The 72,089-nt window shown below is 45.1% G+C and overlaps 3 protein-coding genes across 4 annotated transcripts; 2 read left to right on the forward strand and 1 right to left on the reverse strand.

Moving 5' to 3' along the window:
- Window positions 1–4,120: 4,120 nt before the first annotated feature.
- Window positions 4,121–15,710, forward strand: LOC123181699 (uncharacterized). Of its 2 annotated transcripts, none has more exons than XM_044594020.1 (17): window positions 4,121–4,478; window positions 5,204–7,335; window positions 7,442–7,675; window positions 8,095–8,444; window positions 8,606–8,834; window positions 8,910–8,985; window positions 9,067–9,119; window positions 9,220–9,330; window positions 9,409–10,998; window positions 11,077–11,183; window positions 11,993–12,095; window positions 12,245–12,425; window positions 12,763–12,830; window positions 13,151–13,263; window positions 13,740–14,735; window positions 15,088–15,184; window positions 15,286–15,710. In XM_044594020.1, exons 2-17 carry the CDS (start codon window positions 5,214–5,216, stop codon window positions 15,300–15,302), a joined length of 6,447 nt encoding a protein of 2,148 aa, XP_044449955.1. In that variant the 5' UTR covers window positions 4,121–4,478; window positions 5,204–5,213; the 3' UTR covers window positions 15,303–15,710. The 2 variants fall into 2 exon arrangements, with proteins under 2 accessions (XP_044449955.1, XP_044449956.1); XM_044594021.1 differs by having other exon boundaries at window positions 9,223–9,330.
- A 402-nt stretch (window positions 15,711–16,112) lies between these two features.
- On the forward strand, window positions 16,113–18,015 carry LOC123181703 (2-oxoglutarate-dependent dioxygenase 11). The gene is made up of 4 exons (XM_044594023.1): window positions 16,113–16,633; window positions 16,731–16,978; window positions 17,105–17,429; window positions 17,568–18,015. Exons 1-4 carry the CDS (start codon window positions 16,373–16,375, stop codon window positions 17,796–17,798), a joined length of 1,065 nt encoding a protein of 354 aa, XP_044449958.1. The 5' UTR covers window positions 16,113–16,372; the 3' UTR covers window positions 17,799–18,015.
- Window positions 18,016–18,069: 54 nt separating this feature from the next.
- On the reverse strand, window positions 18,070–20,833 carry LOC123181702 (uncharacterized). The gene is made up of 2 exons (XM_044594022.1): window positions 19,453–20,833; window positions 18,070–18,870 (listed from the first exon to the last, which is right to left on the reverse strand). The coding sequence occupies exons 1-2, from the start codon at window positions 20,683–20,685 to the stop codon at window positions 18,817–18,819; spliced, it is 1,287 nt and encodes a 428-aa protein (XP_044449957.1). The 5' UTR covers window positions 20,686–20,833; the 3' UTR covers window positions 18,070–18,816.
- Window positions 20,834–72,089: the final 51,256 nt, after the last annotated feature.

A 72,089-nucleotide genomic window follows, 5' to 3' on the forward strand; every position in this document is an offset into this window, starting at 1 on the left:
ATGAAAAAACACATGGTAGATTGAGCTGACCTCTTCTGGAGCATTGTTGGCGTCGAATGGCAAGATTCTTCTAGCCCCCCGAGGGTTGTCTTTGTTGCCAGTAATACTCCGGAGCCACTGGGCCACCGTCTCCTCGTGAACCCCCTCAGGGTGGATTCGAGCGGTGTCCTCAGGGCCCGAGTATATCCACATCGGGTGGTCACGAGCTTGGAGAGGTTGGATGCGCCGACTGAGGAACACCTCCAGCAGACCCATGCCAGTCACTCCGCCCTAGACTAATGAAACGACTGCGTCGACTAACATTTGCACCTCCCCCTTCTCATCATTCTCTACAGTCAGGGAACGAGGGGTGCGGAGTCTCTCCAAAGAGAAAGGAGGAAGACCAGTCGACTGACCGGGAGTCGAAATATCTTTGTAGTAGAACCAAGTCGACTGCCATCCCCTAACTGACTCGGGAAAAGTCATGGGAGGGAAAGTACTTCTACCCCTCATCTGGATTCCTAGCCCCCCCACACATTTGGATCACGTGCGTCTTCTCGTCGTCTGGGTTGGCTTTCTTTACCGACTGAGATCAGCAAGTGAAAATGTGTTTGAACAGACCCCAGTGCGGCGGGCACCCAAGAAAGTTCTCACACATGGAAAAAATGCGGTAAGATATTAGATTGTGTTGGGAGGAAAGTGATGGATCTGAGCACCGAAGAAATTCAGAAAACACCGAAAGAAGGGATGCGGGGGCAGGGAGAAACCTCGCTCGACGTGGGTGGTGAGGAGGACGCACTCACCCTCGCACGGCTGGGGCTCAAATTCCCCCTTCGGCAGCCTCCAGGACCCATGAGCAATCAGGCCGTCGTGGACGAGATTCTCCAAGTCCTCCTTCACGACGGTGGAGCGGATCCAGTCCCCCTGGATCCAATCGGGTGACAGACCGGACCGCAACGACGACCATCGAGCCGTTTTCTTGCCCTTCGCCGTCACCTTCTTCGCGCGCTCCAGAGCCGCGGTCTTCTCATTCACCATGGCGGTGGAGCTCGAGAGGAACGGGCGAGGGCGTGGAGAGCAGGAAGCGACGGGGCGGAGAAGTGGAGAGAAAGGGGAACGAACGGAATGCACAGTGCCTCGCATCGGCCTCGGCGCTTTTTATGGGGCCGTTTCCGAGTGGCTGACCCGTGGGCCCGAGCGATCCTATCGCATCTGTAACAGGCGTTGGCTCGATACATGGCGAAAAAGGCGACGCGAAGATCGAGAAGCCCCTATCTGTTTGTTCCGTTTACTGCGCCACGCCCCGTCCCGCGCGCTTCTCCAATGAATCCCGTGAGATCCGGAGACCACAGAGCATTCAATCACATCAAAGATGCCATACTTCAATTCACTCGGCAATCTCAGAAACTAGAATCGATTGAGGCGACTAATGCAGGGTTAGAGTACCAGTGTGTTTTCAAGACCTTGTTGAAATGCCTCTGAAGCATTGAATCGAGTCGGAACCAACTTCAACCCTTCTTCACTCGGACCTCAATCCATTCGGGGGCTAATGACGATGACATGTACCTGGGGTGGGGTCATAGGCCTGACCTAGACACCCTACCCAAGGACACTGCCCTAGAGTCAAAGACATTTAAAGTCAAGCAGAAGATACCGACTGGAATCACCCTGAAGTGTAATCCACTCGACGGAAGATTCCACTCGACCATACGAAAGAGTCACTCGGAGCACAGAAGGCCTAGAGTCACCCGAGGATGGCAACGGTCAGGCATTCACTCCGTAGTCATAAAGGTCATTAATAACAGGCGTTACGAGTAACGTCCCTGTCTTAACTTACATTGAACCCTGTGTAACCGAGGGATGCAAGGGGCCTAGCGCACTCTATATAAGCCACCCCCTCCTCTGGTACAAGGGTTCGCACCCCCTGTAACTTCAACACACATCCAGTCGACCAGCCTCAGCGGCACCGAGACGTAGGGCTTTTACCTCTTCCGAGAGGGGCCTGAACTCGTAAATCTGTGTGTACATCCTCGCCGTAGCTAGGATCCTGCCTCCTCCTACGTACCCCCTACTCTTACTGTCAGACTCGTTCCCACGACATCGACCACAACAGAATTATCCATCCTCACCAAGACATTATTGCATCCCCATACTCTGAAGTAACTTTAAACCTTCAAGTAGTGTCGCCGCTTCCGCAGAGACGACATCTGCCACATGCTCAAGGCGAGAAGTAGAAGCAACAATGAAATTACCTATGTGGTCTCTAACCATCGCCCCACATGACCCCGTATGCAGATCCTCAATAAAAGACACATCAACGTTTAGAATTTGTTGCACTGCCAAAACAATGGGCCATGTGTTCCGTCTAGGTGCAGTAGTTTGTTTCGCTGCCGCTCATGTGAAGTCAAGAGCCAATGCATGGATGGCTAGCGCAGATCGCAACAGTGTCTGCACTTCCTCCCCTATGACCTGCTATCTACGCTGCCACCATTCGAACCATCTCGATGTAGCTATCAACTGTGGAAGCTCTATCGAGTTATCACAATTGTGTTGCGTCAATTGATCACACAAGAGAAATTCTAGAACACCGGAACCCGAGCCATTAACAAGCGACGCATCATGTACGACCCTCTCAATCCCAAGGGCAACCCATACTGCCTTTGCTCTCGCATAGTTAAATAAAGCATGCTTGATATCTTCTGCTCCGGCTTTGCAAAATGGGCATTAAGAAATACTGCCAGTGTGATGGTTTGCAAGAACACAAAAACAGTGAATAGCGTTATGTAGGCATCTCCATAGGAAGATCTTAATTGTTCCCGGCAATTTTAGACTCCAAATTTTCCTCCATACCGGGTGTGGCCGGGAACCACCATGACGACTCAGACTAGTGCTATCATTGTATGTATCCTCCCATTCTTTATAGTAGGCTGTCTGTACTGAGAAAATCCTCTTTTTGTAAGGTGCCATACAACGTAATCCTCCGTTACCTGATGGTGTAGCGGAATATGCAGAATACGCTCTGCATCAATATGCCAAAAATTGTCCCGGATAAGTTGTTCACCCCACTCTCCCGTAACTGGGTATATAAAATCATTCACTCTTGACAATAGTTGATTACCCCTTATTGTCATCACTTTCCTCGATGCACTGCTTGAGATCCAACAATCACTCAAAATATCTATTTTTGCACCATCTCATACTCTCCAAATGCATCCCTTCTTGAAGGTTTGGATCCCTGCCCATATACTCCGTCATACATATGATGACCCTTTTTTTAATTCACAGTTAAGAATATCCCCATTGGGGTAATATCTAGCTCTCAACACTCGGGCATACAATAATTCATTGTTCTCAATCAACCTCCAACACTGTTTTGCCAGCATCGCCAAATTGAAACTGTGAACACCACGAAAACCCATACCTCCTTGCTCCTTCGGTACACACGTTTTCCACCATGCAAACCAATGTATCCTACGTTGGTCATCCTCGTCACCCCACCAATACTGCGACATTGCATCAGTGATCCCCTTATAAATTTTCATGGGGAATTTAAACACACTCGTCGCAAAAATAATTTTATTTCAACATTTTACAGTTTTATTAGTGTTTCCTTTGTAAAAATCACATTTTTCAGATCTGAAAACCTGCACACCACAAGAGAAGGCTTTCACACATAGTCCTGGCCATGGGCAGCCCGGCCCGACCCGAAAAAGCCCAACCCGGCCCGGCCCGACGCCGCTCCCGGGCCAGGCTCGGGCCGGGCCCGGGCCCATCGTTTTCACGTTTTCCTGAAGGACGGGCCGGGCCGGCCCGAAGCCCGACGGGCTTTTACGTGTTCGGGCCGGGCTCGGGCCCAGAAAACAGGCCCGACGGCCGGGCCGGGCAGGGCTCGGGCCTGGGTTTTTTGCGTCGGGCTTGGCTAGGTCCGGCCCGAGGTATGGCCAGGTATATTCACACATGACCCACTACGCATCGACACCTCTACCACCACTAACAGAGTCACAGGTGGTCCACGGGCCAAGTCCATGGTGGCGCCCCCGCTCGCACTCCCCACTATCCAACCGAACCAGACGTCGCGACAGGCGAAAGTCTCGTCACAAACCAAACCCAAACGCCGCAACAAGACCCCTAACCCGATCCAACCCCAGCCCGCACCCGCGCCCCCTCTTCTCTCCTCCCCTCAGTGTGCGGTGGCCGACTGACTGGCTTGTGCCTGGTTCGCGACTGGCGTGGTGCTCCGCGCAGCCAAACCACAAAGCTACAAACCCCACTCCGCTCCCGCCTCATCGCCTCCTCCGCCGCCCTCGCCCCGCCGCCGACCGCCCCCGCCGCCGTCTTCCCCCCCGTGAGGTGTCGCCGCCGCCGCCGAAGCAGTAGGCACGGTTCTTCCGGCGCCGGGCGCCGGGGTATGAGCAGCAGCCGCCGCCCCGCAGGATCTAGGGTTCCGACCACCCCTCTCACGTATGGCGGGTGCTAGAAGCTCCAGCGACATCACCTCGGTATCTCCCCCTCCCCCCCTTCCATTTACCGCTTGTGGCTGACGGGTGCAGTGTGCTCGCGTCGGGAATTGCTCCGGGGTAGCGCCTGGCCGGGCGAGCTAGGGTTTTGGGTGGCGCCTGAACTGGGACGCTTCGTGTTTTGGATGCTTTTGGCGGGCTGGTTTCAAGTTCGTTTCCAGGTCTCGGAAATTAGGGTTTTGGAGTAGCATCGAGTGACAGTCCGCGAGTGTCGGGTTTACTGTGTCCAGCTGTGGCCAACTGCGGCTTTGGGTTCCTGCACTAGCGATTCGATATTAGGCTTTTAGCCAGCAGAGGATGATTTGCTGGTACGGCATATGTCATGCAGAATTAGTATTTGGTCCATTTCGCGTGCTTTATTATGTGGAGCTTAAAAATGGGCTGATGCTCATAAGGTCATCACGATTAGCTGTTCACTGCAGTTTTATGCGAGACTCATGGGGAGGCAAGTGGTTGTGGCCTCCTATAATTGGCTAAGATTCTGGCCTTTCGCTCCTATTAAGCAGGTTATTAGGCCTGTAATGTTTGATCACCCATCTGAAGACCGATGATTTATGTAGTTATGCTTATGCATTAACTGGAGACATGTGTAAACCATCTACCAAATGCCTAGCTTGCTCCAACGTTTCCTGCTCACACTTTACTTTCGTCATTGACATGTTGGAACTTCCATTTCTATATAAATTTTAAGTTTGTTTATCTTGCAGACAAACACCCATGGATTATGATGATACTGATTTCCAGAGCCGAAATTTTCAACTAGCTGGTGAAGACAACAGTAAATCCCCATCAAGTTTGCGGCCATTTGCACTGCCGAAACTTGATACTGACGACCAACTACAGGGCCATCTCAGATTTGGCAATTTAACAGACTCGGAAGGATTTTTCAGTGTAGGAGGGCACGATAATAGTTGGATTGAGGTGCTGTCCACTGGAAGTAGTGTTGTTGGTTTTAGTTCTAGCGCAGCTGAATCTTGCTCCATATCTAGGAGTAACTATGTCTGGTCAGAGGCAACATCCACTGAGTGTGTGGAAATGTTGTTGAAGTCAGTGGGAGAAAATGAGATGACCGGTAACATGAATGATAATGTGCATCAGCAGTTAAGTGGCATGGACAGTCAAATTGGTCCATCCAACATGCAACCCAACTCTAGTGACTCTCCATCAGATAGCATTGTGGTGCCGACTGAGAATGACCAGTCCCAGGGCACTCGTTCTAGAATGCCAGAAGATCCTTTGACAAGTCAACCTCAGTTTGAAGATATTGCACCTTTCTCAATGGTTGAGAAAGCTGAACATGCCATGCCTTCAACTTTATCAGGCAGGAAGTCGAACTATATGTTGGATTCTGTTTCTGAGAAGTGCATTGTGAGTGAGAAGCTGTCTTCCGCTTCTCAAAACACACCAGAAGGCTGTCCAGCTGTTGACAACTATTTTAAGGTGGTTCATGATGGTGATTCTTTGGACAATCTCAACATACACTCAGCTGGAGTTGATTCCGATAAGTTGAGCAACGAAGCCTTCTCGGAGTTAGCTCGAATTCAGAACATATACTCCACCGACTCATATCACTTCGAGCAAGGCAATCATATGCACGCAAATAAACTTGAAGGAGGAATGCATGAATTGCAAAAATTGACAGAAAGCTCTGATGGATTATTGGAGGCCATCACAAATCCGGTTAAGATGCTGCAAATGAATGATGACACTTGCAAGAGTGCCAGTGATTCACTTCAACCATCCCTTTCACAAGTAGAACATGAGGCAGAAGGCCATAAAATTTTAGTGGACGCGCACAAAAAACCTGTCATTAAGAACTTCAGCATTGGCGAAGAACCCAGTTCTGCTAAATCTTGTCAAAACCAGTCGGATTTGAATAATTCTAATCCTCATCCCGTCACTCCCTTGTCAACCGAAAGTAGCGAGTTGATTCAGTCTCCAGATGGAAAACAGCCTGCCCATGTCACTGCAGCTCCAGAAGAAACGGAAAGTGATGGAGTGGAAGATACAGTTGTTGATGTCTCAAAACATGGAGTGCCGGAGCAGCATCAAGAATCTGTTGATATTCTAAAAAATGTTGTTATGGATGATACAAATATCAGCAATGACGTTGAAGTGCTAGAGCAGCATCAAGATTCTGTTGATAATCTACAAAGTGTTGTTTCAGAAGAACAATCAGGTAGGGAGGAAATCTCAGTGGTTTCAGGGGATTTTGAATGCTTGGTAGAAGCTGGTCATGATGGAAATGATAGACGTCTTACTGGTACATCAAAAGATGAGTTTGAATCATCAGGGCATGTTGCACCTGTCAATTCTTCAGCTGGTTTATTTGATGAGAATGAGAATGGTCCAAACGTTTCCTCAGTAAATCATGAGGGGCCAGTCAAGGAAGATGATACACCTGTTTTAGAAGACGAGTCTGGAACTAATTCTGGGCCTCAGGAAAAAGAGATAGCACCTCTAAGCAATTTAAGCAGCGATATAATTTCTACCACGGTTGCTGATACATCCAATAAATCAATGGATAAACCTGACTGTTCAGGAGGTGTTCCATCCGATGGTTCTCCTGCTGGTGTGCTTGAAGGAAATGATTCGACGATTTCCTCAATAAATCATGTGGATGCAGTTGATAAAGGTGCTAATTCTTCTTCAGAAGTTGGAGGCCACAATGTAGCACCTGTTTCTGAGTCATCGGCGAAGAAGTCAGCAATGTCGGTGAACTCTGACATCAATTCTATTTGTAGCAGTGGTACCGTTCCTGTCGCAAAAAATCCACAGGGCGAAGGGCTGGCTACTTCTTTGGGTAGTTTGACCACGAATCAAAGTCAGGATAATTCAGGTGACTCGTCTTTTTCTTTCCTTCTACCAGCCATGTATTTATTAGCAATATGTATTCCACGTAAGCAGGTTTTCTTTTGAAACTGACAAAGTTGGGATTCATTCAGGTGATCATCCAGATGCTCATACAGAGAATTGCCAGGTTGACAGACCATTACAATCTGAAGACCAAGAAATTTCTCATCCACAGAAATGCCAGATTGGTGGATCTTCTGTACAATCTGAGCATCAAGGAAATTTAGCTACTGCCTCCTCCTTGGATGTCTCATCTGGCAAGGGTGCACAAACCATCATAGAAACTCCTTCAAATGCAAATGACGATTTAAATGTGCATATAAAAGGTTAGTTGTTTGTGCTAGCATAATACTAGTGATGCAGTTTTCCTCAAGAAGAGCAGTGTGTCACTGCTTCTTTTAGAAGAAACATTCTTTCTACAAAGCAAATATTTTCTAAGCATGCTTTATACTTTTCCCTTAAAGTTGAAGTGCAAACCGTTTCCCCCCTCAAGTTTGCACATTTAATTCTTGCTCCGTTACGTTCCAGATCCATAATGTATTTCTAAATGGCATGCATGGAACTTTGGAGCATTCTTTAAATTTAATCCTTGCACTTGACTTCGATACGTTTTACAAATTTAAGCTCCACTATAGGTGATTAAGTACACTTGGTTGTCTTCATTCTGTTATGAGTAGTATGCATGTTCTAACACAAGCAGCAGAAAAATTCAAATGGATGCAAAGTGACATTCTTTTGGCTACAGATAACGAAGGAAGCTGTAATGATGGTACATGCGGTTCCCCTACAGTGATTAGTTGCACAGAACCCTGTCTCCAAGAAGGTGGGCAGGAGGGTATCGCTGTGCTTCATAGCAACCTAACTGAACAAACCGAGGATAAAAAAGACCCTACAGCCTCAGCTGGCGCTTCCCCTAGTTCAGAAGATTGCTCTGCCAGAAATATAAAACATAGTCTTACTTCTGAGGAGACAAATACAACGGGAGATGATCGAAGTTTCTCATTTGAGGTCGGAGATCCACCAAAAGTGTCTGAGAAAGTTCATCGTCCTGCTTGGAGCCCTTTTCCTAGATCTAAAGCTGCTCTAAGTACCGAGGTCTCTCTCTCTCTCTCTCTCTGCATGAGCTTGATGCTTACATACCACACATTAGACTTACATTAGCTAGGACAAACTGTTTGAAGCTTAAACATCACACCTTAGCTGTGACATTGGCGTGATTTATTATCGTAATTTGTTTACTATTTCCTAATTTTTAGGTAAACTCACGAATCCCTAAACCTGGGACTCCTGGAAATGAGTTGAAGCACACCAGTGAAGTGAGTAAGAATACGCCTGTTCTGGATACTGGGAAAGAACAACAATCAGGGAACAAAGTGGTTGAAAGTGTTGGGGTGCTCTCTAGCAGCTCGCATATTGGTCATAGTACTGAAACTAAAAGTGCACCGCTAGAGCAGCCACAACAGCATCCAACTCCCGAGAGCAGTGGTAGGCAAATCTCCTATATTCAGACAGTTCAGATATCTCTATTACCTGTCTTGAATACATCAGTTTCTTGTGCAGCTCTAGCGCACCAACCTTTCACAGATTTACAACATGTGCAGCTACGTGCACAGATATTTGTTTATGGTGCTCTTATGTAAGTTAGAACTCTTTTACATATGTGTTGCTTGTGTAATTAGAAATGTATGGATTATGGGACTTAATTTTCTTTCTGCAGTCAAGGAATACCACCAGCAGAGGCTTACATGGTGTCAGCTTTTGGAGAACCTGGTGTGTGTTGTTTCATAGATGGAAGTCCTCTATTTTTCCTTCTTTTTTGCGGATTTTTCCTTGTTTGCATTGTCTCATAAATTTTCGCATTAACATACAGTAGGTGGCGGCAAACCTGCCTGGGAGGCAGTCTGGCGAGTTGCTGTTAAGATATTTCAGAATCAGAAGTCACCCGTAGCTGGCTTGGAAACTCCTACAAGCTCACGTATAGGTAAATATGCGATACAATGATTACACTATATACTGTACATACATATATTTTTAAATTCCTGAGCACATGAATCTGCAGGCAGCAATGTGGCTGAAAAAGCCAGTAAGGGTACAGCAGGTAAAACTTCACCAGCTAGCAAAAAAGGTGGCAAAGCTGTGTTGCCAGCACATACTGCTGTAACTCTGCACTCACCAACTTTCAACATGTCACCGCTTGGTAGTTCTACATTGAACCTGCAACGAGGTTCCCATCTGGATTTTAGTCAGGCTGTATCACCAGTATTCGCATATAATTCACAGACAAGGCAGCCTACTTCTGCTGTTGCATCCTGGTTTCCTCAGAGCCATGGTACACGTGCTGCACCTTGGCTGGCTCCACCACAAAACTTAATATTTGATTCATCAATGCAACCAACTGTGCCTTCAAGTGAATCTGCAAAAGGATCTAGTAAAACTATATCCATTTCACAAGCTATTACGCCTGGTCTATTTCTTCCCAGTCAGGCATCTTCTACTGTTGCTTCTCCATTAGCAGTTGTACAGGAGGAGAAACAGAAGACACCGGCTTCTAAGCGTAATAGAGCTGGAGCTGCATCACCAAAGCCAAGAAAAAGAAAGAAAGCTTCAGCAAGTCAAGAACAGCAACCTGACATTGCTTCCTCTCAGCTCAAAATGGACATTGCATCATCCCAGCTCAAAACAGACATTGCATCTGTTATTCCTGCCACTGAGCAGACACCAGGCTTCACCTTATCTACTCGTTCTCCAAGTAATGTTCTGGGTAGCCGGCTTGTTCCTAACTCAAGTTTGATCACATCTGTGCCTAACTACCTGGGTGGTAAAGGTGGTGAGCAAAGAATAATCTTTTCAGAACAGATCAGTGGTGCAGTGGACCAATCTATGGACCAAGCCAAAGGTGCAAGCATGTACTCTGAGGAGGCACTGAGGCACAGTGAAGGTGTGTGGAACCACTTATCCACAAACTCAAGGAGCAAATTACCTGCAGAAGTAGAACAAAAGCTTACTTCAGCAGCTGCTGCTGCTTCTGCAGCAGTTTCTGTTGCGAAGGCTGCTGCAGAAGCTGCTAAAATGGCGTCGGTGGCTGCATTGCAGGCAAAAATGATGGCAGAAGAAGCCCTTGGCTCTATGAAATCTGCTAATTCCTTGCAGAAGCGTGACACTGGTGAAGTTGATGTAAATAATATGGCAAGTGTGTCAAGTTTGACGCCCAAATCATCATGGAAAATAAAGGACAGCACTAATGCCCCAGGTTCCACCATTTCGGTGGCACGGGAGGTTGCTAGAAAAAGGGTTGAAGAGGCATCTGCAGCTGCAAAACGTGCAGAAAACTTAGATGCTATACTTAAAGCTGCAGAGCTTGCTGCAGAGGCTGTGTTCAAAGCAGGAACAATCATAGGGATGGGTGAGCCTCTGCCTTTTACTCTAAGTGAGCTGTTGGAAGCTGGTCCCGATGGCTACTGGAAGTCTGATAGAGTGAAGAATATGAAGACTGGTAACACCAGTGAGAATGCGGTAACAGAAGAATTGGAGATACCTACTAATAAATCTGGCAAAAAGCATGATAGCAAAGCTAAATATGATCAAGCAATACAGAACTTGGAGCCATCTTCCAGTGTCAAAAGTTTGCAGCCAGATAAGATGCCCTCAGGTAAAGCCACAAGTACCTTTTGGTATGTTGTGATCGATGTTCACCTCCAGCTGATTTTTGTTTGTTTGGCTCATGTAGGGAATGGGATTGAAGATAATCTCACTGCTGGCCCACTCAATGGCAACACAACTGATACAGCACCAAGCATAATTTGGAATGGCATTGGAAAAGGATCTCTTGTTGAGGTGAGTTGATTCTTTTTGTCTGGATATATTTCCCCCTTTTGACATGACTAAGATGATAATCTGCTTTGTGGACATTTTTGAAGCTAAAATATACTCCCCCCCTTTCCAAAATATAAGATGTATTTTTTTTTTCAAACTTATGCATGTTGGACCAAGTTTTTAGAGAAAATTATTAATACCTACAATGTCAAATTTGCATCATTAGGTCCATCATGAAAACTATTTTCATATTTAATTTATTTGGCATTGTAGATGTTGATATTTTATTGTAAAATTTTGGTCAAATGTAGAAATGTTTGACTTATACGAAAATTTATGCACCTTATATTTTGGAACGAAACGAGTACCTTCCATTATTCCTTGCGATGCATCTATTCTCCATGACTGCATCTATTTATAAATTTCAATATACACCTTTGATTTTTTTTCTAATGACATTTGTTACAAATAATAATAAGTACGCCCTAAATTATTTGAAGGTCTAGCTTTATCCAAGTAAAACTTCTCTATTTGACCAAGTCTACAGAAAAATGTGCTAATATCTACAGTACTCGAAATTTGGTGTTGTAGATGGTGTTATATCTTTCTGTAGACTTGGTCAAACTTAAGATGTTAAACCTAGGACAAAGCTATAACTTAATTTGGAATGGAGGGAGTACTTATGACTAATCTATTAATATTTTTCATGGGATTAAGCGGCTAACGACTGTGATGTACTCTATTTTTTTTCATGTTTGGTGTTAAATATATTTGTTTGTCAGCTTTGCTTTTTTCTAACCTTATATTGTATTCTTCCATTTTTGTGTCAGGTTTTTGCTGCTGAGGGTGGTTCTAGAGCAGCTTGGTTTTCTGCGAAGGTCCTTGATATAAATGAAGATAGTGCATGCATCCACTATGAAGCCCACGGTGAAGGTTAGTACCGATTGTTCTATTCATATCTGCACCTTAATTTTTCCATTAGGCACACATTGTTTGCACTCTTTGATTATCCTCAAGCTACACCACAATAAGTGTTGGTTGTTATGCTAATCAGGCTGTGGGATTGGCTGATCTTTTTTTAGGTACTGGTCTTTCCAAGGAATGGGTGTCACTGAAGCAGGAGGGGGAGAAGGCACCTCACATACGTCTTGCCCATCCTGCTACTATATCTAATTTGAAAGGTACTAGAAAGCGCCGTAGGGACACAGCAGGAAATTATTCTTGGGCTATTGGTGATCACGTGGATGCATGGATAAAAAATAGGTATGCCATTCAGTGTTCTTACATGCTGCTCTTTCATGGGTAAATGCCGGAAGCAGGAAGATAGCAGCATATAGGCTGTAGATTTGCATATCCACTGATGGTGTTTCTGCTCAATGCTGTGGTGGTAGCCCTATTTAGTATTTTGGACTGGAAAACTGCGCAGAAGCATTTCAGAAGTATATACATCTAAAATGAATTTTAGAGCAATTCTAGACTGTCTTATTTCCTGTTATAGGTTCATTCTGGTGCCAGCAGTGTTCTGATAGTAGGTTGACGGAGATACTAGTATTCTCTTTTTTATATCACTTATTGATCTGGAGCTTGTTTCTTTCCACAGTTGGCGGGAGGGAGTCATTTCTCAGAATGGTGAATTTGGTGACACAAAGTTCGTTGTGCAATTTTCAGGTAACATTAGCATGATTGTCCATCTCATCCTTTATGGTATTGTTCTTATTCTGAGTTTTGTTGCCAAGTGCATGTTTCAAGTTAGTAATAATTTATTACCATAGTTTGTACATAATGAATGCTTCCAATCAACTGAGTGGAGCAGCCACAACATATCTGAACTGAAATTGATGTCATCATAATTTGATTGTTCCTAACCTAGCATTGATCTTTGGCTTTAGGTTTCCAGTTTGACCTGCGGATTTTCATTTATTAATGGGAAAAGTTCTTCAATAGATGATTCTTTAACCGTCCTTATTGCCTTGATCATGTATTTTCAGCTGGTGATTCCTTAGTCCTTGATGCTTGGAATCTTCGTCCATCACTTGTTTGGCAGGATGGTGAATGGACAGAGTGGTCCCGTGCACGAGAGAGGAAAGATAAATCAAATAAGGTTCCTTCTATATTCTACACTTGCTCGCAATTTTGACTACCCAAATTTAAGCTTTGTCCAAGAATTAATCCAAATGTTCTTTAATACTGAATTTTTACTCAAATTTGATACTACTGGATTCGTCTCAAAAAGTTCTTATGATCTCATCTTTTAACTACTCCCTCCGTTCCTAAATATTTGTCTTTCTAGACATTTCAAATGACTACCACATACGGATGTATGTAGACATATTTTAGAGTGTAGATTCACTCAGTTTGCTCCGTATGTAGTCACTTGTTGAAATGCCTAGAAAGACAAGTATTTAGGAACGGAGGGAGTACTAAAGAAATACATAATTTAAGGTTAGAACTTATATTTGGACAATCAAATACGCCACACCTCGTTCTGCATTGGATGGAGTACATTTTATTTGTATGGAATGCGCTAAATATTACCTCTACACAATTATATTTGAATAACAATATTTTTGGGTACAGGGTGATTCTCCATATGAGAAACGCCAGCGGACAGCAGTGAACGATCCTGTGCCTACTGTTGAAGAAGCACGTCCCCCTTCTAAAGACAAGAAGAGCACTAACACTGTAGTGAGCGACCCTGTGCCTACTGTTGGAGAAGCACGTCCCCCTACCAAAGACAAGAAGAGCACTAACACTGTAGTGAGCGACCCTGTGCCCACTGCTGGAGAAGCACGTCCCCCTACCAAAGACAAGAAGAGCACTAACACTGTAGTAAAACCAGATGAGCCAAAGCCACTGGCTTTATCTGATAGGGACGTGCTTTTTAACATTGGAAAAGGTGCAACTGAGATTAAAACCACCAGGCGACCTGGACTGCAGAAGGAAGGAACAAAGGTCTTCGGTGTTCCAAAACCTGGAAAGAAGAAGAAGTTTATGGATGTAAGCAAACATTATGTTGGCGATCAATCTGATAGGATTTCTGAGGGTAGTGCATCCACCAGATATGCAAAACATCCAGTGCCACAGGTGCCAAGACCACGGGAAAGTACCCTAAAACTCGATCAGAGAGCCAAGAGGGCAAGTGACATGCGATCCAGAGGACTTAAATCTGCCAAGCCTCAGACAACATCAACTAACGGTGTTCCTGGCGAGGATCCTTTATCCACTCCTGTCCCAAGCTCTAGTGCTCTTGAAAGTACTTTTGCTTTTGCGGCAAGTACGACAAGCTCTTCCAACCCTGTGAACCCAACTGTAGAAAAGAATAATTTGGCTCATGCCACTGATCTTAGAACTGAAGATGCTTCTATTCTGGAATCACGTTTACAAGCCACACCAACCATTCCTGCTGTCAAGAAGAATCCAATCGCTGCTAATCGAGCTAAAAGGAAATTCGTTCCTTCTGCGGATAGTAACGTGAACAGGAGGGTGCTGAAAACTCCTGACGTTTCAGCCAAGACTAGCTCAGATTCTGCTGAACCCCGAAGGTCAAACCGCCGGATTCAACCAACCTCACGGGTAACTACTGGAACTGTCCTTAAGTTGGCACTAAATTTATACTGTAGTTGTACTACTTTCCGTCACTGAATATTGGTAGTATGTCCTTGCGGTGCATAATATAGCAATAGCTTACTACTTTTGAGCCTTTCAGTATCGTTGTAGTCATTCTAGACTTTTGTCAGAAGTCTCATTACTGTTATGAGTTTCTATACTAGTGTTGCTCCCTTTAGAATAAATCTGAGCGATGTGACTGTTTTTCCCCATTGTGTGCTTGTTACATGTCTGAACTTGCTGCCGAACCTCTACATACACTTGTTTTACGGAGTTTGATACATCTGCTAACTTAGCCTTGCTGTTTTCTGTAATGCAGTTGCTCGAGGGCCTGCAGAGTTCTCTTATAGCCTCCAAAATTACTGGCGAAAAACTCCCTAGGACTAATTTCAGGAGTGCTACTTCTGCCTCAAGAGGTAACTGACTCTTCTCTTTTCTTTGTTTCCGGAACTTCATTTATTGGTGTCATTTCTGATCCTGTGCTTGTCAATCCGTTTCGGTAACCTTGTGGAAACAGGAAAAGCCCATGGCTGATTCAAGGCAATCGAGACGCTGTTTTGGTGAGACAACCATGGCGTGTTTGTACATATCGGTAGCTTGCCGAGTATGGAAGCAAAAGGGGATAGGATTTGAGTGAAGGCTTTTGGAGCTGGTGTGTGTGGATGTACTATAAAACTAGCTTAAGTTAGTGTCTTTTCTCTCTATTGCACTGGACAGTATTATTGTGTCGTAGGATTAGCCATTAATCACCCCCAAACCCTCCGTTTAATCTGTATGGATACAGTGCCAAGGAGAAGGACGGGGTCTGGCTTAAACTTACTCATCAACGGTTGTACTTTACCTTGTCTCGAGTACCAGCCCCATGTTGGAATGATCGACTGGTGCTCTTTGGTTCCAGTGAATGCTTTGACCTTGATGTGACAACCGTGCTTTTGCTGTGTCTGCCTTATGTGTGCACTGGTGTGTTTTGCGGCTGTTACACCCTATCTGTAGGGAGAATTGCGTTTTTCATGCTTACACTTTGTTGGTTATAAGATATGGCACAGGGTATCACTTCGATGAGTCAAACTTTGTTGCCAAGGAACGGACACCAAACGTACAATGAATTCAGTGAATCATGAAGGTGCAAGCTTTCTATGATTGTTGACCTTTATAGCCAAGAATCGTATAGGAAATCAGTGAATCGTGAAGCAACAAACTGCCTGCTGATTTTTTCAGTGAAAAATAAACTACCTGCTCATCGTTGACAGCACTAGATCGAACCATTCCCTCGGCAGTAAATGTTGTAGACATGGACAGCTCTCTATATTGCATATTAGACTATTATTTGGACACTAATATATGCTAATGGCGGCTGCTAAAACCTGTTTTCCGGGGCTTGACTTTCTGTTACCTAATAAAGAGTTTCGTGTTGCATAAGTATGTTATATCAAGTTGCCCTCTTCGAATTTCTTGAGTATGCAATTGGAGGGGAACGTTGACTTCCGTGATGAAGAATGGCTTGTCTGAATCGCCTTCGCCTGCCTAGATACATACTGTACATCTCAGCTATGAGACGCTTATAGCCATTGATCACCAGCAAAGCTAGTCGGACCAAAGGAAGGATGGCAGAGTCCTTCGACAAGATGAAGGTGGAGTTCACGGGCCATGAAGAGAGCGTGCAGGCCCTCGCAGAGGCCTTCCACGACTCCGGCGAGGTCCCCGAGAGGTACATCAGGCCGGAGATCGATGCCGATCCCCTGGCCGCCGATGCGGGGGGTCATGCTCTGCCGACGATCGACATGTCCAGGCTGCTCGACCCCGAGTTCTCGGCGGAGGAGTCCGCTAAGCTCGGATCCGCCTGCGAGCACTGGGGCTTCTTCCAGGTCTGCAACAACACCATTCCACGATTCATGTCATGTCATCAGGCAGCAAGCAGAGAAATCTCTGGAGACGTTTGATGTTTTATTTCTTCCCCTGCAGCTCGTGAACCATGGCGTGGACGGGGGGCTGCTGGGGCAGACGAAGGCCGACGTCGCCGAGTTCTTCGGCCTTCCCCCGGAGGAGAAGTCGGCCGTGGCGATCCCGCCCAACGGCATGCAGGGCTTCGGCCACCACTTCGTCTTCTCCAAGGAGCAGAAGCTGGACTGGGTGGACCTGCTGTTCCTCGCCACCAGGCCCGCCCAGGAGCGGTGCCTGGACTTCTGGCCCACCAAGCCCTCCACCTTCAGGTGAAAATGAAATGCTTCTCTGTTTCGTCAACTAGATCCCTCCCTCCCTCCACCTTCAGGTGACATGAACCGGAATGATTCAAGCATCTTTTTGATCCCTGTTGCTGTGCTCATCCTGATCCCCAGGGACACGCTTGACAAGTACACGACGGAGCTAGCAAGTGTAGCCGAACAGCTGTTCAGGTTCATGGCCAAGGACCTGGGAATTGACCAGGAGGCGCTCCTTGGCACCTTCAAGGGCCTGCCCCAGTGCGTGAGGATCAACTACTACCCTCCCTGCCGGCAAGCCGGCAAGGTGCTGGGCCTCTCGCCGCACACCGACGGCGTTGGCATGACCCTACTCCTCCATGCCAACGACGTGCAAGGACTGCAGGTCAGGAAGGATGGGGAATGGTTCTCCGTGGACGCCCTGCCCGGAGCTCTCGTCGTCAACATCGGCGACGTCCTTGAGGTGTGTTCCTAGCCAGTAGTTACTATCTGCTCTGTTTAATCTGCAAATAGTATGATCATTTCAAGTCGTCAGCTGCCGCTCTATTAAGCTTATATTGAAATAATAAAACACTGAGAAATTGCGATCGGTTTCAAACAGATCCTCAGCAATGGCAAGTACAGGAGCATCGAGCACCGGGCGGTGGTTAACCCTGACAAGGAGAGGATCACCATTGCAGCGTTCCACAGCGTGCACCTTCCCTGCACGATCGGCCCGTTTCAGCAGCTGGGCGACGCACGCTACAAGACGGTCGATGGCCTTGACTTCACCAAGGGATACTTCGCGGCGAAGCTGGAAGGCAGGAGGTACCTGGAGAGCTTGAAGCTATAGGCATATGATGATGGTCACTGGTCAGAGTGGTGAGTGTTATGATAAATTCACTTGGTTTAATACTACTCCTATTGCTTTCCTATGTCTCAGATGTGTTGCTTTCAGCGTGAATGTTATGTGCAATCTTCTCATGGGATGATTTTGTGAATTTTTTCTTTAAAGAACAGAATGTTTTGTGGACATTTTTTTGAAGAACATAATACTTTTGTGAACTTAATGTATTAGGTGTAAATACTGCCTGTGGATAAGCAACAATTTGTGAACAGTCTTTTTAATTTCCCCCCTAAGGTATATATGTTCCATCGACCTAGGACTAGGAGAAGCCAGTATCCACCTTCTGTTGTGATCTACTCCCTCCGTCCGGAAATACTTTGTCGGAGAAATGGATGTATTTCCAGACGTTGGGAGTATGTAGGTTGTGATTTTCTTTTGGAAACAATAGAGATCCACAGTATGAGAGGCTAAGTGCAGAAGAATACACAATCAGCAATTGAGAAGAACTGTTTAAACTAAAATATTAGGATGGACATAAAGTGCTGTAAGATGGATCAAGTGCAACACCAAACTCAATCATAGACAGCAATACAGAAACCTCAATGAAGATCAAGATAAAAGCTCACTCGGTCTCTTGGGAGCTAGCCACGCTGAATAAAAGCTCATCTCAACAGAAGAAATACGCCGCTCATCTCAACAGAAGAAATACGCGGTGACCATTCCAAAGAGGCAAGTTCAACTGGCAAATAAGTGGTCACAGGCTCTCCACGGCCTCTCCTTGTACATTGATCATCAGCTCTCTGTTTCTGTCTATTCCCTGTAGCTATCGAAGAACACCTATCCTCAAGATGCGAGTCCTCGCAGTTGTCAATTCTGTATGTAGAGCAGCCATTTTGCTCAGACTTCTTCTCACCCTCGAAAGTAAAAAGGCCTCTATCTCCGCGACTTTTGCCCCATCATCACTAATCAAAGCTTCTTTGCATGACTGCAACACTGACGAGAACAGAGGGAAATTTCTCTGTGCTTACAAACCATCTTCTACAACATTGGCCCCAGTTACTTTGGTCTCTGAATCCTCCTGAGACATAAAAAAGGGTTTCACTGTAAGTAAAGATTGACATGTATGTATATACAAATTGTGCGAGGTTATAGATTCCAATAATACATGATGGATTTATTTAGCATGCACAGAGGTAATGAATGTAGCATGATATGTCACACAGTCGCACCATTGCCATCTTATAGTGGTTAACATTACAAAATACTTGTCTAGACAGCATTTTCTGCACTTTACTGAAAAGGAACTTCAAGCCTCAAATATTGTCAATGTGGCACTCTATATCTGTGTGCTATCATATATCCTACCGAAATTCTTGTGCTAAAAAGTTAAATATTGCCTCCTCGTACTAACATATATATAGTCTGCAATTGAACTCATGTACAATGAGATACGCAAACCAGACATGTTACTATATCTAGACTGAGAATCAATTCATCCCTCGGTAACAAAAACATCAACAACAACTGACCAAAACAGCAAAATGTGAAGAGATGATATCAGATTTTCACAACAATAGGCACTCAAATGCTCTTAAGTAACTTAATTGTATAGTACTATAATCCAGGGACCAGATGTAGGAAGATTCAAGTTCAGGCTCACCTTGTTGCATACCAAAGAAGGTGGCCAGGCCATGATGTAGGGATGGAGAGGGCTGTCAAATGTACCCCGGAAGAGTTTGATAAACTCCGCTGTTTCAAGGCAGAAGGATAGAAACCACTCGGGAGATTCAGTACTCGCGTGACAGTAACTAGACAGGTACACAAAGCCGTCGACAACTGCCACACTGTTGACCACGATATGATCTTCTAATGAACACTCGGTGAACTCAACAAACTTGTGCAACGGAAACCTCTTCTCCATCCATCTCTTGACACCATCATCGTTGGCTCTCCAGAACCAAACAGCAAGCGTCCACTCCTTTGCACGGGAATCGTCCGCGCAAACGATACAGAGCTCGCCGTCCTTGGTCTGACCAAGCCTGAAGTTTGTGGAGTGCTTCCCTTTTAGGGGCTGCGGCAAATCCATTTGAGAGAACTGCAATGTCGCAGTGTTGAGCACAAGCATGCAGGCTTGGGTCTTGTGCTTCCAGTAGATGAATCCATTCACCAGGGTACCAGTGTGAAACATGGGCCTGTCAACTCCACCATCCCCAGGCTGTGGCGTCGCGGTATCCACCGGCGGCATAACCAGCCACCCCTTGCCCCTGTCGTCCGATGAGAAGACGGCGATGCGCGCCCGCGCCCGCCGCAGGGACCTGCCGTGGCGGACACAGACCGCACGGAACGACCCCTGGTCCTCTTGGAAGAAGACGAGGTGGATCTCGAGGGAGCAGGAGCGGGACATCTCATGGGGCAGTGGAGGGAGGAAATCCAGAGCCAGTGTGAGTGGGTTGTAGGCGGCAATCTGCTCGGTGCTCCGGTTGAGCAGGACGACGTAGCCGTCTTGGCAGCCCTGGATCTCCCACCCGGGAGAGGGGTCGTCGTTGTCTTCCGGGAGTCGGGTGAGGAAGAGATCGCCGCCGCGTATTGCGGCGGCGAGGTCTGGGTCGGACCGGCGGCGGAGGGGGACGAAAGAAGGGAGGGAACAGCTGTAGGACTCGATAAAGAGACCGAGGAATGGGGATGGGTGGAGCGACCGGAATCCGCGGCGGAAGACGGGGGACGAACGGACAGCGTGGAGGAAGGTGCGGCAGGCGAGGGCGGCGCGGATGAGGCTCGGGAGGGAGGGGAGATGGAGGAAGATCTCGCGGAGAAGGTCGTCGCCTATAGAAGTGATGGTGCTGGGAGCTGGTGGGGCATATCTCGCCGTCGGCGGCCCTAGTTGGGAGGCCATGGCAGTCGAGTTCGAGCTTGGGCGGCGGCCGCCGGCTCTTGTTTTCGGAAGGAAACGGTCGCCACGTCCGTCCGCAAGGAAAGTGCGTCCGGCGTGGAGCAGACGCAGGAGTTCTCTCGGCTGGATTTTCTCTGTTCTCGGAGCCGAGAGTGGCCGAATATTACTACGGAAAAGTATAACACCGGGGGGGTTAGATGATTTACCACGTTTTACGAGGTGTTTGATGATTTGCCCCAGATTTGTCTCAATGGTCAGTGGCCCCGGCCACACCCGTCAATCTTGGAGGAGGGGGGGGGAGGGGGGGGGGGGGCATGATCAAAGTGAAAAATAAAGCGTGCGTTAAGACTTAATTTCTAACCAATGTATGGTTAGATGGTTAGCAAGACAGTGATATCCCGTTCATCAGGGTTTAAGTCCTGATGTTTCTGGTGATGTGCCTTTAATGGGTGGAGACGTTCCCGTTAGTTGTCGACTACGAGACACCTATGATGACTTCGTCAATCTTAAATAATATACCGGCTCAGTCTCTCGAAGATGCTCATAACTAAAAAAAACTAATGGCGGGAGCTCTTCTCTGCGATGAACTGCCCATGAATCGTAAATTTTAGAAAGTTTGACTTGACACAAAGCTTATACACGGTTAACTGAGGGAGTACAAGGCAGTCATGGTGGACGACTGTTGTCCTAGCTATGGAACAACAGTCCCTTTCTTTTTTCAGTTTTTTCTCCTTTCCTCTGATTTTTTTGGTTTTATGGAAAAACACAAAATTAGTTGGTTGGGGCTGCTGAGTTGGCACTGCCTAGTCAGCAGTAATGTGGTAAAAAACAATTGACTGAGTCAAAATTGAGACAACGGTATGTTCACTGCTTTTGCAGCTCAGGGTTGAGTTTTAAACCATCACGTTGGTTTAGTGTTGTACTGTGAACTTTTCTCTTTTCAGAAGAAAACGTTCCTCACGCCCGCAGGAAGTGAGCGCTTGTCCGATAGCTGCTTGGATCATAGCATCGGTCTGGGAGGTTGTTAAGAGCATAAATCTATATAAAGTTTCTTTTGAGGTATCGATCAACACTAAAGCATCGTAAGACCCTAGTACAAGAAAGGGGGAGAAAGCATGGGTAAGGCATGATTAAGGGGGGTTGCTTGCCTTCGATTGCAACAGCCTGGTATTGCAACGTATCCTTGGAACATTGTTGTGAGATGGATCGAAAGCGTGCACGTAAGAAGCGTCGTTTTAGAAACCAGGAGCAAATCCGGCAACAAACAGAACAAACATAAGTAATAGCGCAATGCACAAGCAAATGATGCATGCCATTTTAATGCCATGGAAATAAAGCTACAACTAGCCTATCCAATTTATGTGAAGTCAGAAAACATAAAACAATCATTTTTTAAAGAACTTCACATGCATAATTTAAGTTCAAATGGATTTACTACAGGACATTAGGTTTATAGTGTTTAAACATGCATGACAATGCTCTAGTTTGATTCTATGCATTTTCCTAGTCGATTTGGATATAAAGTTTTTAAGATTTGAAGTTGAAATGAATTAGTTTATCTTTTGATAAAGTGATATTTTACGAAATAATATAAAATACGAATATGAATATATCATGAACATAACCAAAATTATAGGATATATTTGATACGTATCTCTTCATTATGAGAAAAGTTCACATTTCAACCCTGAACTAACCACACGGTTTGGTTTACAACCCTGAACTCTGAAACTGCCCGAAATACACCTCCAACTAACCTCGAGGTTTAGAAGTCAACCCTGGTCTTGGTTTTGGTTCGGTTAACTAGTTTTGACCGCAGTTAATGCTGACATGGCGCTGCCAACTCAGCCTAGGGCATGAGTGATTACGCAATAATAGTAGTGGCTAATTGTTAATAATTATGACCAGGTCTCTGGATTTAGGAAAAAAGTCCTCAAACCAAAGTTTCTTTTTACAATCGGGTCCCTGTGGGGTGTTGCAGAGCACCGAGCGGTGCATGTGCGCTGCTGCCCAACTTTTGCCACACCAGTACCGAACTGCATGGGCCCACCACATGATCTGCACAGATGCTGGTGGTGGAGCTCCTCTTCCTCTGCTTGTCGTCGGGGCGCAAAACTCATCGTGGAGGCCTCATTGGATCCAACGATGTTAGGGATTGTCTCTCTGTAATGGTTTTGGTGATTGATGACAATGCGTTTTGCGGACTAACCGTGTGCATTTAGCATTTCAGATATTCTTATATATGGCACAAGACGGCTTTATTCCCCTCGGTGATAGAAAGAGCAAAGATGGTTTTCCGGTGTTTCTTTTCGGTTAACTTGAGTCGTAGAAATCCGTACTATTAAGAGGGGGTTCACCTTGGAAAGTTATGAGTGGAATCAACAAGTACACAAACCCACATGCACCCACTAATCCTTTCCGCAACATGGATGGTTTAACTCTTATTGCTTGGGCAGTTTTGCAGCATCCAGGCGGTAGTACCGCTCTGGTCCATGGTAGTGCCTCTTAGGCGGCACTTTTGCACACCAATGTCGCTCTTACTTCCGCTTGGAATCTTGGTTATGTGAGTCTTTGTTTTATAAGCAGTAGTGGAACGGTAGTATCACTTGCACGGTACTGCCGCTTGCTACTACCGCCGCTACTTTCGACTATATCTGCGGTTATGTTGCCTTGTTCAACTTTCATGATACTTAGACGACAGTTACATGGTACTACCGCTCTAGCGCCGCTTCAATACCGTTGTTCCTCTGTGCTAGTGATCCAAAGCGGAAGTAGCGCTTGAATGGACGGTAGTATCGCTCCGGTGGCACTATCGCTCCAGTACTACTGTACTCAATAGCTACAGCTGGGACTGCTGCTCTAGGCAGTAGTACCGCTCCCTCGAGCGGCGGTACTGCTTGAGTGCGGGCTGAGAGCAATAACGGTTGGATTTTATGCCCCATTATATAAAGGGGGACTTCTTCCCCATGAAGACCTACCTCTTATCCCCTTGATTCATTGTTGCCACCAAAAGCTCATTTTCGCTATTCTCTCTCCCTAGCAATCGATTCTCTAGGGTTTGGAGGAGAGGGCCTCGATCTACACTTTCACAAGAGAAATTTGATCCCCCCACTAACCCCTTGCGGAACTTGCTGCTCTTTGGTGTTTGGGCACCCTAGACGGAAGAGGTCACCTCGGAGCCACATTCCACTGTGGTGAATCTTCGTGCTGGTGTTGGGAGCCTCTAATTGAGTTGTGGAGAGAGCCCCAACCTTGTTTGTAAAGATTCGGTCGTCGCCTTCAAGGGCACCACTAGTGGAATCACGACATCTTGCATTGTACAAGGGCGTGAGGAGAATAGGTAGGCCCTACTGGCTTCTTAGGGAGCGTTATGCCTCTACATTGCTCGAACGGAGACGTACCTCCCCCTAAAGGGAGGAAACTTCGGTAACACATCCTCGTCTTCATCGACTCAACTTGTGGTTGATCTCTCCTTTTTGTTGATCCGGTATTGGAACTAAAAAGAGTATCCCACACCTATTTCCCCACAGGTGACCCTGGGTTATCGAACCCATGAGAGGAAGATTCCGTTGAAGCGATGGTCTCTAGCAAGCTTTTGCTAAAGTGTCAAATCCAGCTTTTGACCATATCAGCAAGCAAATATTGATTCAAACACTTATTATAAAAAGAAGGTACAGGGATGAGGTCTTAATGCTTACAATAGTGTATTGGTGTTTAGATAAAAACTGATATTAGTTTGTGCTCGGGAAGCCACCCATCAAGATGTGCTTGCTTCGTTTGGAATGGGGGATGTGTGCAAATAAGATCCTGACCGGCACGAGTCCTGCATCAAGAATCATTTGTCCTACCGAAGACCCTATCCGTCTCGCGGGGTTGCCTTGATAATTAAGATAATAATATCAGATAAAAGCTTTGGCGTTCAATGACTACACCTCATGAATACCCAAGGATATGATCCATGTTACCCTAATAAACCTTACTGTCACCGGTGTTTGGTATAACACTTCATTGTCCCCTTGCTCCTAGCCTCACCGATGCTCGACCTGCATGATCCTGGGTACCTATAGGGATGAAGATCACGGACAAGACAAGAGATACTTCATGATGCAATATTATTTTACACATACAAGACATTGCGTCAAAGGCTTCCATTGATCCCTTCACCAAATACCTGGGGCTGCAAGGCTCATGCCTCCTTACCGGACTACTCACACATGGAGATCAGATCGTGAGAAGAAATCACTGGAGAACACATCTTGAAATTGATTGATTGCAATATGTCTTACAATAGATGCCTTGTGTGATGCACGATTACAAGTATGAACTAGATGAGAGATGGCTACGGTGGTGGAGATGGATATGGAGGTGAAAATGGCAGCGGCTAGGGTTTGTGGATAAAGATCATGATGAATGGGTTGTGGCAGTGTTAGACACTCCTCCTCTGCTCTGTCTGTTGACATTTCGACTGGTCCCCTGAATAAAAGTTGTTCAGGTGGACGAGCTGCCTCGGTTTCCATGCCAAATGACCGCTCATGCGAGCGCTCACGGTCGCATGGAACACCGTCTTTCACTCTGGAGTCCTTCTGACACCTCCTGATGATTTATTTTTTCTCCATTTTCCTTCCTTTCCTTTCTCCCACGTGATATCTTCCCTTTTTAGCCCATTTCCTGTGGAAAAAATATTAAAGAGAGGATTTGTGGAATCCTTTGCATTCATTAGTCATTGGTGGCAATATCAGAGCGGATATCTCCTAGTGAAATATCTTGGTTTAAACAAGGTTGAAATGAGTGTAAAAATATCACTCATCAACCCCCCAAGCTTAAACTTGATCTTCCTCGAGCAACATCGAGAGAAATCCAAATCATAAGGAACTCAGTTGTTTAAACCGAAATAACGAGAAGGTTTTGGTTCACTTACGATCGTCATGCCTAGATAGCCCTCCGCTTCATGACCTGAAAACTTATCATAGATATAGCGGTGGCATGGTTATAGTGCAAGTGTTAGTGAAGTAAAGATAGTAAACACAAAGTTTCTGATCTACTAGATGAAACAAATTTGCAACACTTCATTTCATTTAATCTAGACAACACTTGCTTGCCGAGAATGGACAGAAGAGTTTCTTAAGATAGATCCATGAAAACATAAGTTAGGGAGTAGAAAGCATGTAGTGAAACATGATGCTCTCAAGTACTCTTGAACACACCCACAATTGTTTCCTCCTCTAGGATCTTAAACACTTCGTTTCAAGCATTGTTTGCTAGAACTTTAATTGTCACATGAAGGAGAATATGCCAAATAAGTGATCATGCATAGTGAAAGAACATGCGGTGCCCCCATGTTTGGTTTTGGTAATTGATGACAATATCTATGGACTAATGGCTGCCTTGAGTTATATCCGTAGGATTTGTCCATAGGCATTTCTTGAAGTCCATTTGTTGGTTTCAAGGAGTTTATGTGTTGACCAAGATGCTATTCAAGGATTTATCCAAAGATTGGTCATAGAGAAGACATGATATAAGGTTGATAAAGACTAAGTCAAAGAGTGGATCAAGTTGATCAACACACAAAGCATACAAGATGTACTGAGAGGGATCAAGTGATCCCATGGTATGGTAAGCATTGTCCATTACGCTTTGTGTACTAACCCAGGATCTACGTGTGAGTTCTGTGTGGGGTTAGGTATGTTTCCATGGGTTTGCGTCAAGAGGAAGATTTAATGTAACTAGGGGTGGGCATATAAACCGAAGACTGAAGTACTGAACCAAAAGAACCGGGACCGACACCGGACTGACCGAAACCTATTATTTCGGTTGTTACTTCGGTCATAACTTCTGTAGAACCGAAATTAGTTCGGGATTCTCGGTTTCAGGCCTCGGTTACCCGATAAACCGATATATCCTATACGTACTTCAAAATCTGAGAAATAGCCCAGCCCATTATCATTACCTGGCAACTCCCGAGGCCCAGCAGACTAGCACCCCACGTGATCTGCTGGAAAGTCACTCCTGATTTCCCATCTCACGCAACGACCTGACCTAGCCGCCACAAGCGTTGCCTCCCCCGCCGGCGGTAGCACTATGCTCTCCTCCCTTGTCTACTGCCCCGTCGTTGGTGGCTCTCTGCTCTCCTCCTTTGTCTTCTCCCCCACCGGTGATGGTGCTCTGCTCTCCTCTCCTGCCGTCGACGGCCGCCTGGTGGACTGGCAGCCCATAGCAGGACTTATCCCCTCTCTCCTTTGTGATTTCTTTGACCATCCCGTCATATTAAGATGAGACATTTTTGCCTTTAGATCTGATTGTGTTCGATTGACAGTGTTTTCTTTCTCTTTTCAATCTGATAGCTTCGGTCTTGTTCGGTTATACCGGAAACAGGACCGAAGTCACGGCGCCCCGAACTCTCGGTTAGCAAGATTATGAAAGACCGATCGGTCATCGTTTCCAGGAAACCGAATTTGCTATAACCCGAACAAACCGAACCGAAATTCTCGGTTAGACCGAATGCCCAGCCCTAAATGTAACCCATGGAGGATGACATCAAGTGGTGATCTTCATCAAGATTGCGGTGTGCAAGTTCAAGTGGAGCATCACAAAGAGATCATGCTTGAAGCTTGCCGTCCATTGTGGTGACAATGGACTTGTGAAGATGTGCCGAAGAGTGGCTCACCCATAGTGGAGTATGGGGGAGCAATCTAGTAGTCTTCATCGAGCCAACGCAATCAAAAGGGTGGTCCAACTTGAGGAAGTCAAGATAGTCATCATCTAGCTCAAGTGGACTTTGTGCAAGGCAAAGTTTGCCCTGGATAGGTTTTCTATTTTACCGGTCTCATGGTGGTAGTTGGGAGACCGGGTTATAGGATCGATTGCCGTACTATCAAGGGGGCTCTCAAGTTAGTAGCTTGATCGTATCGTTCGTAGAGAGCTCAAACCATTGCATCCTTGCATCATCTTTCTTGGTTCATGTTTGGTATTTCTCCTTGTGAGATTTGGAGCTTATGGTCATCTGCATGACAAACTCGAGTTCATCGAAAACAAAGTTCACATGCATCTTCTATGATGTTTTCGATGTTGGGGTTTTTGCCGGTTCTTCATTCATAGAGGTTTCACATCTCTATATCTTTGACATTTTTTCTACTGCCTCTTCTTACTATAACAGTATTTGTTGTCATCTATCCAACAAGCTTGAGTTTGCTCATTTCGGAGCTCATTTGCAGAAGTTATGGTAGTTCAGGGTTTACTGTATCCATCTGTTTGCTTCGGCTACTTTGAAGCTCACTAGCGGTAGTACCGCCCTGGGCAGTGGTAGTACCGCTTGCGTGGTACTTCCGCGGTCTAGTGCCGCAGGCACTACCGCTTGTTTTTGGGCTTCTGGACTCGTTTTCTCTTCCGCGGCAGTAGGGCGGAAGTTGGGCACGGTAGTACCATTCCAGACAGTAGTACCGCACCTGCCCAGCGGTAGTACTGCTTTGCGGTACTTCCACGACAGACTACCGCCTATCTCTTTGGTTCTGTAGTCCCTCGTTGCTTCCACGATAGTAGAGCGATAGTAGAGTGCGGTAGTACTGCTTTGTGCGGTACTTCCATCCTACCCTCCCTCTACTACCGCTGGTTCTCTGTGTCATGAGACACTAAGAGGTTATACCGCTTGTGAGGATGGTAGTACCGCTCAGGTGGCACTACCGCGCCTGAACTTGCATTCTCTCAGTGCTACACCTAGAACTACCGCCCCAAGCGGTAGTACCTCTCACCTGAGCGGTAGTACCGCTTGTGTGCGAGCTGAAGGCATAACAGTTGGATTTTTCCCTTCCTATAAAAGGGGGTCTTCTTCCCCAATGGTTCTTATCCTTTTGAGCTCGTGCTTTGCCCCCATTGTTGACCTTCTTCCATCTTGCTATCTCTCAATCCCTCCATGGATTCTTGCTAGTTTTTGAGGGAAAAGAGAGAGGAGATCTAGATCCACATTTCCACCAATCACTTTCTCCTCTATGTGAGGGAACCCCTTGGATCTGGATCTTGGAGTTCTTCGTGTTCTCTTCTTCGTTCTTCCTCTCATTTTCCTCCATAGCATTAGTTGTTGTGGTGGGATTTGGGAGAGAAGGACTTGGGCACTCCGTGTGCCCTTGCCATTGCATTTGGTGCATCGCTTCGAGTTCTCCACGGTGATACGTGGAAGTGAAGTTTGAGAGCTTGTTACTCTTGGGTGCTTGGTACCCCAGAGCTTGTTCCTCTTGGGTGCTTGGGCGCCCTAGATGGTTATTGGTGCTATGGAGCTCAATCATTGTGGTGTAAAGCTCCAGGCAAGCGTCGGGGTCTCCAATTAGGTTGTGGAGAACGCCTAGAGCAATTTGTACGGGTTCCGGTTGTTGGGGAACGTAGCATGCAATTTAAAAAAAATTCCTACGCTCACGCAAGATCTATCTAGGAGATGCATAGCAACAAGAGGGGGAGAGTGTGTCCACGTACCCTCGTAGACCAAAAGCGGAAGCGTTAGGTTAACGCGGTTGATGTAGTCGAACATCTTCACGATCCAACCGATCTAGTACCGAACGTACGACACCTCCGAGTTCAGCACACGTTCAGCTCGATGACGTCCCTCGAACTCTTGATCCAGCAGAGGGTCGAGGGAGAGTTCCATCAGCACGACGGCATGGTGACGGTGATGGTGATGGGATCCATGCAGGGCTTCGCCTAAGCACTACGACGCTATGACCGGAGGAGTAAACTGTGGAGGGAGGCACCGCACACGACTGAGAACAATTGATGTGCTATGGGGTGCCCCCCGCCCCCGTATATAAAGGAGGGGAGGAGGAGGCGGCCGGCCAAGAGGGGCGCGCCATGGGGGGGAGTCCTACTAGGACTCCACTCCTAGTAGGATTCGCCCCCCCTTTTCCTTTCTTCATCGGAGGGGAAAAGGAAGGAGAGGGAGAGGGAGAGGGAAAGAGGGAAAGAGGGGCGCCGCCCCCTCCCCTAGTCCTATTCGGACTCCCATGGGGGGGCACCCCTTGTGGGCTGTCCCCTCTCTCTCCCCTGGCCCATGAGGCCCATGACTTCCCCCGGGGGGTTCCGGTAACCCCTCGGTACTCCGCGTAAAATACCCGAACCTCTCGAAACTATTCCGATGTCCGAATAACACCTTCCAATATATCAATCTTTACCTCTCGACTATTTCGAGACTCCTCGTCATGTCCGTGATCTCATCCTAGATTCCGAACAAACTTCGGTCACCAAAACACATAACTCATAATACAAATCATCATCGGACGTTAAGCGTGCGGACCCTACGGGTTCGAGAACTATGTAGACACGACCGAGACACATCTCCGGTCAATAACCAATAGCGGAACCTGGATGCTCATATTGGTTCCTACATATTCTACGAAGATCTTTATCGGTCAAACCGCAATAACAACATACGTTATTCCCTTTGTCATCAGTATGTTACTTGCCCGAGATTCGATTGTTGGTATCATCATACCTAGTTCAATCTCGTTACCGGCAAGTCTCTTTACTCGTTCCGTAATGCATCATCCTGCAACTAACTCATTAGTCACATTGCTTGCAAGGCTTATAGTGATGTGCATTACCGAGAGGGCTCAGAGATACCTCTCCGATACTCGGAGTGACAAATCCTAATCTTGATCTATGCCAACCCAACAAACATCTTCAGAGACACCTGTGAGTATCTTTATAATCACCCAGTTACGTTGTGACGTTTGATAGCACACAAGGTGTTCCTACGGTATTCGGGAGTTGCATAATCTCATAGTTAGAGGAATATGTATAAGTCATGAAGAAAGCAATAGCAATAAAACTTAACGATCATTATGTAAGCTAAGGGATGGGTCTTGTCCATCACATCATTCTCTAATGATGTGATCCCGTTCATCAAATGACAACACATGTCTATGGTCAGGAAACTTAACCATCTTTGATTAACGAGCTAGTCAAGTAGAGGCATACTAGGGACACTCTGTTTTGTCTATGTATTCACACATGTACTAAGTTTCCGGCTAATACAATTCTAGCATGAATAATAAATATTTATCATGATATAAGTAAATATAAATAACAACTTTATTATTGCCTCTAGGGCATATTTCCTTCAGTCTCCCACTTGCACTTGAGTCAATAATCAAGATTACATTGTAATGATTATAACTGGAGTCTTGGTGCTGATCATGTTTTGCTCGTGGAAGAGGCTTAGTCAACGGGTCTGCATCATTCAAATCCGTATGTATTTTGCAAATCCCTATCTCTCCCTCCTTGACTTGATTGCGGATGGAGTTGAAGTGTCTCTTGATGGGTTTTGGTTCTCTTGTGAAATCTGGATTCCTTCGCTAAGGCAATTGCTCCAGTATTGTCACAAAAGATTTTCATTGGACTCGATGCACTAGGTATTACAACTAGATCGGATATGAACTCCTTCATTTGCTGCTTTCGAAGCAGCTATGTACTCCGCTTCACACATAGATCCCGCCAGGACGCTCTACTTGGAACTGCACCAACTTACATCTCCACCATTCAATATAAATACGTATCCGGTTTGTGACTTAGAGTCATCCGGATCAGTGTCAAAGCTTGCATCAATGTAACCATTTACGACAAGCTCTTTGTCACCTCCATAAACGAGAAACATATCCTTAGTCCTTTTCAGGTATTTCAGGATGTTCTTGACCACTGTCCAATGATCCACTCCTGGATTACTTTGGTACCTCCCTGCTAAACTTATAGCAAGGCACATATCAGGTCTGGTACACAGCATTGCATACATGATAGAACCTATGGCCAAGGAATAGGGAATGACTTTCATTTTCTCTCTATCTTCTGTAGTGGTCGGGCATTGAGTCTGACTCAACTTCACACCTTGTAACACAGGCAAGAACCCTTTCTTTGACTGATCCATTTTGAACTTCTTTAAAACTTTATCAAGGTATGTGCTTTGTGAAAGTCCAATTAAGCGTCTTGATCTATCTCTATAGATCTTGATGCCCAATATATAAGCAGCTTCACCGAGGTCTTTCATTGAAAAATTCTTATTCAAGTATCCTTTTATGCTATCCAGAAATTCTGTATTATTTCCAATCAACAATATGTCATCCACATATAATATTAGAAATGCTACAGAGCTCCCACTCACTTTCTTGTAAATACAGGCTTCTCCAAAAAGTCTGTATAAAACTATATGCTTTGATCACACTATCAAAGTGTATATTCCAACTCCGAGAGGCTTGCACCAGTCCATAAATGGATCGCTGGAGCTTGCACACTTTGTTAGCACCTTTAGGATCAACAAAACCTTCTGGTTGCATCATATACAACTCTTCTTTAAGAAATCCATTAAGGAAGGCAGTTTTGATATCCATTTGCCAAATTTCATAATCATAAAATGCGGCAATTGCTAACATGATTCGGATAGACGTAAGCATCGCTACGGGTGAGAAGGTGCTACCTCTTGAGCATGCGTTGGTTTTCCCTTGAAGAGGAAAGGGTGATGCAACAAAGTAGCGTAAGTATTTCCCTCAGTTTTTGAGAACCAAGGTATCAATCCAGTAGGAGATAACACGCAAGTCACCTAGTACCTGCACAAACAATCAAGAACCTTGCAACCAACGCGATAAAGGGGTTGTCAATCCCTTCACGGTCACTCGCAAAAGTGAGATATAATAATTATAATAAGATAAATATTTTTGGTATTTTTGTTGTATAGATTGGAAAGTAAAGATGGCAAAATAGTAAAACGAGATGTGATGTAAATAAAAGAGATGCAATATAATAAGAAAGAGACCCCAGGGCCATAGGTTTCACTAGTGGCTTCTCTCAAGATAGCATATATTACGGTGGGTGAACAAACTACTGCCGAGCAATTGATAGAAAAGCTCATAGTTATGAGAATATCTAGGCATGATCATGAATATAGGCATCACGTCCGTGTCAAGTAGACCAAAGCGATTCTGCATCTACTACTATTACTCCACACATCGACCGCTATCCAGCATGCATCTAGAGTATTAAGTTCATAAGAACAGAGTAACGCATTAAGCAAGATGACATGATGTAGAGGGATAAACTCAAGCAATATGATATAAACCCCATCTTTTTATCCTCGATGGCAACAATACAATACTTGCCTTGTTGCCCCTACTGTCACTAGGAAAGGACACCGCAAGATTGAACCCAAAGCTAAGCACTTCTCCCATTGCAAGAAAGATCAATCTAGTAGGCCAAACTAAACTGATAATTCGAAGAGACATGCAAATATATCAAATCATGCATATAAGAATTCAGAGAAGAATCAATAATATTCATAGATAAACTTGATCATAAATCCACAATTCATCGGATCTTGGCAAACACAACGCAAAAGGGTATTACATCGAATAGATCTCCAAGAACATCGAGGAGAACTTTGTATTGAGAACCAAAGAGAGAGAAGAAGCCATCTAGCTAATAACTATGGACCCGAAGGTCTGTGGTAAACTACTCACACATCATCGGAGAGGCTATGGTGTTGATGTAGAAGCCCTCCGTGATCGATTCCCCCTCCGACAGATCGCCGGAAAAGGCCCCAAGATGGGATCTCATGGGTACAGAAGGTTGCGGCGGTGTAAAAGTGGTTTCGTGGCCCCCCTGATGTTTTTAGGGTATAAGAGTATATATAGGCGAAAGAAGTACGTCGGTGGAGCTCCGTGGGGCCCACGAGGGTGGGGGCGCGCCTACCCCCCGGGCGCGCCCTCCTACCTCGTGCCCGCCTCACGGAGTTCCAAACTTCAACTCCAAGTCTTCTGGATTGTGTTTGTTCCAAGAAAGATCATCGCAAAGGTTTCATTCCGTTTGGATTCCGTTTGGTATTCCTTTTCTGCAAAACACTGAAATAGGCCAAAAAACTGGCACTGGGCCTTCGGTTAATAGGTTAGTCCCAAAAATAATATAAAAGAGCATATTAAAACCCATTAAATATCCAAAACAGATAATATAATAGCATGGAACAATAAAAAATTATAGATATGTTGGAGACGTATCAAGCATCCCCAAGCTTAATTCCTGCTCGTCCTCGAGTAGGTAAATGATAAAAACAGAATTTTTGATGTGGAATGCTACCTAACATAATTTTCAATGTAATTTTCTTTATTGTGGCATGAATGTTCAGATCCGAAAGATTCAAGACAAAAGTTTAATATTGACATAAAAATAATAATACTTCAAGCATACTAACCAAGCAATTATGTCTTCTCAAAATAACATAGCCAAAGAAAGCTCATCCCTACAAAATCATATAGTTTGGCCATGCTCCATCTTCGTCACACAAAATGCTCCAATCATGCACAACCCCGATGACAAGCCAAGTAATTGTTTCATACTTTAGTATTCTGAAACTTTTTCAACTTTCACGCAATACATGAGCGCGAGCCATGGACATAGCACTATAGGTGGAATAGAACGGTGGTTGTGGAGAAGACAAAAAATAGGAAGATGGTCTCATATCAACTAGGCGTATTAATGGGCTATGGAGATGCCCATCAATAGATATCAATGTGAGTGAGTAGGGATTGCCATGCAACGGATGCACTAGAGCTATAAATGTATGAAAGCTCAACAAAAGAAACTAAGTGGGTGTGCATCCAACTTGCTTGCTCATGAAGACCTAGGGCGTTTGAGGAAGCCCATTGTTGGAATATACAAGCCAAGTTCTATAACGAAAATTCCCACTAGTATATGAAAGTGACAAAATAAGAGACTCTCTATCATGAAGATCATAGTGCTACTTTGAAGCACAAGTGTGGAAAAAGGATAGTAACATTGCCCCTTCTCTCTTTTTCTCTATTTTTTTGGGCCTTTTCTCTTTTTTATTTGGCCTTTCTCTTTTTTTGGGCCTTCTCTTTTTTATTTGGCCTTTCTCCTTTTTTGTTTCCTCACACGGGACAATGCTCTAATAATGATGACCATCACACTTCTATTTATTTACAACTCAAGTATTACAACTCGATACTAGAACAAAATATGACTCTATATGAGTGCCTCCGGCGGTGTACCGGGATGGGCAATGAATCAAGAGTGACATGTATGAAAAAATGTGAATGGTGGCCTTGCCACAAATACGATGTCAAATACATGATCATACAAGGCAATATGACAATGATGAAGCGTGTCATAATAAACGGAACGGTGGAAAGTTGCATGGCAATATATCTCGGAATGGCTATGGAAATGCAATAATAGGTAGGTATGGTGGCTGTTTTGAGGAAGGTATATGGTGGGTTTATGGTACCGGCGAAAGTTGCGCGGTACTAGAGAGGCTAGCAATGGTGGAAGGATGAGAGTGCGTATAATCAATGGACTCAACATTAGTCATAAAGAACTCACATATTTATTGCAAAAATCTACAAGTCATCAAAACCAAGCACTACGCGCATGCTCCTAGGGGGATAGATTGGTAGGAAAAGACCATCGCTCGTCCCCGACCGCCACTCATAAGGAGGACAATCAAAGAAACACCTCATGCTTCAAATTTGTTACACAACGGTTACCATACGTGCATGCTACGGGACTTGGAAACCTCAACACAAGTATTTCTCAAATTCACAATTACTCAACTAGCACAACTCTAATATCACCATCTTCATATCTCAAAACAATCATCAAGTATCAAACTTCTCATAGTATTCAATGCACTATATATGAAAGTTTTTATTATACCCATCTTGAATGCCCATCATATTAGGACTAATTTTATAACCAAAGCAAATTACCATGCTGTTCTAAAAGACTCTCAAAATAATATAAGTGAAGCATGAGATATCAATAATTTCTATAAAATAAAACCACCACCGTGCTCTAAAAAGATATAAGTGAAGCACTAGAGCAAAATTATCTAGCTCAAAAGATATAAGTGAAGCACATAGAGTATTCTAATAAATTCCGATTCATGTGTGTCTCTCCCAAAAGGTGTGTACATCAAGGATGATTGTGGTAAACTAAAAAGCAAAGACTCAAATCATACAAGACGCTCCAAGCAAAACACATATCATGTGGTGAATAAAAATATAGCCTCAAGTAAAGTTACCGATAGACGAAGACGAAAGAGGGGATGCCTTCCGGGGCATCCCCAAGCTTAGGCTTTTGGTTGTCCTTGAATTTTACCTTGGGGTGCCTTGGGCATCCCCAAGTTTAGGCTCTTGCCACTCCTTATTCCAAAATCCATCAAATCTTTACCCAAAAACTTGAAAACTTCACAACATAAAACTTCAACAGAAAATCTCATGAGCTCCGTTAGTATAAGAAAATAAACCACCACTTTAAGGTACTGTAATGAACTCATTATTTATTTATATTGGTGTTAATACTACTGTATTCCAACTTCTCTATGGTTCATACCCCCCGATACTACGCATAGATTCATCAAAATAAGCAAACAACACACGAAAAACAGAATCTGTCAAAAACAGAACAGTCTGTAGAAATCTGTGACTTTCGAATACTTATGTAACTCCAAAAATTCTGAAATAAATTGGTGGACGTGAGGAATTTGTCTATTAATCATCTTCAAAAAGAATCAACCTAAAATCACTCTCCAGTAAAAAATGACAGCTAATCTCGTGAGCGCAAAAGTTTCTGTTTTTTACAGCAAGATCGCAAAGACTTCACCCAAGTCTTCCCAAAGGTTCTACTTGGCACAAACACTAATTAAAAAATAAAACCACATCTAAACAGAAGCTATATGAATTATTTATTACTAAACAGGAGCAAAAAGCAAAGAACAAAAATAAAATTGGGTTGCCTCCCAACAAGCGCTATCGTTTAACGCCCCTAGCCAGGCATTAATAATTTTGATGATGCTCACATGAAAGACAATTGAAGCGCAAAGAGCATCATGAAACACGTGACAAACACGTCTAAGTCTAACATACTTCCTATGCATAGGCATCTTATAGGCAAACAAATTATCATAGCAAGCAAAAACTTGCATATGCAAGGAAGAGGAAAGAAACAATAGCAATCTCAACATAACGAGAGGTAATTTAGTAACATGAAAATTTCTACAACCATATTTTCCTCTCTCATAATAATTGCATGTGGGATCATAAGCAAATTCAACAAAATATCTATCACATAAAAATATTTTCAACACGATCCACATGCATGCAAAGTTGACACTCTTCCAAAATAGTGGGATTAACATTAACTAAAGTCATGACCTCTCCAAACCCACTTTTATCAAAAATTTCATAAGATTGAACATTTTCAAAATATGTGGGATCTAAAGTTGACACTCTTCCAAACACACTTTCAATATTATTGCAAACATTATTATAAATCTCATATTCATCATGGGACTTAAATAAATTTTCAAGATCATAAAAAGAATCACCCCAATCATGATCATTGCAACAAGTAGTAGACATAGCAAAACTAGCATCCCCAAGCTTAGGGTTTTGCTTATTTTTAGCGTAATTGACATTAATAGAATTTAAAATAACATCATTGCAATCATTCTTTTTATTCAAAGATCTATCGTGAATCTCTTCATAAATTTCTTCATCACAATTTTTAGATTCACGAATTTCAAGCAAAACTTCATAAAGATAATCTAGTGCACAAAACTCACTAGCAATTGGTTCATCATAATTGGATCTCTTAAAAAGATTAGCAAGTGGATGAGTATCCATAAACCTTTTAGCAAGCGAAGATGCAAGCAAAAAGAAGGCACATGGTAACACAAGCAAACAAAAGATCGAATGGAAGGAAGGCGAAGAAAAGGGAAACTGTTTTCGAAAATCGTTTTAGAAGTGGGGGAGAGGAAAACGAGAGGCGAATGGCAAATAATGTAATGCGAGGGAGAAGAGTTTATGATGGGTACTTGGTATGTCTTGACTTGGCGTAGTATCCCCGGCAACGGCGCCAGAAATCCTTCTTGCTACCTCTTGAGCATGCGTTGGTTTTGCCTTGAAGAGGAAAGGGTGATGCAGCAAACTAGCGTAAGTATTTCCCTCAGTTTTTGAGAACCAAGGTATCAATCCAGTAGGACATAACACGCAAGTCACCTAGTACCTGCACAAACAATCAAGAACCTTGCAACCAATGCGATCAAGGGGTTGTCAATCCCTTCACGGTCACTCGCAAAAGTGAGATCTAATAAAGATAATAAGATAAATATTTTTGGTATTTTTGTTGTATAGATTGGAAAGTAAAGATTGCAAAATAGTAAAACGAGATGTGATGTAAATAAAAGAGATGCAATATAATAAGAAAGAGACCCGGGGGCCATAGGTTTCACTAGTGGCTTCTCTCAAGATAGCATATATTACGGTGGGTGAACAAATTACTGCCGAGCAATTGATAGAAAAGCGCATAGTTATGAGAATATCTAGGCATGACCATGAATATAGGCACCACGTCCGTGTCAAGTAGACCGAAACGATTCTGCATCTACTACTATTACTCCACACATCGACCGCTATCCAGCATGCATCTAGAGTATTAAGTTCATAAGAACAGAGTAACACATTAAGCAAGATGACATGATGTAGAGGGATAAACTCAAGCAATATGATATAAACCCCATCTTTTTATCCTCGATGGCAACAATACAATACGTGCCTTGCTGCCCCTACTGTCACTGGGAAAGGACACCGCAAGATTGAACCCAAAGCTAAGCACTTCTCCCATTGCAAGAAAGATCAATCTAGTAGGCCAAACTAAACCAATATTCGAAGAGACTTGCAAAGATATCAAATCATGCATATAAGAATTCAGAGAAGAATCAAATAATATTCATAGATAAACTTGATCAGAAATCCACAATTCATCGGATCTCGACAAACACACCGCAAAATAGTATTACATCGAATAGATCTCCAAGAACATCGAGGAGAACTTTGTATTGAGAACCAAAGAGAGAGAAGAAGCCATCTAGCTAATAACTATGGACCCGAAGGTCTATGGTAAACTACTCACACATCATCGGAGAGGCTATGGTGTTGATGTAGAAGCCCTCCGTGATCGATTCCCCCTCCGGCAGATCGCCGGAAAAGGCCCCAAGATGGGATCTCGCGGGTACAGAAGGTTGCGGCGGTGGAAAAGTGGTTTCGTGGCTCCCCTGATGTTTTTAGGGTATAAGAGTATATATAGGAGAAAGAAGTACGTCGGTGGAGCTCCATGGGGCCCATGAGGGTGGGGGGCGCGCCTACCCCCCTAGGTGCGCCCTCCCGCCTCGTGGCCGCCTCGCGGAGTTCCAGACTTCAACTCCAAGTCTTCTGGATTGCGTTTGTTCCAAGACAGATCATCGCGAAGGTTTCATTCCGTTTGGATTCCATTTGGTATTCCTTTTCTGCAAAACACTGAAATAGGAAAAAAAACAAAAACTGGCACTGGGCCTTCGATTAATAGGTTAGTCCCAAAAATAATATAAAAGAGCATATTAAGGCCCATTAAACATCCAAAACAGATAATATAATAGCATGGAACAATAAAAAATTATAGATACATTGGAGACGTATCAGAAGGTCTCATCGTAGTCAACTCCTTGAACTTGTCGAAAACCTTTCGCAACAAGTCGATCTTTGTAGACAGTAACTTTACCGTCAGCGTCAGTCTTCTTCTTGAAGATCCATTTATTCTCTATGGCTTGCCGATCATCAGGCAAGTCAACCAAAGTCCATACTTTGTTCTCATACAAGGATCCCATCTCAGATTTCATGGCCTCAAGCCATTTCGCGGAATCTGGGCTCATCATCGCTTCCTCATAGTTCGTAGGTTCGTCATGGTCTAGTAACATGACTTCCAGAACAGGATTACTGTACCACTCTGGTACGGACCATACTCTGGTTGACCTATGAGGTTCGGTAGTAACTTGATGTGAAGTTTCATGATCATCATCATTAACTTCCTCACTAATTGGTGTAGGCATCACTAGAACTGATTTTTGTGATGAACCATTTTCCAATTCGAGAGAAGGTACAACTACCTCATCAAATTCTACTTTCCTCCCACTCATTTCTTTTGAGAGAAACTCCTTCTCTAGAAAGGATCCATTCTTAGCAACAAATGTCTTGCCTTCGGATCTGTGATAGAAGGTGTACCCAACAATTTCTTTTGAGTATCCTATGAAGACGCACTTCTCCGATTTGGGTTCGAGCTTATCAGGTTGAAGCTTTTTCACATAAGCATCGCAACCCCAAACTTTAACAAACGACAACTTAGGTTTCTTGCCAAACCACAGTTCATATGGTGTCGTCTCAACGGATTTAGATGGTGCCCTATTTAACGTGAATGCAACCGTCTCTAAAGCATAACCCCAAAACGATAGTGGTAAATCGGTAAGAGACATCATAGATGACACCATATGTAATAAAGTACGGTTACAACGTTCGGACACACCATTACACTATGGTGTTCCAGGTGGCGTGAGTTGCGAAACTATTCCACATTGTTTCAAATGAAGACCAAACTCGTAACTCAAATATTCACCTCCACGATCAGATCGAAGAAACTTTATTTTTCTTGTTACGATGATTTTCTACCTCACTTTGAAATTCTTTGAACTTTTCAAATGTTTCAGACTTATGTTTGATTAAGTAGATATACCCATATCTGCTCAAATCATCTGTGAACGTCAGAAAATAATGATACTCGCCGCGAGCCTCAACACTCATCGGATCGCATACATCAGTATGTATTATTTCCAATAAGTCAGTTGCTCGCTCCATTGTTCCGGAGAATGGAGGCTTAGTCATCTTGCCCATGAGGCATGGTTCGCAAGCATCAAGAGATTCATAATCAAGTGATTCCAAAAGCCCATCAGCATGGAGTTTCTTCATGCGCTTTATACCAATATGACCTAAATGGCAATGCCACAAATAAGTTGCACTATCATTAGTAACTTTGCATCTTTTGGCTTCAACATATGAATATGTGTATCACTACGAGCGAGATTCAATAAAAATAGACCACTCATCAAGGGTGCATGACCATAAAAGATATTACTCATATAAATAGAACAACCATTATTCTCTGATTTAAATGAATAACCGTCTCGCATCAAACAAGATCCATATATAATGTTCATGCCCAACGCTGGCACCAAATAACAATTATTCAGGTCTAAAACTAATCCCAAAGGTAGATGTAGAGGTAGCGTGCCGACGGCGATCACATCGACCTTGGAACCATTTTCGACGCGCATCGTCACCTCGTCCTTAGTCAATCTCCGTTTAACCCGTAGCCCTTGTTTTGAGTTGCAAATATGAGCAACAGAACTAGTATCAAATACAGAGGGGTTGTTATAAACACTAGTAAGGTACACATCAATAACATGTATATCAAATATACCTTTCACTTTCCATCCTTCTTATCCGCCAAATACTTGGGGCAGTTCCATTTCCAGTGACCAGTCCCTTTGCAGTAGAAGCACTCAGTTTGAGGCTTAGGTCCAGACTTAGGCTTCTTCCCGGGAGTAGCAACTTGTTTGCTATTCTTCTTGAAGTTCCCCTTCTTCCCTTCACTACAAAAAAAGACACATCCGTGACATTTTGGGCCGAACGAATTTTTTTCCTATCATGCTTATGACACTTCTATGACGATAATTGTGACAAAACCCGGTATCATCATAGATGTGGTGGGCTCCTACTTCTATGACAAAAAATCATGACAGAAAATGGGCTTTTCGTCCTGGGCGGGCCGGAGACGCAGCTGCATGACATTCTTTGGGCCGTCCATAACGGAAAAAACCGTGGTAGAAGCAAGGGTGAGGAAAATATCAGGGAGTTCTCGGTTACGGTGGGTGGTCAGGGGCCGAGTGATGCGCGTTTCTCTCGTACACGTACGCGCGTGGGTACGAGGCATTGGGCTCTAACGGAACCCAAGCGATTGCCCTGCGAGCTACGCGTTACTGAACCCAAGCGATCGATCGATGGCTGTTAACTGAACCCGATCGAGCGATTCCTTCGCTACTGCTACTAACTGAAGCCGATCGATGCTGCCTATGGATGAACAGTGAGCGTTGTTGTTGGGGGGGGGGGTTCGACGAACAGTTCCCGGTGGGGATTTGGATGAATAGGACCCCGTGGTAGTAGAGGCCGTTGCCGCTAGATGAACAGGACCCCGATTGATCGAGCCGGTTGGGGGTGGATGAATGTGGCACCCCGGCTCAGAGCAACCGGTTTACCTTGCATTGCCAGCCCAGAGATCAAGTCTCCTGGCAACACACAACAACATGGTACAGAAACAACCGCTTTATTGATGCTAGCGGGTACATAAGTCTGATATTACATCGAGATAAGAGGCCAAGCGGCACACACGGTGCGGCTGAACAGTATGTACATTATTTAATGAACATGAAGGGGCCTCGAGCACATAAACTACACGGCAGCGGAATGACGACGAAGTGGAACTCCATAGCACAGGGACACCGACGTGGACACGACCTAGACGCGGGAAGCTCTCCGATGCGGTACGACTTGCCTGAAATCTGGCATGACACGCCAGGTCAGTACATTGAATGTACTTGCAAGCTCACAACAAACATAAGCACGATGACAAACAATATCGTGACAATTATTCAGGTTAATGCAATGCAAGTAATGGTACTAATACGATGAAACCAACATGTGCATCGAGTCCCCTGGAATCACTTACCAGACGGGTTACCTCGTAACCAAACGGTGATCATACCCGGATCACAACTGAAGCCAATCACTCATGATCAGCTCATGATCTCACAAATCATCACAAAACCAGTGCCAACAATAAATATTTGGTGTGCAGGATTAATTATAAATGTTGATCCATGGTGTGACCTACTCCCGAGTTGTGTTCGTAACCAAGGACGCGGCTATCAATAGATTGAATACACTCTGCAGAGGTAGCGCACTTTACCCACACCACGGAACCCATGGCCTCGCACTCCCATTCGGGTGGACCAACGGCGTTCTGACGAAACCCTCCCCTTGCCATGACACTCTCCCGGCCACTCCGACCAACTTCCTCTCAGGGCTAAGTCCTGGGTGGCCCCGTGCCTACCAAAGGCATCAACGGCCACCGTCGTGGCAAAAATGGTCCCAAACGAGGACAAGGTACCATAAAAACAAACGGGCACAAAAGGTTATGTCTACTTACCAGGCCAGGGTACCGCACTCCCATAACCTTCCCTCGTTGGAGGCACCGGCAAGAGGCACGACAAGGGACCGAATCAAGACCCCCCATAAAGGTAAATGTGGTCGCACTGAGGAAAAACACGATTCAGTGGTACCATGACTTGATCAACATTATCTTCAAGTTGGATTATTATCACGTTTAACTTGAAAATAAAAACTACTATGCCAAGTTATACGATGCCATGAGCATGCACTAATAGATATGCAAAACATGCAACTCACAAGAACGGATCAACCTTATCAATATAACTTTCTGGCAATTACTCATCATTAAATTTTACTGGTTCTACCTTACTATTTATGATCATGCAATATTTTGATTAACTCATAATTTATATGAATTCCCATTAAGCAAAAAGAACAATCATTATTTATCATAGCAATATAACTAAGTCAAACTAGACCAAACTACTCCATGCATTCAACCAAACTTAAACAAACATTTCAAGCATGACAAGGTAACTAGCATTCAACCAAATTTATTTATCAAATTTTAAATGCATAAAAGAACTCATATTCAAGTAAGAAAAATCATAGATATTGAAATGACACCATCCAAATGCTAGTGTGGCTTGCCTTAGTGCAGAGGAGGGTCACACTCCTCCTGTTTATCTTCAAAGCAAGTCTCTCCTTCTGAAAATATTTAAAAACCAGAAAACTAAATGTCAAAAACCAATATGAAAATCACCAGAAATTCTAGACAACAAGGAAAAATCCACATTTTGGTGTGCGGCTAGAGCTTTCTGAAACAAACACAATGCAAAAAGAATCAACTCATTTGGACTTATAGGCTAGAAATTATCACTGGTCAAAGTTGTGGTCAAAATTTTGAATTAATTTGAATAAAACAGAAAACTGGGGGGGGGGGTGACGTCGATGGCGTAAAGGAAAAATACGCCTCCACTCGTACCACTTCGGGTGCGAGTGGAGAGGCTGACACCGGGCCCCACCGGTCAGGAGAGAGAGGGGGAGAGAAGAAACAGAGCGCGGCGGTGCTCCACCGGAGCTTACGCCGGTGATGAGAGGTTCTTGGGCGAAGCCAGAGGGATAGAAGTGGAGAGGGGGTCATGGTGCACCTGCCCGTACTCGTGGCTTGTCGGGGGATCGCCAGAGCTGCTCGCAAGCGGCGGTGGCGGTCAGGGCTTGCCGGAGAGGAAGAAGGCGACGGCGAGGGGCGACTCCAGGGGCTCTGCTGCTTCCAGGCGACACCAGTGGACCTCCAGTGATGCGCCTGAGAGGTTGGTTGAGCTCGAGGGGCTCTAGAGCAGGGTGGCTGGGCTGCGGGTATCGCCAGCGATATCTGGTTATGGTCGACGGCCAGAGGCTTGCCCGACCGGGCTACGGCTATCTACGTGGTCGTGGTGGTTGAGAAGTGCGGTGGGTGGCTTCGGAACGGAGGGAGGGGCTCTATATATAGCCGGAGTAGGAGGGGGTACGTGGTGCCGCCGAAGTTCTCTGGCAGCCGGCGAGTGACGACGAAGGGAGCCAGTGAGAGGGGCAAGGGATCAGCGCTCAGGCGGGAGCTGTCCACGCTCGCGGATGAGCACATGAGGTAGTGGAGAAGAAGACACGGGCACGAGCGCACTGTGGCTTTTGGCCGCGATGTGCCCGTGCTCGCTGCGGCGTCTCCGGCGTCGGCGAGCGCCAGGGAGAGGTCAAGGGTGATGAGTCAAAGCTGGTGGCGCGGCGCGGCAGTCGCCGGCAAGCTCTGGCTCGAGCACGCACCGAACAGAGGCGTTGGCGCGACGCGGAGCGCGTCGAACACATGCCAGACCTCGTGTCCACACGCGGTCACCACCCTTGCATGGTCAAAAGACGCCCACGCTCGGCCAATCCTTGTCTGGGCTATAGTCCATGCAGTGTTAGGTCTAGGGAGGCTGAGGACTCACTGCCAAGCCGACCAGAAGTGACTCAAGCTTCTAGGCAAGTTTCTGGCCAGAAACTTGGCCGCTACGTTTTGAGGGCTTCTAAAAGGCCATCAGGGCTGATCTCCTGGGGTTAGGGTTTACTTAGGAGGGTAATGAGGCTCAAGAAAAACTAGGTCCAAAGGGTCAAGGAAAAATACACTTGCTGTACAAAGTGCATTTTTGGGCCAGAAGGGAAATGATTTTCTGTAGCCAAAATATTACAAAAAGTTATGCAATATTTTTGCTTGGGGAGGTGGGCCAAGGTTCAAAGAATATTCAGAAATTATTTCAAGATTTTTTGGAGCAATAAAAATGAGGGTTGCTTTGGAGCACTAGTTTCTGAAATGAGTTTCAGAAGAGAAATTGAATATTTTTCTTTTATGAAAAATATTCATTTGACCACTTTGGGATTTTTCAGAGAAATGAGATTGAATGAGAGGTAGATGGGTCACTTGGGTGAAGGTCAAGGGCATGACCAAGTGATAAGTCCATTTGAATTGATTCCAAAAACTCAAATCCAAGGCAAAGGCAAATCAAGTCCGGAAAAAGAGAGAAGGCAAAATCCAGGCTGTCACAAACCTCCCCCACTTAGGATGAATCTCGTCCTCGAGATTCGGTTGCTCGGGAAAATAGTTCTGGGTAAGCAGTCCTTAAAAATTCCTCTCTTTCCCAGGTTGCCTCTTCCTCGGTGTGATGCTCCCACTGAACCTTGTAAAACCTTTTCACTTTGTTGCGAGTGACTCTTTCTGTCTCATCCAATATTCTGATCGGTCTTTCCTCATATGTTAAATCCTTAGCCAGTTCTATCTCTGCCATATCAGTCCTTTTTTCCGGGGGCAAGATACATCTCCTTAGCTATGAGACATGAAACACATTGTGTACCTCTGACAGTTCTGGTGGCAATTCCAATTGATAGGAAACTGTTCCGACTCTGGTCATGACTAGAAATGGACCAATATATCTGGGTGCCAATTTTCCTCGGGTCTGAAATCTCTTAACTCCTTTCATAGGGGTGACTCGGAGATACACGTGTTCTCCGGGTTCAAAGCTGATCTGACGATGTTTTACGTCATAATAACTTTTCTGTCGTGACTTAGCCAACTGCAGTCTGTCTCGGATCTCCTTGACTTGCTTCTCAGCTTCGATCATTAAATCATTCCCAAAAATACGGCTGTCTCCGGTTTGAGACCAGTTCAGTGGAGTGCGGCACTTACGGCCATACAAGGCTTCATAGGGTGACATCTTTAAGCTGGTCTGGAAACTGTTGTTGTAAGAAAACTCGGCGTACGGCAAACAGTCTTCCCACTTGGATCCTTGGGCCAATGCACATGCTCGGAGCATAACCTCGAGTATTTGATTTACTCGCTTAGTCTGTCCATCTATCTGGGGATGATAAGCTGTGCTGTATTTCAGGGCAGTCCCCAAGGCTTGATGTAGTCGGGACCAAAATGCTGAAGTGAAGAGAGATCCTCTATCCGAGGTGATAGTCTTTGGCACTCCATGTAGACTGACGATTCTGGACACATACAATTATGCAAGTTGATCGGCACGGTAGGTGGTCCGGATGGGAAGGAAATGGGCTACCTTCGTCAATGTGTCCACTATGACCCATATTGCGTCATTCCCTCGGTGAGTCCTTGGTAAACCCATGATGAAATCCATGTAGACATCGTCCCATTTCCATTGCAATACGGGTAAGGGGTGAAGGAATCCGGCGGGTTTTTGGTGTTCCGCCTTTACCTTGTTGCATATATCACAACAAGCCACAAAGTAAGCGATGTCTTTCTTCATTCCATCCCACCAGAATATCTAACGAAGGTCTTCGTACATTTTGGTGCCACCTGGGTGAATTGAGTATGACGATTCGTGTTCTTCTGCCAATACCTTCTTTCTCAGACTTTGTTGATTGGGTACACAAATCCTTCCTCGAAACCTTAGCGTACCTTGCTGATCCTTAGAGAAATCTTGTGTCTGTCCTTCTTGCAAACGCTTGGCATATAATTGCAATGATTTGTGTCATCTGCTTGAGCGCTGTGAATTTCTGCCTCGAGGGTAGGAGAAATTTCCAATATGCTGGCAAGACTGGCATCCACTATTACCAAATTTAGCTGAGCAATTTCTTCACAAAGTTCAGGAGGCAAAGAATCCATTAGAGCATTCAGGTTGGCAGGCTTTCGGCTGAGAGCATCAGCCACCACATTAGCTTTACCCGGGTGATAATTTATACCGAGGTCGTAATCCTTAACCAACTCGAGCCATCTTCGCTGACGAAGGTTTAGATCGGGCTGAGTGAATATATACTTGAGGCTCTTGTGGTCGGTAAATATCTGGCACCTCTTTCCAATAAGATAGTGCCTCCAAATCTTCAAAGCGTGCACCACCGCAGCCAATTCCAAATCATGAGTGGGATAATTTCCTTCGTGCGGCCGTAGTTGTCGGGATGCATAGGCCACAACCTTGCCATCTTGCACAAGTACACATCCAAGGCCTTTTCTGGAGGCGTCGCAGTAGACATCAAAACTGCAGTAGATGTCGGGAAGAGTCAATACTGGTGCTGACGTCAGTCTGATTTTTAACTCATTGAAACTCCGTTCGCAGTCCTCGGTCCATTCAAACTTCTTATCCTTCTTTAGGAGTTCTGTGATTGGCTTTGCAATCTTAGAGAATCCTTCAATAAAGCAGCGATAATACCCGGCTAGTCCAAGGAAACTCCGGATTTCTGAGACTGTCGTGGGTGCGGACCAATCCAGCACATCTTTCACCTTACTTGGATCCATGGCTATTCCTTCTGCTGAGAGAACATGCCCTAAAAATCCCACTTGCTTGAGCCAAAATTCACATTTGCTAAACTTAGCGTAGAGCTGATGGTCGCAAAGTCTTTTCAAAACTGCTCGGAGGTGATCCTTGTGTTCGTCTTCGCTTTTTGAATAAATGAGGATGTCATCAATGAACACCACCACAAATTTGTCCAAGAAATCCATGAACACATTATTCATCATATGCATGAAGAAGGCAGGGGCGTTGGTGAGACCGAATGACATAACAGCATACTCATAAAGACTGTATCGAGTAGTGAATGTAGTCTTGGGAATATCTTCCTTCTTGATTTTGAGTTGATGATATCCGGTCCTCAAATCAATTTTGGGGAATACTTTGGCCCCACTGAGTTGATCAAACAAATCATCAATCCTTGGTAATGGATACTTGTTTTTGATGGTGACGTCATTCAACTGCCGGTAGTCCACACACATCCGAAGACTGCCATCCTTTTTATCCACGAATATAGCGGGTGATCCCCACGGTGAAGAGCTTGGGCGGATGTATCCTTTCTGCAGCATCTCATCCAGCTGTTTCTTTAATTCCACCAATTCTGATGAAGGCATCCGATAATATTTCTTGTGTATCGGTGTGGTTCCAGGCACCAAGTCAATTGCAAACTCCAATTCTCTGTCTGGCGGCATTCCTGGCAATTCCTCAGGAAATACATCTGGATACTCACTGACCACTGGAATCAATTCCACTTCTTCCGCCACAGCTGTGAAAACCATATCCTTCTTGGGTATACTTCTGCGGGCATAAAAACTTGCGGTGCGACCCTCCTGACTTGCCATGGTAACTTCTCTGGTCGCTCAGTTGATGCATACTTGGTATTGGGTTAACCAGTTCATTCCCGGAATAATATCCAATTTGTCAGATTCGATGATGATCAGAGATGTTGGAAACTTGACTCCCTTGATATCAATTTCCAAATTACGGCAGACTAGGTTGCTTCTGAGCAAGGATCCCAGGGATTGTACCAACATATGTTTTCCCAAAATCGAGCAAGGAAATTTGTTTTGGGCAGCAAAACTCCGCGAAGTAAAAGAGTGGGAAGCCCCAGAGTCAAATAAAATTATGGCAGGTAATGTTATTAACAGGAAACATACTAATGACAACTTCCGAGTCCTCTTGGGCTTCATCGGCGGAGATATGATGGATTTGCCCTTGGATGGCACTCAGGACGGAATATGGCTCTAGGTAGTTGACTTACAGACGGAATGGAGCTATTGGCTTGCTGTTCTTGGGGCAGTGTCTGGCGTAATGTCCGGTTTGTCCACAGTTGAAACAGGAATTGTTGCACTGACATTCTTTCCATACCAGACTGGTCACGACATTCTTGACTTGAGTGCTGGTCTTGTTGACATTTTGTTGCCAGTTGGGTTTGTAGTCAACCTGAGTCTGTTGCCAAGTACGAGCTTCTGCATGGGTTGTGTATCCTTCTTAGGCTCGAATGTGCGCTTGTGGTCATTATTAGCTGGCCTGTTGTCGTGCATGAGCTTGTGTTCCCTTTCCGCGATGAGGGCCTTGTTCACCAGAGTTTGAAAGTCCGGAAAATCAAACATACTGAGAGTGCACCTGAGATGCTGATTCAGTCCTCCAAGAAATCTGTTGATCTTCCGTTCTTCGGTGGCCACATCATAGAGAGAATAGCGGGCCAAATGGTTGAACTTATTTAGGTACTCGCTTACTGACATGCTTCCTTGAGTGAGAGCGAGGAATTCGTGCTGCTTGATTTTCATAATTCCGGCGGGAAAATGATACTTGCGGAAATGATCCTTGAATTTAGTCCAAGTAATTTCCTCATCCGTGGGCCACATGGATTTAGCATTATCCCACCATATCGCGGCAGCTCCTTCGAGATAATGTGTTGCGAAAGGGACCTTGTCTCCGTCTTCAGTGCGAGCAATTTCCAGTTTCTTCTCAATAGTCCTTAACCAATCGTCAGCGTCCAATGGATCAATAACTTGACTGAAACTGGGAGGCTTGGTTCGCTGAAAATCTGACAGCTTAGAGTAATGACCATTCTGATTTCCATTCTGCCCAACCATAACTTGCACACTTTTCAATAGTTCCAGCAGATCGTTGCTCCTCCTTTCTTCAAACATTCGCATGATTTGCTCAGTGGAAGGCGGATGTGGCGGTGGAGGCGGAGGTGGCTGGTACGGCTCGGGGGAATGTCCTGCCTGTCTTGCGGAGCGACGAACAGGGACATCCTCACAAGCTTGGCTGTTGCTGCCTCCCCGCGTCATCCTATTATTTATTTTCCCAATACACAACAACCGCGATGAGAAATATCCAAGAATGGGAGGAAAGCCAGCGACAATCCCAGAAGAAAACAGCAAAAGAAACCAAGGCGAATAAAAAGAAAGTTCCAACATAATTATACATAGACTCAACATAAGAGTTAAACATCATGACGGGTTTACTACCCGCATACATGAAACTAAGCATCACAACTCGTACGACTACATTCATACATCATACTCATGACGATGGTGATACTCTAGTGATCTACTGCTCGGATGGTGCTGCTGCGGGCTCCTCTCCTGAGCCGGACCCAGATCCTGAACTGATAGTGGTGACCTCCGGGTTAAGAGAGACGCGACGGCGCTGCCTCGAGGACTCTCCCTCAGGGGCAGGTGCGGGATGGGATCTAAGCATAGGAGCTGCAGGAGTAGCGACAAGGAAGCCCACGCAGCAGGGGCACTGCGAGGGGTCACTGCCAAAGGGTTAACGGTACCCTGAGTGGTAGTAGAGGCTGGAGGAACGTATGGAGTGAAACCGACAGTAGGTAGAGGGTTCCTATTCCGAGCGACGGCGAGAGCTATCCGGGCTCGGGTTAGCTCCCGAGCTAACTCGTAGATCAGGAGATAACTGGCAGTGATATAACGAGAGAGGTGGCTAGAAGGACGATCGCACGCCGGATTAATCAAAGGAAAGCGGATACGCCCATTCTCGTGCAGAGATGGGTAGTAAAAGAAACCTGGGTGGGTGTGCATGCGAACCTCGTTGTAGCGCAAGTCTACAAGAGCCTTCGATTGCAGCAAACTGGACCGCCTGAGATGGCGTAGAAGCGAGACCACCCTTAGAAGAACGAGTGTAAGCGCCGGAAGGGGAACTGTGGTGTAGATTGACCTCAGCATAATACTCATACAAAGAACCGGCCAGATGCTCCCGATACACTGGATCAGCACCCTCTGGGTAGAGTCGTTGCCACACGTTCTGAAGCAGGTGCGGCGATGTGTACGGAGCTGGCTCAGGATGGTACAAGATCGGAACTGGAGCCATCTACACTCACAATCACCATACGGTTAGTAATAACAACAGATAAACATGCATGCAATGCAAAAATCAATTTCTATAACTACCGGCACTCCGACGAAACTATCTACCGTTCCACTAATGCACTAACGGTCTAGCGTGTCCTACAATCAGCACGGCTCTGATACCAAGCGTTGTGGCACCCCGTCTCAGAGCAACCGGTTTACCTTGCATTGCCAGCCCAGACATCAAGTCTTCTGGCAACACACAACAACATGGTACAGAAACAACCGCTTTATTGATGCTAGCGGGTACATAAGTCTAGTATTACATCGAGATAAGAGGCCAAGCGGCACACATGGTGTGGCTGAACAATATGTGCATTATTTAATGAACATGAAGGGGCCTCGAGCACATAAACTACGCGGCAGCGGAATGATGACTAAGTGGAACTCCATATCATAGGGACACCGACGTGGACACGCCTAGACGCGGGAAGCTCTCCGATGCGGTACGACTTGCCTGAAATCTGGCATGACACGCCAGGTCAGTACATTGAATGTACTTGCAAGCTCACAACAAACATAAGCACGATGACAAACAATATCATGACAATTATTCAGGTTAATGCAATGCAAGTGATGCTACTAATACGATGAAACCAACATGTGCATCGATTCCCTCGGACTCGCTTACCAGACGGGTTACCTCGTAACCAAACGGTGATCATACCCGGATCACAACTGAAGCCAATCACTCATGATCAGCTCATGATCTCACAAATCATCACAAAACCAGTGCCACCAATAAATATTTGGTGTGCAGGATTAATTATAAATGTTGATCCATGGTGTGACCTACTCCCGAGTTGTGTCCGTAACCGTGGACGCGGCTATCGATAGATTGAATACACTCTGCAGAGGTAGCGCACTTTACCCACACCATGGAACCCATGGCCTCGCACTCCCATTCGGGTGGACCAACGGCGTTCTGACGAAACCCTCCCCTTGCCATGACACTCTCCCGGCCACTCCGACCAACTCCCTCTCAGGGCTAAGTCCTGGGTGGCCCCGTGCCTACCAAAGGCATCAACGGCCACCGTCGTGGCAAAAACGGTCCCAAACGAGGACAAGGTACCATAAAAACAAACGGGCACACAAGGTTATGTCTGCTTACCGGGCCAGGGTACCGCACGCCCATAACCTTCCCTCGTTGGAGGCACCAGCGAGAGGCATGACAAGGGACCGAATCAAGACCCCCCATAAAGGTAAATGTGGTCGCACTGAGGAAAAACCCGATTCAGTGGCACCATGACTTGATCAACGTTATCTTCAAGTTCGATTATTATCAGGTTTAACTTGAAAATAAAAACTACTATGCCAAGTCATATGATGCCATGAGCATGCACTAATCGATATGCAAAACATGCAACTCACAAGAACGGATCAACCTTATCAATATAACTTTCTGGCAATAACTCATCACTAAATTTTACTGGTTCTACCTCACTATTTATGATCATGCAATATTTTGATTAACTCATAATTTATATGAAATTCTCATTAAGCAAAAAGAACTATCATTATTTATGATAGCAATATAACTAAGTCAAACTAAACCAAACTACTCCATGCATTCAACCAGTAACTTAAACAAACATTTCAAGCATGAGAAGGTGACTAGCATTCAACCAAATTTATTATCAAATTTTAAATGCATAAAAGAACTCATATTCAAGTAAGAAAAATCATATATATTGAAATGACACCATCCAAATGCTAGTGTGGCTTGCCTTAGTGCGGAGGAGGGTCACACTCCTCCTATTTATCTTCAAGGCAAGTCTCTCCTTCTGAAAATATTTAAAAACCACAAAACAAAATGTCAAAAACCAATATGAAAATCACCAGAAATTCTAGACAGCAAGGAAAATTCCACATTTTGGTGTGCTGCTAGAGCTTTTTGAAACAAACACATTGAAAAAAGAATCAACTCATTTGGACTTATAGGCTATAAATTATCACCGGTCAAAGTTGTGGTCAAAATTTTGAATTAATTTGAATAAAACAGAAAACTGGGGGGGGGGGGGTGACGTCGATGGCGTAAAGGCAGAATACGCATGCACTCGTACCGCTTCGGGTGCGAGTGGAGAGGCTGACACCAGGCCCCACCAGTCATGAGAGAGAGGGGGGAGAAGAAACAGAGCGCGGCGGTGCTCCGCTGGAGCTTACGCCGGTGATGAGAGGTTCTTGGGCGAAGCCAGAGGGGTAGAAGTGGAGAGGGGGTCACGGCGCACCTGCCCGTACCCGTGGCTTGTCGGGGGATGGCCGGAGCTGCTCGCAACCAAGCTCGCAAGCGGAGGTGGCGGTCGGGGCTTGCCGGAGAGGAAGAAGGCGACAGCGAGCGGCGACTCCAGGGGCTCTGCTGCTTCCAGGCGACACCAGTGGACCTCCAATGATGCGCCTGAGAGGTTGGTTCCTCGAGGGGCTCTGGAGTAGGGTGGCTGGGCTGCGGGGATCGCCAGCGATCTCTTGTCGTGGTCGACGGCCAGAGGCCTGCCTGACCGGGCTACGGCTATCTACGTGGTCGTGGTGTTTGAGAAGTGCGGTGTGTGGCTTCAGAACGGAGGGAGGGGCTCTATATATAGCCGGAGTAGGAGTGGGGGTACATGGCGCCGCCGGAGTTCTCTGGCAGCCAGCGAGCGACGACGAAGGGCGCCAGTGAGAGTGGCAAGGGCTCAGCGCTCAGGCGGGAGCTGTCAACGCTCACGGACGAGCACATGAGGCAGGGAGAAGAAGACAAGGGCACGAGCGCACTGTGGCTTTTGGCCGCGATGTACCCGTGCTCGCTGCGGCGTCTCTGGCATCGTCGAGCACTAGGGAGAGGTCAAGGGTGATGAGTCAAAGCTGGTGGCGTGGCGCGGCAGTCGTCGGCGAGCTCTGGCTCGAGCACGCGCCGAACAGAGGCGTTGGCGCGACACAGAGCGCATCGAACACATGCCAGACCCCGTGTCTACACGCGGTCACCACCCTGGCATGGTCAAAACGATGTCCACGCTCGGCCAAACCTTGTCTGGGCTATAGTCCATGCAGTGTTAGGTCTAGGGAGGCTGAGGACTCACTGCCAGGTCGACCAGAAGTGACTCAAGCTTCTTGGCATGTTTCTGGCCAGAAACTTGGCCGCTACATTTGGAGGGCTTCTAGAAGGCCATTAGGGCTGATCTCCTGGGGTTAGGGTTTACTTAGGAGGGTAATGAGGCTCAAGAAAAACCAGGGCCAAAGGATCAAGGAAAAATACACTTGATGTACAAAGTGCATTTTTGGGCCAGAAGGGAAATGATTTTCTGTAGCCAAAATATTACAAAAAGTCATGCAATATTTTTGCTTAGGGAGGTGGGCCAAGGTTCAAAGAATATTCAGGAATTATTTCAAGATTTTTGGAGCAATAAAAATGAGGGTTGCTTTGGAGCACTAGTTTCTAAAATGAGTTTCAGAAGAGAAATTGAATATTTTTCTTTTATGAAAAATATTCATTTGACCACTTTGGGATTTTTCAGATAAATGAGATTGAATGAGAGGTAGATGGGTCACTTGGGTGAAGGTCAAGGGCATGCCCAAGTGATAAGTCCATTTGAATTGATTCCAAAAACTCAAATCCAAGGCAAAGGCAAAATCAAGTCTGGAAAAAGAGAGAAGGCAAAATCTAGGCTGTCACAATGAAGAGGACCCCGTGGAGGGCTGGATGAAGAGGACCCCGTGGAGGGCTGGTTGAACAGTAGCCGGTGGAGGGCTGGATGAACAGTAACCCATGGACGTGTGGTTGAACAGGACCCCGTGGAGAGGCCTGGTTGAACAGTAGCCGGTGGAGGAGCGGTGGAGGCTGGATGAATAGGAGCCCGTGGATGAACAGTCACAGGTGGAGGCTGGAGGAGGTCGAGGTGGATGAACAGTAGCCCATGGAGGCTAGATGAGGTCGATGGTGGAGATGAACAGTATCCTGTGGAGTCCCATTTTGTGGTATGCCACACCCCTCCCGCTGAACAGGACCCCCGTTTGGACCATAGTGCTCCAACACAAGTCCGTTTCCTCCGTTTTGCGGTACGCCACATCCCTCCCGATCAACAGGACCCTGTTTTGACCGTAGGAGGTCCAAGAGAAGTCAGTTTCCTCTGTTTTGCGATAAGCCAGACCCCTCCCAATGAACAGGATCCCGTTTTGACCGTGGCCGGTCGAACACAAGGTCGTTTCCTCTGTTCTGCGGTACGCCAGGCCTCATTTCGATCGGCTGTTCCGGTCAAGCCGGTTGGCTCCCGATGAACATGACGTATTCTGTTGCCTCCCGATGAACATGATGCATTCCGTTGCCTCCCCATGAACACGACGACGACACAGTTTCTCCGTTCCGACCCAGCCATGTATACGAGCCCTGGCCGTACGTATGCGCGAGTAGGCGTTCGAGACCCCGCTCGTATGTACGTACGTGGCCGTATTTTCTTTCTTGCACCCTGGCCGCTGTACGTACGTGTACATGCTACAGGCACACCTCTACTATGACACGTGCCCTTCCTTACACGGCCACGGTTCATCGCTGCAGCCTGCAGACAGACCGATCAACCAGTATGTACGTACACGTTCGCGACCAGAATAACAACGCTACGTACGCTTCGACCAGGTGGGTCCCGGCTGTCAGGAACTTCCTTGCGTGCGAAGATGTAGCTGGTGGGTCCCAGCAGTCAGGGGCGAATCATTTGTTTTGCCCATAATATGTACGCACTTCCTTGCGTGCAAAGATGTAGCTGGTGGGTCCCAGCAGTCAGGAAGGAAACACTTTTTTCGTGAAATAAGGTGGCCCATCCGGTGGGTCCCTGTTGTCAGGTGGAGGAATCATTATTTTCCTCGTAATAAGGAGGCACTTCCTTGCTGCGGTCGTGGACCCAACTGTCAGCCTCTCCACGTACAGTACTCTTCCGATGGAAGTCGTTCGTTGACCACATTGACCACGCCGCGCCGAGAGCATCAAGGCGGTGGACGACGACGAGGCCTAGGAAGGGGACGATGCAGAGCCGGGGAAGACGCGGCAGTGGATGCCCACACAGAGAGGAGTACGAGGGTTCACTGGTTCGGCTTCGGCTGCGATGTGAGGTTACCGTCGCCGCAGAATAACAGGGGGTGTGGGTGAGTAGAGGGATGGCCTGGCCAGCGGTGGGAGTAGTAGGGCGGTGAGGCCTCCGCGACAGCACAACTGGCCACAGGAGGCAGGAGCAGGCGGCACGACCGGCGCTGCTTTGGTCGGCTGGAGCAAGAAGACCAGAGGTTGAAGAAGCACTACGGCCGTTGGATGGACATCGTACGGTCATTGGAGCTAGAATCGTTCATATTGACTAAGTTGACAAAGCCCTTCGTCCGCGTCAACTTAGTAGGCCCACAAGTCAGCCTCCCATATGGTGGGTACCAGCGAGCAGGGGGAGTATTCATTTTCTTTGTGCGTAATAAGGAGGCACTTCCTTGCGTGCGAAGTCTGGTGGATCCGAGCTGTCAGCGGCGAGAACGAATTTTTCGCGAAATACAGAGGCCCTTCCGGTGGGTCCCAGATGTCAGGTGGAGGAATCATTATTTTGCGCGTAATAAGGAGACATTTCCTTATGTGCGGCCGTGGACCCAGCTGTCAGCCTCTCCACGTACAGTCCACTTCCGACGGTGCTAGTTTGGGCGGCTGGAGTAGGAAGATCAGAGACTGAAGAAGCACGATTGCCGTTAGATTGACATCTAACGGTCTGACGCTGGTAGAGTCGATTGTTGACTAAATTTCTTTTTTTGAGAAACCTTGTGTACGCATGAACTTAGTAGGCCCACAAGTCAGCCTCCAAATCTGTGGTAGACAACATAGAGCCCATTTGCTAATTTTTTAATAATTTGCAGCCCATTTGCTAATTCTTAAGTAATTTATTACAACCCATTTTCTGCCCAGGACCACGGTCAAAAAGTTCAACCTTATTGTGCATATTTTGGTGGAGTCCAAAATGTTGTAATCCCGAAATGATAAACATCTTTTTTAAGAACTTGTTGATTTGCCAAAAAAAATCGTTTTGTTTTTGTAAGCAAAGAAGACATGGGACAATTGAGTTGGTTTAAGGGAAAACCAGTGGTAAAAAAATCAGCGCTGGGAGGGAAAACAACAATAAAAATAAGGATGTAAATATGAAAAGGGAACTTTATGTATTTTCGATATAATGATACGTGTATATGAACTAGTAAAACTATAGGTAGATATTAGAAAACGGAAGTAGGATATGGCGTTTCAAGAGGAAAATAGAGCTGGGCTGTGTGTTTGATTCAGTAAAAAAACTGCCTGCGGATGTTGTAAGACAAAATATAACTAACGCTGGCGGGCCAGAGGCCAGTAGATACCTGCTGGATCTTTGTGCCCCGTTGTCGTCATGGGTTGGGCCTGTTAAAAACAAAACCAAGCCTGGGCAGTCTACAACCCAGTTGAAACTTGCTCGACCTGAAAAAACAATATACCTGCTCAATAAACGAGAGAATTCTGCAAGTATAGACTGATAACTGGGATGCAGCAGGTATATTGTTTTTTCATCGTGATAGTAAGTGCATGCACTTGTTCCGAAAAATTTGGAGAACTAGGAATTCAAACGGCAGGTGCTTATGCTACCCATCAAATAAAAATCAGGTGCCTGAAAATTCGTTTCGAAACAAATGATTCAGCTTTATATCCACGTCGACCCTCGGCATGATGGTTGGAAGCAAATGCCAAGTTCATACCGAAAGATCGTTAACAACAATACCAACTTGTGGACGACAAGGTAGTACAAGTACCAATACCGAACTAACTTATAATCTTTTTAGTCCCGGCCCTAGTGTTCGTCTGGTAGAAAATCTTGCAGAGGACCAGCTCCCGCTCCTTCTCTTGCTCCAGGTCCCCGAGGTGGTACTGGTGCATCACCCAGTTGTGAAGGAAATATGCCCTAGAGGCAATAATAAAGTTATTATTTATTTCCTTATTTCATGATAAGTGTTTATTATTCATGCTAGAATTGTATTAACCGGAAACTTAGTACATGTGTGGATACATAGACAAACAGAGTGTCACTAGTATGCCTCTACTTGACTAGCTCGTTGAATCAAAGATGGTTAAGTTTCCTAGCCATAGACATGAGTTGTCATTTGACTAACGGGATCACATCATTAGAGAATGATGTGATTGACTTGACCCATTCCGTTAGCTTAGCGCTTGATCGTTTAAGTATATTGCTATTGCTTTCTTCATGACTTATACATGTTCCTATGACTATGAGATTATGCAACTCCCGGATACCGGAGGAACACTTTGTGTGCTACCAAACGTCACAACGTAACTGAGTGATTATAAAGGTGCTCTACAGGTGTCTCCGATGGTACTTGTTGAGTTGGCATAGATCGAGATTAGGATTTGTCACTTCGATTGTCGGAGAGGTATCTCTGGGCCCTCTCGGTAATGCACATCACTATAAGACTTGCAAGAAATGTGACTAATGAGTTAGTTGCGGGATGATGCATTACGGAACGAGTAAAGAGACTTGCCGGTAACGAGATTGAACTAGGTATTGAGATACCGACGATCGAATCTCGGGCAAGTAACATACCGATGACAAAGGGAACAACGTATGTTGTTATGCGGTTTGACCGATAAAGATCTTCATAGAATATGTAGGAACCAATATGAGCATCCAGGTTCCGCTATTGGTTATTGACTGGAGATGAGTCTCGGTCATGTCTACATAGTTCTCGAACCCATAGGGTCCGCACGCTTATCGTTCTGTGACGATTTGTATTATGAGTTATGTGATTTGATGATTGAAGTTTGTTCGGAGTCCCGGATGAGATCGGGGACATAACGAGGAGTCTCGAAATGGTCGAGACGTAAATATTGATGTATTGGAAGGCTATATTCGGACATCGGAAAGGTTCCGAGTGATTCGGGTATTTTTCGGAGTACCAGAGAGTTACGGGAATTCGTATTGGGCCTTAATGGGCCATATGGGAAAGGAGAGAAAGGCCTCAAGGGTGGACGCGCCCCTTCCCCATGGACTAGGGAAAGGGGGCGCCCCCTTCCTTCCTTCTCCTTCTCCCTTCCCTTTTTTTCCTATTCCATGTGGGAGGTGGAATCCTACTAGGACTAGCGAGTCCTAGTAGGACTCCACACTTTGGGCGCGCCCTATGAGGGCCGGCCTCCTCCTCCCTCCATCCTTTATATACGTGGCCACGAGGCACCCCATATACACACAAGTTGATCATTGATCTCTGAGCCGTGTGCGGTGCCCCCCTCCACCATCATCCACCTCGGTCATATCGTCGTAGTACTTAGGCGAAGCCCTGCGCCGATAGCTTCATCATCACCGTCATCACGTCATCGTGCTGTCGAAGCTCTCCCTCGACACTCTGCTGGATCATGAGTTCGTGGGACGTCACCGAGCCGAACGTGTGCAAATCGCGGTGTCGTACTTTAGGTACTAGGATCGGTCGATTGTGAAGACGTACGACTACATCAACCGCGTTGTCATAACGCTTCCGCTTTCGGTCTACGAGGGTACGTGGACAACACTCTCCCCTCTCGTTGCTATGCATCACCATGATCTTGCGTGTGCATAGGAATTTTTTTGAAATTACTACGTTTGCCAATAGTGGCATCCGAGCCAGGTTTATGCGTAGATGTTATATGCACGAGTAGAACACAATTGAGTTGTGGGTGATAATAGTCATACTGCTTACCAGCATGTCATACTTTGATTCGGCGGTGTTGTTGGATGAAGCGGCCCGGACCGACATTACGCGTACGCTTACGCAAGACTGGTTCTATCGACGTGCTTTGCACACAGGTGGCTAGCGGGTGTCAGTTTCTCCAACTTTAGTTGAATCGAGTGTGGCTATGCCCGGTCCTTGTTGAAGGTTAAAACAACACATACTTGACAAAAAATCGTTGTGGTTTTGATGCGTAGGTAAGAACGGTTCTTGCTAAGCCCGTAGCAGCCACGTAAAACTTGCAACAACAAAGTAGAGGACGTCTAACTTGTTTTTGCAGGGCTTGTTGTGATGTGATATGGTCAAGACGTGATGAGATATAAGTTGTTGTATGAGATGATCATGTTTTGTTGAAGTTATCAGCAACTGGCAGAAGCCTTATGGTTGTCTCTTTATTGCATACGATGCAAGCGCCAAATAATTTCTTTACTTTATCGCTATGCGATAGCAATAGTTGCAAGAGCAATAGTTGGCGAGACGACCATGTGATGACACGTTGATAGAGATCAAGATGATGGAGATCATGGTGTCATACCGGTGACGATAGAGATCATGACGGTACTTTGGAGATGGAGATCAAAGGCGCAAGATGATCATGGCCATATCATGTCACATATTTTGATTGCATGTGATGTTTATCCTTTATGCATCTTATTTTGCTTAGTTCGGCGGTAGCATTATAAGATGATCTCTCACTAAATTTCAAGGTATAAGTGTTCTCCCTGAGTATGCATTGTTGCGACAGTTCGTCGTGCCGAGACACCACGTGATGATCGAGTGTGATAAGCTCTACGTTCACATACAACAGGTGCAAGCCAGTTTTGCACACGCGGAATACTCGGGTTAAACTTGACGAGCCTAGCATATGCAGATATGGCCTCAGAACACTGGAGACCGAAAGGTCGAGCGTGAATCATATCGTAGATATGATCAACATAGTGATGTTCACCATTGAAAACTACTCCATCTCACGTGATGATCGGACATGGTTTAGTTGATTTGGATCACGTGATCATTTAGATGACTAGAGGGATGTCTATCTAAGTGGGAGTTCTTAAGTAATATGATTAATTGAACTTTAAATTTACCATGAACTTAGTCCTGGTAGTATTAGCATATCTATGTTGTAGATCAATAGCTCGCGTTTAGCTCCCCTGTTTTATTTTTGATATGTTCCTAGAGAAAACTAAGTTGAAAGATGTTAGTAGCAATGATGCGGATTGGATCTGTGATCTGAGGATTATCCTCATTGCCGCACATAAGAATTATGTCCTTGATGCACCGCTAGGTGATAGACCGAGTGCAGGAGCAGATGTAGACGTTATGAACGTTTGGCAAGCTCGATATGATGACTACTTGATAGTTTAGTGCACCATGCTTTACGGCTTAGAATTGGAGCTTCAAAGACGTTTTGAACGCCACGGAGCATATGAGATGTTCCAAGAGTTGAAATTAGTATTTCAGACTCATGCCCATGTCGAAAGGTATGAGACCTTTGACAAGCAGTTTGCCTACAAGATGGAGGAGAATTGCTTAGCTAGTGAGCATGTGCTCAGAATGTCTGAGTACTACAATCACTTGAATCAAGTGGGAGTTAATCTTCCAGATAAGATAGTGATTGACAGATTTCTCTAATCACTATCACCAAGTTACTAGAACTTCGTGATGAACTATAATATGCAAGGGATAACGGAAACGATTCCCAAGCTCTTCGTGATGCTGAAATCGACGAAGGTAGAAATCAAGAAAAGCATCAAGTGTTGATGGTTGACAAGACCACTAGTTTCAAGAAAAGGGCAAAGGGAAGAAGGGGAACTTCAAGAAGAATGGCAAGCTAGTTGCTGCTCAAGTGAAGAAGCCCAAGTCTGGACCTAAGCCTGAGACTAAGTGCTTCTACCGCAAAGGGACTGGTCACTGGAAGCAGAACTGCCCCAAGTATTTGGCGGATAAGAAGGATGGCAAAGTGAACAAAGGTATATTTGATATTCATGTTATTGATGTGTACTTTACTAGTGTTTATAACAACCCCTCTGTATTTGATACTAGTTCAGTTGCTAAGATTAGTAACTCGAAACGGGAGTTGCAGAATGAACAGAGACTAGTTAAGGTTGAAGTGATGATGTGTGTTGGAAGTGGTTCCAAGATTGATATGATCGTCATCGCACACTCCCTATACTTCGGGATTAGTGTTGAACCTAAATAAATGTTATTTGGTGTTTGCGTTAAGCATGAATATGATTTGATCCTGTTTATCGCAATACGGTTATTCATTTAAAGTCAGAGAATAATTCTTGTTCTGTTTACATGAATAAAACCTTCAATGGTCATACACCCAAGGTGAATGGTTTATTGAATCTCGATCGTAGTGGTACACATATTCATAATATTGAAGCCAAAAGATGCAAAGTTAATAATGATAGTGCAACTTATTTGTGGCACTGCCGTTTAGGTCATATTGGTGTAAAGCGCATGAAGAAAATCCATGCTGATGGGCTTTTGAAATCACTTGATTATGAATCAGTTGATGCTTGCGGACCATGCCTCATGGCCAAGATGACTAAGACTCCGTTCTCCGGAACAATGGAGCGAGCAACAGACTTGTTGGAAATAATACATACTGTTGTATGCAGTCCGATGAGTGTTGAGGCTCGCGGCAAGTATCGTTATTTTCTGACCTTCACAGATGATTTGAGCAGATATGGGTATATCTACTTGATGAAACATAAATCTGAAACATTTGAAAAGTTCAAATAATTTCAGAGTGAAGTGGAAAATCATCGTAACAAGAAAATAAAGTTTCTACGATCTGATCGTGGAGGAGAATATTTGAGTTATGAGTTTGGTCTTCATTTGAAACAATGCGGAATAGTTTCGCAACTCACGCCACCTGGAACACCACAGCGTAATGGTGTGTCCGAACATCGTAACCGTACTTTATTAGATATGGTGCAATCTATGATGTCTCTTACCAATTTACCACTATCGTTTTGGGGTTATGCATTAGAGACAGCTGCATTCACGTTAAATAGGGCACCACCTAAATCCGTTGAGACGACACCAGATGAACTGTGGTTTGGCAAGAAACCAGAGTTGTCGTTTCTTAAAGTTTGGGGTTGCGATTCTTATGTGAAAAAGTTTCATCCTGATAAGCTCAAACCCAAAACGGAGAAATGTGTCTTCATTGGATACCCAAAGGAGACAGTTGGGTACACCTTCTATCACAGATCCGAAGGCAAGACATTCGTTGCTAAGAATGGATCCTTTCTAGAGAAGGAGTTTCTCTCGAAAGAAGTGAGTGGGAGGAAAGTAGAACTTGATGAGGTAACTGTACCTGCTCCCTTATTGGAAAGTAGTTCATCACAGAAATCTGTTCCCGTGACTCCTACACCAATTAGTGAGGAAGCTAATGATGATGATCATGTAACTTCAGATCAAGTTACTACCGAACCTCGTAGGTCAACCAGAGTGAGATCCACACCAGAGTGGTACGGCAATCCTGTTCTGGAGGTCATGTTACTTGACCATGACGAACCTATGAACTATGAGGAAGCAATGATGAGCCCAGATTCCACGAAATGGCTTGAGGCCATGAAATCCGAGATGGGATCCATGTATGAGAACAAAGTGTGGACTTTGGTTGACTTGCCCGATGATCGTCAAGCCATAGAAAATAAATGGATCTTCAAGAGGAAGACAGACGCTGATAGTAGTGTTACTATCTACAAAGCTAGACTTATCAAAAAAGGATTTTGACAAAGTTCAAGGTGTTGACTACAATGAGATTTTCTCACTCGTAGCAATGCTTAAGTCTGTCCGAATCATGTTAGCAAATTGCCACATTTTATGAAATCTGGCAAATGGATGTCAAAACTACATTCCTTAATGGATTTCTTAAAGAAGAGTTGTATATGATGCAAACAGAAGGTTTTGTCGATCCTAAAGGTGCTAACAAAATGTGCAAGCTCCAGCGATCCGTCTATGGACTGGTGCAAGCATCTTGGAGTTGGAATATATGCTTTGATGAGTTGATCAAAGCATATAGTTTTATACAGACTTGCGGTGAAGCCTGTATTTACAAGAAAGTGAGTGGGAGCACTACATCATTTCTTATGAGTATATGTGAATGACATATTGTTGATCGGAAATAATGTAGAATTTTTTGGAAAGCATAAAGGAGTATTTGAAAGGAGTTTTTCAAAGAAATACCTCAGTGAAGCTGATTACATATTGAGCATCAAGATCTATAGAGATAGATCAAGACGCTTGATGAGTTTTTTCAATGAGTACATACCTTGACAAGATTTTGAAGTAGTTCAAAATGGAATAGTCAAAGAAAGAGTTGTTGCCTGTGTTGCAAGGTGTGAAATTGAGTAAGACTCAAAGCCCGACCACGGCAGAAGATAGAAAGAGAATGAAAGTCATTCCCTATGCCTCAGCCATAGGTTCTATAAAGTATGCCATGCTGTGTACCAGATCTATTGTGTACCGTACACTGAGTTTGGCAAGGGAGTACAATAGTGATCTAGGAGTAGATCATCACTGGACAACGGTCAAAATTATCCTTAGTGGAATAAGGATATGTTTCTCGATTATGGAGGTGACAAAAGGTTCATCGTAAAGGGTTACGTCGATGCAAGTTTTGACACTGATCCAGATGACTCTAATTCTCAATCTGGATACATATTGAAAGTGGGAGCAATTAGCTAGAGTAGCTTCATGCAGAGCATTGTTGACATAGAAATTTGCAAAATACATACGGATCTGATAGACCCGTTGAGTGAACTTCTCTCACAAGCAAAACATGATCACACCTTAGTACTCTTTGGGTGTTAATCACATGGCGATGTGAACTAAGATTACTGACTCTAGTAAACCCTTTGAGTGTTGGTCACATGGCGATGTGAACTATTGGTGTTAAATCACATGGTGATGTGAACTAGATTATTGACTCTAGTGCAAGTGAGAGAGTGAAGGAAATATGCCCTAGAGGCAATAATAAAGTTATTATTTATTTCCTTATTTCATGATAAATGTTTATTATTCATGCTAGAATTGTATTAACCGGAAACTTAGTACATGTGTGGATACATAGAGAAACAGAGTGTCACTAGTATGCCTGTACTTGACTAGCTCGTTGAATCAAAGATGGTTAAGTTTCCTAGCCATAGACATGAGTTGTCATTTGATTAACGGGATCACATCATTAGAGAATGATGTGATTGACTTGACCCATTCCGTTAGCTTAGCGCTTGATCGTTTAAGTATATTGCTATTGCTTTCTTCATGACTTATACATGTTCCTATGACTATGAGATTATGCAACTCCCGGATACCGGAGGAACACTTTGTGTGCTACCAAACGTCACAACATAACTGGGTGATTATAAAGGTGCTCTACAGGTGTCTCCGATGGTACTTGTTGAGTTGGCATAGATCGAGATTAGGATTTGTCACTCCGATTGTCGGAGAGGTATCTCTGGGCCCTCTCGGTAATGCACATCACTATAAGCCTTGCAAGCAATGTGACTAATGAGTTAGTTGCGGGATGATGCATTACGGAACGAGTAAAGAGACTTGCCAGTAACGAGATTGAACTAGGTATTGAGATACCGACGATCGAATCTCGGGCAAGTAACATATTGATGACAAAGGGAACAACGTATGTTGTTATGCGGTTTGACCGATAAAGATCTTCGTAGAATATGTAGGAACCAATATGAGCATCCAGGTTCCGCTATTGGTTATTGAAAGTGCAACTATCCCTGGGTGGTTTTGGTAATTCCTAACAACATATAGCTTATTGAGCTAATGCTATTTCAAGATAAATATTTCAGGAAAGCTCAATGATTGGCATGGCATGGATTAGGAATGTGGACCCCTCAAAATGCTAAGGACAAAATATTGGCTTAAGCTCAAAGCACAAGACTCTACATTTTACTTTTAGTGATCCAAGATCAGATTGAGTCCATAGGAAAAGCCAATACTATTAAAAGGGGGTGAGGTGTTGCTTAATGAGTTACTTGCTCAAAATGCTTAGTGATATGCTCCAAAAACCCTCAACTACTTTCTCATATCCACATATGTCCCAAACCAAAAAGTCAAACTCGGACCCACCGAAACTTTCTATCCGGTGCCACCGAGTTCACTTGACATAGCCACTGCCACAAACCCTAGTCACTTCGGTCTCACCGATAGGGTTCTCGATCTCACCGAGATGGGATTGCAACCTCTCTGTTTCCCTTCGTAACGTTTCGGTCCAACTGAGATGAGCGATCGGTCCAACTGAGATTGCAATGCAAACTCTCTGTTTCCCTTTCGTAACATTTTGGTCTAACCGAGATGAGCGAATCGGTCCCACCGAGTTTGCCTGACCAACTCTCTGTTTGTCTATTACCAAAATTGGTCCCACCGAGTTAGTGTAATTGGTTTTACCGAGATTACGTTATGCCCTAACCCTAATGGAATCGGTCCCACCGAGATGACATGTTGGTCCCACCGAAAATCCTAACGTTCACATTTTGAACTAGATCGGTCTGACCGAGTTTCATTATTCAGTCCCACCGAGTTTGGTGATTTGTGTGTAACGGTTAGATTTTGTGTGGAGGCTATATATACCCCTCCACCCACTCTTCATTCGTGGAGAGAGCCATCAGGACATGCCTACACTTCCAACATACATTTTCTGAGAGAGAACCACCTACACTTGTGTTGAGGTCAAGATATTCCATTCCAACCACATAAATCTTGATCTCTAGCCTTCCCCAATTTGCTTTCCACTCAAACTATCTTTCTACCAAATCCAATCCTATGAGATAGAGTTGAGTGTTGGGGAGACTATCATTTGAAGCACAAGAGCAAGGAGTTCATCATCAACACACCATCTATTACCTTTTGGAGAGTGGTGTCTCCTAGATTGGCTAGGTGTCACTTGGGAGCCTCCGTCAAGATTGTGGAGTTGAACCAAGTAGTTTGTACAGGCAAGGAGATCGCCTACTTCGTGAAGATCTACCCTAGTGAGGCAAGTCCTTCGTGGGTGATGGCCATGGTGGGATAGACAAGGTTGCTTCTTCGTGGGTGGAGCCCTCGTGGACTCGCGCAACTGTTACCCTTCGTGGGTTGAAGTCTCCATCAACGTGGATGTACAATAGCACCACCTATCGGAACCACGCCAAAAATCTCCGTGTCTACATTGCATTTGCTCCCTCCAAACTCCTCCCTTTACCTTCATATGCAATTGTTTTACATTCCGCTGCTATACTCTTAGAATTGCATGTGTAGGTTGATTACTTGATTTGAGCTAAGTTGCTAAAATCTGCCAAGACTTAAAATTGGGAAAGGCTAGATTTTTATTTGGTCAAGTAGTCTAATCACCCCCCTCTAGACATACTTTCGATCCTGTTGGGGATATTACCACTGGGCGTAAACCGGCCAGGAGAGGCCAGGTTAACCCCATAAGTAGTTCATCTGTATCTGAAGTCCATGAAGACAGACGGTGACGCTTTATGGAGGCCCAGGGCCCAAAGCCGGTTTAAGGCCTGTAGACATAAACCGGCATTGATATGTAAACTTGTGTTGTAAGATAGAAGTAGCAGAGACCGAGCCGGACACGATTATGAGCCGGCCTCGGGATTCTATAAACCGACGGGCGTCAACCCATGTATATAAGGGGACGACCCGGCGGCGGTTCAAGGACAACAGACAACAACTCGAGACCCAGGCAAAGCGTATTCGCTCCCTGGTCATCGAAACCCCAGCAATTCCATCACAACTAGACATAGGCTTTTACCTTCATTGTAAGGTGTCGAACTAGTATAAAACTCTCTTGCGTCCCTTGTCCGCTTTAACCCCTTTAAGCTAACCCGTAGCGATGGCTCCACGACTAAGTCCTTTCTCTAGGACATCTGCCGTGACAAAACCACGACAGTTGGCGCCCACCGTGGGGCTATCGCATGATGGTTTCAAGTTCTTGGAGGGCAACTTCGAAGGACTCAAGGGTAACTGTAGCGACCAGACTCAAACAGTCTGTGCTGCTGTGCACCAGTGTCATCCCTGGATCAGTAATGCTGACACACACAGTACAAATGGAGAATTTATAACAGAGTAGCAATCACACACTTATTACAACGAATATCTCAAGAGAGAATAAGTATGATAAATATGGCTTAAGGCCATCTAAATACGATAACAGCGGAAGGCTTGGAAGATAAGTGAGTCCATCAACTCCAACGGCATCACCGAGTATAAGACCACGACCTAAGGCACCTTACTCGTCGTCTGAAAAGTCTGCAACATGAAACGTTGCAGCCCGAAAACGGGTCAGCACATGGAATATGCTGGCAATGTAACACATAGAGAGTAATGAACAAAATAATGATATACTACATGCATATATGGCTGGTAGAAAGCTCTATGGTTACAGTTTTGCGAAAAGCCAATTTTTCCCTACTGCAAAGGAATAAATTTTATTTAACTATCATGGTGGTTGTGAAACATTGAGAAGGTACCTCCAACTCAATCCCAATTAAGTATCATCATTAACCCAACAAAATTAATTAAAAGTAACATGGTGATGAGATTCATATGATAATCCAGGTACTAGATACTCAAGATGTCCATAACCGGGGACACGGCTAACCATGATTAGTTTATACACTCTGCAGAGGTTTGTGCACTTTTCCCCACAAGACTCGATCTCCTCCGTTGGAATTCTCGCACTTCATGGTGTTTGAGAAACGGATGACCGAGACACAGTCTTTCAGAAGCGTAAACTCTCTACTCCGGGTAGACAGTACCACCTACATCCCCTACATCTGCTAGTCTACCTCTTCAAGAGCTCACACAACTTAATCAACTATGCTAGAGCCCATAATAGCTTGTGGCTGCACACGGAAGTTTCTAGCATGAATAATCTCATGATCCCTTTGAGCCTGGGTGGCGGTCCATAGGATGATCACATGGGTACTCCGGGATATCCAAAAATACAGGCAGCACTGGGTTCTCCAGGTGCCTCAATCCACCCAGATGTGAGTTTTAGTTGCCACCTTAAGTAAACCATTAATTAACAATCTCACATCTGTCATGAATATCTCTCAAACCCAATCCACGTCTACGAGCATAGCATGGCAATATAAGCAACGTAGAAGTAACTCCCAAGGGTTTGATAATAAAACAGGTAATAGGTACTACCTCATCTACTTCCCAATACCCACAATTTAATTAGATCCTAACCATGCAATGTTTGAGGATTGATCTAATGCAATAAAACTGGGTAGTGAAAAGTATGATCAAAGTGTTACTTGCCTTGCTGATGATCCGTGAAACCTAGAGATTCGAAGTAGCAAGCCGCGCACTCCGGGTACTCTATCGCAAACAAACAAGCAAACAATAAGTACTCATCTAATGCACAGGTAAAACTCAAATAAAGATCCAACCAGAAAGTTCAACTTAAGAACTCCGGCTTGCAAAAAGATTCAACTCAAACGAAGCAACGAAAGTCAAACGGCGAAAGAAACAAGCTTCGTTTACTAATATGGATCTAGGTCAAATTTTACAGTAGCAAAAACTTGTTTGAGTAGGTTAAACGGAAAGAGAATTTCGAGACGAAACTCTAGGCGCTTGAATCGCCTGATTCCGATAAACGAGCGAAAAGTTAAACGAAAACGAAGATCTGATCAGAATCAAGATCTGGAATAATCGCGGAAAATCCGACGAAAAAGAAAAACTGACGAACAGTTAAACGAACGGACGTTCGTTAACAACGACAATCCGACGAACACGTTCGTTAAAACGACCGGGTCGGTGAACGTTCACTAATTAATAAAACCAAAAAAATAACCGATCTAAAGAAAAAAAACTAGGGTTTCGAAAAAAATAAACCGAATCGTTTTTTTTAAAACCGGACTCGGCGGCGGCGGCTTCGGCTACCTCGGCGGGCAGCTCCGGCGGGGCGGGCGAGGGGCGGCGGGGCTCGGGCGGCGGCGGCGCGGGCGCTGCAGGCGGCGGCGGCGGGTGCGGGTTGGGGCGGCGGGGTGAGGAGAGGTGGCGGGGCAGGGGTATTTAAGGAGGGGGAGGGGGTGGCGTGGAGGAGGGGGCAAGGCGGCGGCGGGGCGGCGTGCTCGAGCCGGACTCGGCGGCGGCGCGCGAGCGTGCTCGGGAGGGAGACGAGCGGGGTGGGCCGGCCTGGCTCGACTGGGCCTCGGCCCGGTCGGGCGCGGGATTTTTTTTTAAAATATTCGCCGAATCTAAAAAAAATCACAGAAAAATAAATAAAAATCCAAAAATGCTAAAACAAAATTTTCCCGTCTAATTAAAATAATTAGAACAAGATGAACATTTTCTTGACCCAAAAATGCAGTTTTGAAAACGTGCAATTTTTAATGCAATTAAATTGCAAATAAAATCCGAATAAAATCCAATATTTGATTTTAATATTTTCCTCCAATATTTCAATTATTTTGGAGAAGTCATATTTTCTCCTCTCATTTATTTTAATATAAATTTTTTTTTCGGAGAGAAAAATAATTGAAACCAAAAATCCTCATTTTATTATTTGATAAAAATCAAATATGAAAAACCGGGAAAATCCCCAACTCTCTCCGAGGGTCCTTGAGTTGCTTAGGATTTATCGAGGATTTGCCAAAATTGCAAATAAATATGCTATGCATTGATGATCTAATGTATAACATTCCAAATTGAAAATTTGGGATGTTACAAACCTACCCCCTTAAGATGAATCTCGCCCTCGAGATTCGGGTTGGCTAGAAAATAGGTGAGAGTGGTTCTTCCGTAGATCTTCCTCTCGCTCCCAGGTGGCTTCATCTTCCGTATGGTGACTCCACTGAACTTTGCAAAACTTGATAACCTTACTACGGGTGACTTGGCTGGCATACTCAAGAATCTTAACTGGCTTCTCCTCATAGGTCAAATCACTTTCCAGCTGAATCGCTTCCAGTGGCACTATATCTCTCAGTGGTATCTCAGCCATCTCTGCGTGGCACTTCTTCAACTGGGAAACGTGAAATACATCATGAACTCCTGACAATCCTTCAGGCAATTCCAGCTTGTAGGCAACTTCTCCCATACGTTCCAAAACTCTGTATGGTCCTACAAAATGAGGCGCTAACTTTCCCTTAACTCCAAAGCGCTTTACTCCTCGAAGTGGTGATACTCGAAGATAAACTTTGTCTCCAACTTCGTGAACTGTCTCCTTACGTTTTGAATCTGCATAACTCTTCTGTCTGGACTGGGCTACCTTGAGCCTATTGCGAATCAACCTCACTTTCTGTTCAGACTCTTTAATCAAATCTGGTCCAAACAACTGACGGTCCCCAACTTCATCCGATAACAATGGTGTTCTACACCTCCTTCCGTACAAAGCTTCGAAAGGGGCCATCTTCAAACTGGTTTGATAACTATTGTTGTAAGAAAACTCTGCATACGGCAAATTGTCGTCCCAACTCGATCCATAATCTAGCGCACAAGCTCTTAACATGTCTTCCAAAATCTGATTGACTCTCTCGGTCTGTCCATCTGTCTGTGGGTGAAAGGCTGTACTGAATTCTAGCCTGGTTCCCAAGGTTTCATGTAACTAATTCCAAAACTTCAAGGTAAACTGGGTTCCTCTATCTGATACAATGGTCCTCGGAACTCCATGCAAACATACGATTCTGGTCATGTATATCTTTGCCAATTTAGCACTGGTGTAAGTGGTCTTCACTGGGATGAAATGAGCTACTTTCGTCAAACGGTCGACTACAACCCATATTGAGTCATATCCTGAACGAGTCCTGGGCAATCCCGTGATAAAATCCATGCCTAGTTTATCCCACTTCCATTCGGGTATCGACAATGGTTGTAGCAATCCCACTGGCTTCTGATGTTCTGCCTTCACTCTCTGACATACATAAAAAACTGCTACATACTCCGCAATATCCTTCTTCATTCCAGTCCACTAGAAAGTATCCTTCAAATCCAAATACATCTTGGTATTTCCTGGGTGAATCGAATACGGTGAATCATGGGCCTCTTGCAAGATCAACTTCCTGATCTCCGGATCATTGGGCACATAAACGCGGTCCTCAAACCATAAGGTATCGTGCTCATCCTCACGAAATCCCTTGGCTTTTCCTTTGCTCAACTTTTCCTTTATCTCGTCAATCTCCTTGTCTGTCTTCTGAGCTTCTCTGATCTTTTCCATCAAGGTAGACTGGATCTCCAATGTTGCTAAATAGCCCCTCGGTACTATCTCCAAACATAGTTCGCGAAGATCCTCGGCTAACTCCTGGGGTAACTCTCCTGTCATGAGTGTGTTGACATGGCTCTTTCGGCTCAACGCATCTGCTACTACGTTAGCCTTCCCTGGGTGATAATGCAATCTCATATCATAGTCCTTAATAAGCTCCAACCATCTCCTCTGCCTGAGATTCAACTCCTTCTGCGTGAAAATGTACTTCAAACTCTTGTGATCCGTGTACACCTCACAA

The sequence above is a fragment of the Triticum aestivum genome, chromosome 1D, assembly GCF_018294505.1.
Source record: "Triticum aestivum cultivar Chinese Spring chromosome 1D, IWGSC CS RefSeq v2.1, whole genome shotgun sequence".
Lineage (NCBI taxonomy): Eukaryota > Viridiplantae > Streptophyta > Magnoliopsida > Poales > Poaceae > Triticum > Triticum aestivum.

What these genes read in the sequence shown, in the direction of transcription:
- LOC123181699 (XM_044594020.1), top strand. Translation starts at nt 5,214, where the DNA reads ATGGATTATGATGATACTGATTTCCAGAGCCGAAATTTTCAACTAGCT. An exon ending in AAGCTGCTCTAAGTACCGAG is followed by an intron (nt 8,445 to 8,605) that starts GTCTCTCTCTCT and finishes CCTAATTTTTAG; the next exon opens with GTAAACTCACGAATCCCTAA. An exon ending in TTTGTTTATGGTGCTCTTAT is followed by an intron (nt 8,986 to 9,066) that starts GTAAGTTAGAAC and finishes TTCTTTCTGCAG; the next exon opens with TCAAGGAATACCACCAGCAG.
- LOC123181703 (XM_044594023.1), top strand. Translation starts at nt 16,373, where the DNA reads ATGGCAGAGTCCTTCGACAAGATGAAGGTGGAGTTCACGGGCCATGAA. An exon ending in ACCAAGCCCTCCACCTTCAG is followed by an intron (nt 16,979 to 17,104) that starts GTGAAAATGAAA and finishes CCTGATCCCCAG; the next exon opens with GGACACGCTTGACAAGTACA. An exon ending in ACATCGGCGACGTCCTTGAG is followed by an intron (nt 17,430 to 17,567) that starts GTGTGTTCCTAG and finishes GGTTTCAAACAG; the next exon opens with ATCCTCAGCAATGGCAAGTA.
- LOC123181702 (XM_044594022.1), bottom strand. Translation starts at nt 20,685, where the DNA reads ATGGCCTCCCAACTAGGGCCGCCGACGGCGAGATATGCCCCACCAGCT. An exon ending in CTTCTTTGGTATGCAACAAG is followed by an intron (nt 18,871 to 19,452) that starts GTGAGCCTGAAC and finishes TTTATGTCTCAG; the next exon opens with GAGGATTCAGAGACCAAAGT.